The sequence below is a fragment of the Amaranthus tricolor genome, chromosome 9, assembly GCF_026212465.1.
Source record: "Amaranthus tricolor cultivar Red isolate AtriRed21 chromosome 9, ASM2621246v1, whole genome shotgun sequence".
NCBI classification, from domain to species: domain Eukaryota; kingdom Viridiplantae; phylum Streptophyta; class Magnoliopsida; order Caryophyllales; family Amaranthaceae; genus Amaranthus; species Amaranthus tricolor.
In genome coordinates this window covers 9,743,130-9,815,218 of record NC_080055.1, presented here as the reverse complement: position 1 = coordinate 9,815,218, position 72,089 = coordinate 9,743,130, and the positions used below count along the sequence as shown (strand labels likewise).

Here is a 72,089-nt window from a genome sequence, read left to right as displayed (position 1 = left end):
TTCAAAGATTATTTAAGTAGGCATTAAAGATATTATAAGTAGATTAAGAATACTGTAAGTAGGCATTAAAGATCTAGTAATTATGCATTAAGGATGATGTATGTAGGCATTAGGATAACGTACGTAGGCATTCAGAATATAATGCAATAAGTAGGCATTAAAAATGATGTAAATAGGCATCAAGAATACAATAAGTAGACATTAAATTTTTAACGGGTTGGGCTTGAGAGACATCTTTCATAGAGACGATCTCTTAGAAAGACAGTCCCTCAGAAAATCGAAAGTAAAAACAATTGATGGATGGTAACTTTAATCTTTAAAGAAACTTAGGAAAAGTAGTATGATATTATTTTCATTTACTCGCTCTACCCAATCAATTAGTTATACTCTCTATTTCTATTTATCTCAATCATTGTCCCATCATATTCTTTAATTGCTTTTCTCTTTTAATATCACCTATGTATGTATTTTCCTAACAAATCAATTATCCCCTTAAAAATGAAAGATCATAGAAGTACATTAAAACAATTAAAAAAATTGTAATAAATTACACTAATCTATCTCGGAAGTTGAAGGCATAAAAAGAAATCCATTCCTTTATTTATAGCATTAATTGATCAAGCTCAAATTTTGATCACAGAAAAGTGACCTGATTTTCTGCAAAGTCTTATGGCATGTATCTGGGATTCAGCACAACCAAAGTCTACACACAAAAATAATGCATAAGCCTTAATTCCAGCATATGGAGTTGGCTATAAAAGAAACTTCGAAAGTGCTAATAAAGAAATTGCGACATCAACAAGAAAAACTGAATCACTCGACTATGAAGGACATCGAGATTAGACATACTATCAAGACAAGGAGCTGTCTGCAGTTTCATAGATACTCCACATTCCATGATCTGTACCGATTTAAGTATATATACAAAGTGACTAACAAACATTCTGTTTTCCTTTTTCGGGAAAACGTGATAGCTAATTTTGGCCTATCATATTTGTTCTACAATCGAAATGTGGCCAACAAAAGGGAGGAGCGAACAGCAAGAAAACTGATTCTGGCTAAAAAAATGTGCGAGGGCTCCCATGCATATACTTTAAAAATAAACAGAGCGAGCTTTATTCCCAAGTAACTGATATCATGGAGTTTGAAAGTCCTGATTCTTCAAAGGTTAATGTGCTATCATATTCCAAAGACATTGCAGCTCCAGGGATTGCATGTGTCAAGCGGAATGGCTTTGACTCGGACTCTCCAAGCTGTGTGCTGCAGAACGACCACAACAGCTGCAGAATCGGAGGAGAAAGAAAATCAAGTCAAGAATACGGAAAGAAGGGGGAAATAAGAGGGGAGGGAAAAAATAAACTGAAGCAAGAACTTAACCTGTATAGGATCGGTACGCAGGAAACTGCGCTGAACTCTTTTCCCATCAGGGAGACGAAATCCAACACGGCAAATGAGGTTTCTGTCTCCTTTGGGTTCTTCGGGAAGAAGGGGATACACAGGTTTTTTGATAGAGCAATTTTTTTCGTCCTCGTTTGCAGTGGTCATGTCTTTTTCTTCGGAAACCACTTGATCTAGATGATTCATGTTCTCCATTGATACAGCAAGAGCTCGTTGCAGCTCCTCATCCTCTTCATTAGTTTCAACTGCAGGGTAATAAAAACAGTTCAAATTTTTAAACAAATGAAAAATGCTATTTTGAGGCAGACAACTAGTAGTGAAGGTAACAATTCCATTGTGAAGGTAAAAGGACATTTGACAAACTTGCATAAATATTCTCAGGTTTTCCTTTCCCACCTAAAAATAAGCAGGAGGTTATTGTCAAGTAGCACATCAACACCAAAGATTTCACTGGTATATTTCAAACTTGTGTGTTAAACATACCTTTCAAACAGATCCAGCCAGGTAAAAAGGATTTCACGTTAGGGATGTTACAGGTCGGATCACAATTTCTTGCTGGGTTTAACCATTGCGGATATAAAAAATCAGAGCTTTTGGAGTAATGTCGACCCACCAGAACAAGGGATTTTGTTACAAGCTTTATATCTTTAGTGCATAGATATAACCTAGCCTCAAATATACGAAGCCCAAATAGCAAGTCATAGTAAACATCGACAGTTATAGCCAAATCTAACAATTCAAAATTACAAACGGTATCCAAGTCCAACAAAGACCATGCGAAATCCAACATCAGAAGCTGAACGTACTTTCAGCAAGAGGATTCTCATATTCCATTACAAAGCTTTAAAATTCAAAACATCTTTTACCCAGAAATTTTGCAAGCTTGTCACTTGTAAGATAAGGATAAAATTGGTTCCTAGTTGCAACTTCCCCAGACCTGTTTGTTGGTTCAGGTGATTTTCAGGAGGTTGAGTTGAGTCCAAACTATCAAAAAAGTCAAGCATGATAAAGTCCCCAAGAAAGACTTTGACACTTGACAAGAATGGGGCTCAAACAACTAGACTTGATTTCAGCTTAGTGAATTAAAATGTCTCCTAACGGCCCAGTTGTTGGTATTAATGAGTGGAAATGGTGATGAAATTTTATTGTATATTAGCTGGAAAAACTAATTGACAAAGTTTATGATCATGTTTGTCTTACTCTTATCATTCTTTTTCTTCACAAAGTTCATCCCCATTCATTACCACTTGGAAAACTGATATTGGGTGGTATGAAGTAAAACACTTTGAAGGTGACAACAAAATTTATGAAAATCGAAACTAAAACATTCTTGTTATGATAATTCAATACCACTAACCAACCGCCCCATAAGTGTCATAACTCATAATATGTGATGGCCAAATATAATCAAGCACTTCAAAAACAAATGTCAAATATTCAAGACGATGGATTTCCTCGAATGCCCTTGCAAACGGATGTTCAAGAAATAATACAACTTTCCTGGTGAAATAATTGATGCAACACAAGACTATCCAAAAATAAAGAGTGCATACACAAACCGATGATGGGACCGATTCCCAGTTGCCAATGAAATCATGAACAAAAATGAGTGGAAAGCACTACTGAAAGCATCACAAATGCAAGCAGGTAAGGCCAACTACTCTTTCAAACGACACCATGCAAGAGGAAAACAAAAGAGAGGATGCAGAAAATTCATGGTACCTTGGACTTTTTGAGAAGACACATGAGAACTCTCTCTTGGTCGTTTATGAGAAACCAAGGAAAGATGTTTTGTTGGACCAGCCTCCATGAAGGGTAGCAGGTCCTGCACGTTGTCGATATTAGACTCCACAGATTTAAAATGGAGATCAATTAAAGTTCATCAAGTAATACCATGAGCTAATAAATTTATCGGTGGAATGGGTAAGTATGATAGTAGCCAAATGCCAACCACATACCTCTAGTAATCGGTCAGGATGTACCATGCCAGACCATAAACGCATTTTTTGCCCTGTTACGGGGTCAATGACAAGGACAACAGGAACAGATTCGATTTTGTAGTAAGTGCAAACCTTCTTGCCCTCACTTGTATCGTCATATACCTGCAACATGATAAAACAGCAAATTTAAAATGCAGACAACACCTCTACAACAAGATTCCCCTGCTTACACTTTATATTGCAACTATGTCAAACACACAGCAAAAAGCCATGAATCAATTTCCAGCATGAATAAAAAAGTATGAGAAAAGAAAGGACACGAAATAAGATGACATAGTTACCTGCCAAAAGATAAAATTGGTCTTGATAGTTTGAGCCACAGTTTCATTTGCCCAGGTGTCTCTGTTAAGCTTTATATTACAGTCAATTAATTAGCACAAAAAGTTGTTCAATATAAGAATGACAACATCTATGTAAGTACAAGGAGAATAGAGTGGGTTAAAGATTCAAGCAAACTAATCACACAGATAAGGGATTAATAAGAGCTGTCAAAAGAAGAAATAGCAAGTGTAAGTGGACAAAAGATACAGAGAGGGCAATGGCACCAACCATGTGTGAGCTAAATTCTGTAGGAGACTGCAAATTCACCAGGAGCCACTTGTCTTCAGCAGCAGCAGCAAGTTTTGCCTGTAATCATCATGATATTCATGTTAACACAACATAAATGAAGGTGACCATTCCTTCATATGAAAAACAAATACTTGGTGAAGAATGATGCCATAGAGAATACTTCTACTACAGAGAAACCTAGAGAAAACAAATAAACGTTCCTTCCTCTGACCTCTGTTCCATTATTTCTTCAACTTCCTTTTGTTCTTATCCAAATTTTCTTCATAATCAAATTTTTGCTAAAAACAACTACTTACTCCCTATCCTTTTTCTCTCTCTTCATTCCGAGACTTACTCTTTAACTTTATCCTCTTTCTACCTAGTAGGCCAATACTCAGTAACATTTTCCATGTAACATCTTTTAATGAGCTAACAAGTATGTAGCTTCCGAAGTTATCAAAGGCAATTATTTGTAACACTGATTACAAATTTTTAGATGGAATTGATAGGATAACTCTCCCATCAAATGTTTAATTTTATTTCAAAAGTTGTGAAGCCAAAAAAAAACTAGGTAAAATGATTCAAGTCAACTAAGTTGTCCCCTTATCAACTTTTGTGTACACAAATATATATATATATATATATATATATATATATATATATATATATATATATATATATATATATATATATATATATATATATATATTCACATCAAAACATACCTAATGAAATCCAAAATACAAATAGGACAAAAGAGAGTAGTACAAAGATCATGATCAACCATGGATTACCTTAAGATAATGATTGCAAGGTCAGAAGAAAATGTTTGAAGGATAATCCAATGGAGAAATGTGGCACATGAAAAATATCACCTTCCCATCAATCAACCAAAGGGAAAAATATGGAAGTTCAAAAAGTAATGGACCAACGAAAACCAACCTTTTCAAAAGGACCCTGGTGCATTAAAGCAAAAGGAGGTCGATATAAAGCAGCAAGATTATCTCGAGAACTCTCTGTTGAACTACCACCTTGATCGGATTCCCATACGGCCGAGTGTTTCCTTTCCTCTTCAAAGTTACGGAAAGCGACTACAGAACTTGGTACATGTGATTGATACCCTATTCTTGATGCTCTGAATCAAGTCATGGCACATAGCATTAAGACCATTGATGCGCGAAACGAAATTCAACATAATACGAAAAATGGAAATGAAAACGATAAATGGTAATTTCTAAAGTTTTGAAAACGTAAAAACGAAATCAAGAAATTGAAACCTATCACTCATCAATTTCAACTTTAAAATGGGTTAATACTTAGACAAGGCATCATGTAGCAATCTGATATACTCGTTAAATAGACAATTGTATCTAACCCCACCCCAAAACAATTTTACTCATTCAAGTTGATCAAAAATATCATAGTTTGAAAGGAATACAGTGCTTAGAGATCTCCTAAAACAATCATAAAAGTGCACTCAAATTTAAATTTCAACATATGAAAGCTTAATAATTAACATGCAACGCCACACATACTCTAAATTCTCCATATTCCAGTTGGCAAAATTTTAAGGCGGTAACATTCATGTCTCTTAGAAACTGAGCGCTCAATGTGATGGGTATGGGGGTTTACACTACATAACACATTACCAACTATGTTAATCAAAGTGCTAAGGGACTCCATTAAAGGAATTAACAAGAAAAGTGGTTCAACCAAAACCAAACTTCTACTGCTACCAAGTTATCGAGTTATGTCACATGTTTTCTCATGCCTAGTGTTTAACGTTTAAGAGAAGCCACTTTGTTATGATTAAGCACACATTGGGCTCACCTATTAACAATACAATAATACAACTCGTCAAAAGCATGCTTCATAAGTTTGCAGCTTTTATCAAAAATTCCAACTACTTTTGCACATGTATACAACCCATAATCAACCTTACTCTAGGAAACCTCTTTACTTAAATTTCACCGAAAAACCTAAAAATATGTTATCCTTGAGTTGCAACCACAATGATTGCAAGCCATCTAGACTTGAAGCTTTATCTCTTCAAAATTTTACTAAAAGAAATTTAACATTCCACTTGAAAAAATCTACATTCCACATCCTTTGTCACAAACTGAGTAATGAGTGCTAGCATCATGTGACAACCTATTGCCATGGTAGTCATTCTTGCATGCAATCCCTTTCATCAAAACCTACAATGGTCATGCTCACTAAATGTTTGGTAAACAAAATGAAAACTGAACTTTCTTCTATATAGATAGTGTTGGAATAAAGTGGGACGAAATATAGGCATATTTGTGCGTTCCAACTTGAACAAAGAAAGTAACCAATATAAACTATTCAAAAAAAAGAAACAAACTGACTGACTCACAAAGTGTCATATAAACGTAGAACATGACACCCACTAACTTAGAAAACATGACCCACTAAGATAACCACTACTTCCAATAACTAACTGATTCTAAAACATAGCAACTAACTTCTATTGCTAGGAGTAACATGAAGAAGCATTTAATAATATTGTCGTGACATAACCCATATTGTACTCCTAAGCAATTATTGAAAAAATACTCAACAATGACAAAGCTCTGATACTAAAAGAATAGGATTGGTACTCATTAAAGAGAAATTTATCTTCTTCATCATCTACTTTAACTCTCTTCCAAATTAATGCAGTTATGAAGCACTTCAAACACAAGCGAGAACCACTGAGGTAAGAAAGCATTGTAAATACTCACGACCATGCCATGCTTACTAGCTTTGGGTGGCATAATGAAACAAAGCACTAAAACTCTATCAAAAGAATTGAAAAGTTGAGTATGGATGCAATCGTGCAAATGCCAAAGAACTCGATACGGTTGACTACTTCACTCAATAATGCATCATGTACATACATACGTAGTAATGACTAACATAATATGGGTGTATGGCCCTTGTGTCTCTTAAGCATACATAGTGTATATAAGGGAGAAATTGGAAGTTGTAGAAAAGTTGAACTAGAAAAACAAAGTAGTAAAGTACCCATACAACATAGAGTCATCATATAGAGCCTCTCTAATTACAGGCAAAGGTGGACGGACATCATCACTGCCACTTACATCGTTGATTTCCTTTGCTAAACCATCATCAGATCCACTGTATCAAATCACACAAAAGTAGATATTTAAAACGCAAGGAATTCAAAGTAATTATAACATTTCAAAAATATATTGAACCTTCAAGGATATACCTAGGGCTCTTATCGATGTGAGAAGCTGCACTTTCTTCAGGGGCAAAAAATGATGAAGATGCCACAATGCCACTTTCATTACCAACATAAAATAGTTGAAGAGCTTCTTCTAGCTTCCAACTAGTTGCCTAAGTCAACAAAATGATGATTCCACGACAAACAAAACAAAATAAAAACTTTTGAGTCAATTCACCCATTAGACATAATAGAGTATTGTAAGAGCAAATACAAACAGAAAATAAAAGGCACATAAGTAAATACAAAGAAAATTAGGTGCTAAGCTTTGCATTCATAAGTGGCTTTAAGTAAAACATCAAACAACTTAGAAATCAAAAACACTTCCAAATTCAAATTGAACGTGTAGGGAATATAAGTAAAAGTAAAAATCAATAAAAGAATTGAGAATTCTTGTACTTCAACAATTTATATGAGACATTGTTATAATTCATGTATACTTTAAGCATACAAGATGTCCCACATGACCTTTGTTATCGTTCTGTACTAATCTAGGGTTCCACACAAAATACTTTACTCACCTCTATTTCCATGTCATGAACGTTAGCGCAACCAAAGAAACTAATACCCTTCATCTCAAAAAAAAAAGGAAGCTAATACCCTCAAGCTACAAATATCCTTAAATTTAAAAAAGTCTTTTCCATTACCGCAATGTCATTAACTAGCACCCACTTAGGCGGAATTAAGGGTGTTGAATGTATGCAAACTTATTTTGTTAGTGATAACAAGTTTATTTTCGATTGACTTTTGATAGCAAACATCATTAGCAACTTCACATAAATAAGTACACATGATTTAATAGTCATTTTAATATAATTCATAAGTTCATTATAATCTAAAAGCACAGAACTAAAAATATTTAGCTCATCGACATTAAAATGAGAAAGTCCATTGTACATGATTTCTTTTACATGACAATGAACTAATACAAAGTATAACCTCAATTTAGCCAACAAAAACCCAACAACAAACTAGCATACATGATATATCCATATTTATAGCTTAATTAACCAAGCATATGCAAGTGAATACTTCGATTTTTGTATATGCCTAATAAGAATTCTTCCAATTTCTTTAACGTGAATCATTATCGAACTCTCCAAAACTAAGATGTAATCAAACTAACAAAAATTCTAAAACTTGTTAATCTATAGCATATGATATACTCCATCTGTCCCCCTCATTTTGCAAAACTTACCACTTTTGAGTCTCCCATCAACTTAACACTTATTTCACGAACAATTTCTCTTTCTATTTCTTTTCTATCCGCTTGTTTCATCCCACCATTTTCTCCTTTTGCTTTAATTGTAACCATTTCACCCAGTATGAAGGAGTACTAGAAATATAATCTAGGTATTCTAGTCATCTCATCAACTTTCAGTGCATATGACAACCACCAACATGATTTATTAACAGTAAAGTGAAAGAGCAAGTCAAAATTCTCTCTTCACCTTTTCCTTGCATTAAACTTACTAGATCTACTCACTACTTCCAAGCTCCAACTTCCTGATGGAAATATAGTAAGAAAAAGTCGAACGTAATCACATACTAATCCACATTTTCCTAAAAATTCTAGAACCGTAGAATTTGTTTTTTTGGGGCTTATCCTATCTATGTTTTCTCAAAGAGAGGCTGAGGCTTATATAAACAGCCTTTCTCATTCTAAGTTGATTTGAATTTTAAAAATGCAAAGAGGTAAATTTCAGACCGCGTGTCTTTCAAGGGGAAGCTCGAGTTGTTCTTCCTAACCTGAGTTTATCTCCTTTTGTGAGTGAAGCAAGAGGGTTAAATTCAGCAAGATTCCACTAAGATCTAAGGAATTAACCTTAGATCAAGGGTAGGATGGCAAGGGCTTGTTCTGTACATCTAACCATATCAAAGTTTAATTTCTGTTCTTAAAGGATACACGAATTCTCAGCATAACATCATTTGAGGATCCTTAATCCATAGACGGATTAAATGGGGCACTAGGGGCACGTGCCCCTAAGCACTTTTTTAAAAAAAATTTTAAAAAGAAAAAATCGCATGCGTTCTCTCCCTCCTTTCTTCTCAGACTCGCAATTACCCACCAACAAACAAAAACCCTAAAACCCAGTTACCCACGGCCACCCACGACCGGACGAGTGACGACCCACACCACCCATCGTCCCATCCCTCGCCGACATCTCTCGCCAGCCATCGCTCAACAGTCACCGCCCCTCCCCTCACTGATGTTCACTGAGCGAACCCTAAAATCCCTAAAACTCAGTTACGCATTCGCACTTTGCAAAGCCACTACTGGCTGCTACTGCTGCCGTGAAAGGTGAACGTGAAATCAAGGCCACCAAGCCCACCGACTCCAACGGCCCACCACCAGAGCAACCCACCTTCAATTCAATTTGGGTATTATTTTGACTTTAGAAATCCCCAAAAGTTAGGGTTTTGTTTTTATTTCAAGTTTCAAATGTCTTTATCTGTTCCTTGTCTCTTCGCCTCCACCGAGCTGTCGCCGCTAGCACCAGCCAACCAATTTAGACGAACAGTCACAGTAGCCCTAGCGGTGCCTAAAGCCAGCCACGCCCTCCTGAGCAACTACACAAAGCATTCATCCTTCACCATTATCTTCTTCCTCCATATTAAGGTATACTCTCACCAATAACAAATTTCAGTTCTACTTATTCTAGATGTTAAATTCAAATGATTTTTCAAATCGTTAATTCTTTTTTTATTTTTGTGATAATTTTAAGAATTAGGTATGAAAATTTCAGTTTTAATTTTGATGTTTTAATTAATTAATACTTCAACTAATTTTTATACAAGAAAATAATATTAATAATAAAAAAAAAATTCATGGAAGAGATCATAAATCATAAAACCATTAAAATTCAACAAAGTTTGTGTATTTTGAGAAAGGAGTTTGATCTAGCAAGCAATCTAGCTACCAAGAAGCTGCAATTGAATTGGTAAATTTCATCACCAAATTTTTATTTTTTTCATTCATTATTGTAAGTGTTAGATATACTAAATGATTATTCAAAATATATACTAAATTTGCGCATTTTAATAATAAAAGATTGCTCCTTTTCAGAGTTTTTTTTTCCAATGTAGATGAATATGAGTAGTTTTTATGGGCTTTTTTCATTAATGCTCTGTAATTTACTATGTTTGCTCAAAAATTTGAAAAAAAAAAGGCAATAAATTTGACATTTTAAAAATTTATTTCTGTTTTCTCTTCTAAGAGCAATTATACACTTATTATCTAAAAATATGATGAAAATTCTATGTAAAGATGATGAACATGAATTGAAAATCAAAACTTTTCTGATTTACCCCATTTCTTTCTTCCTTTTATTAATACAGAGTTGATTAAGTGAGAAAATAAAAAAAATAAAAATAAAATAAAATAAAAAAGCATTCAAAACAGAATTGATAAAATAAAGATCAAATTTTCATAAAATTTCTTCCAAATATTTATGCCCCTGGAGTGTTTGAAGTCTGGATCCGCCCCTGCCTCAATCCTTTTATAGTGCACTAACAAAACCCTAATTTACGCCACCATCACTGAAAACTAACTCTACTCTGATAGCATTGCAAATCAATATCAAAAACACATTACGGTCAATCACTAGAACCAAATTACAACTTAAATTCGTCCATCGTTAAATTGAATAACATCAATACTTAACTAAAAACAAAAGTAACGGAGAAAAATCGAGATCATAAAGAGCGGAAACCTGCAAGAATTGGCGGGCGGTATCAGCGGTTTGACCAACGGCGATTTCGAGGAAAGAGGATACCATGGTTTGTTTATCAGTGGGAGAGAGAATGTCCTCCATTAATTCAAAGCTTGAGCTTGTTCGTTAATGGCGATTGATTATTGATTGAAATTGAGAGGAAAGGAGAATATGGTAATTGGAATCTGAAATATGTAAATAATAAAGGAGTTTGTGAAAAAAAATAATAATAAAAAAAAAGAGACTGAAAGTGTGATGGGAATTTGAGTTGCTAGGGCTTGCTGTATACGAAACCTTTTTATTTCTGATTGCAGATTGTTTTTTTAAAAAAATTGTATCTATCGGGTTAAACTTCACCTAAAATCGAATTATTTGAGAACTACATTTTTAAATTCAAAAATTTAAAGAAAAGTTATTTCATAAAAAAAGATCAAATAATAAATCCTGAAAAAATTTATTTTGAAAAATAAGTGTCTGTAGTTCTAGAGCTGAGGTTGAAATTAGTTTGCAATTAATAAATGTGAACAAAGCTCAGTAGTATAAAAAAGCTAATACTTTTCTTTCAGTTACTAATTGCGAATAAAAATGCTCTGATCAAAAAAGGTCAATCCTTTGTTTGCAGTTAGTAACTGTAAATAAAGGTTTAACTTTATTTGACCAGGTCTCCTTTGTTCGCAGTTACAAACAGCGAACTAAAGGCTTATCTTTTTTTTTGACTTTTTCTTGTAGTTTGTGGTCAAACTAGTCGTTGTAATTTCGGAATAAAGCCGTTGATCTATGTTCTATAAATACACCAACTTTGTTCTATTCTATCCAAGCTCTATCAAATTGATTTTGAAGTTAAGATAAGGTATATTTTAATTGTTTTGAAGTTAAGTTATTTTGTTTTAATTTATGTTTATATTTTATGTTCATTTTTATTGAAGTATTTTGTAATTTTTAATTAATGTTATTCATTAGTATATCTCAAAGCTTCATCCAATGGAAGAGCATTGTCATGTGGTTATGAAGTTTAATATGGTCGTGAATGGAATGATTTTGATCCTGGTCGTCGATATGTTACTTCGTGATGAAGGATTGAAATATAATCACTACAACATAATTTGCTTTTAGTGGGATATATTTTCAAATTTCTAAAAGTATATATAGAGGATTTAGTGACATTTATTAGACCCATTAGCAGTATAATAAAAAATCAAACTAAAACTTTTTGCGACATAGGATCTAGTGACATTTCTCATAAATGTCACTATAGGCTATAGTAACAATTGCATATGCCACTAAAGACTAAATAAAGTGTCGCTAAATCATTTTATAGTGGAATTTAAGATAAAAACCAATAATTATTACACTAAAAATATAAATCAGTGGCATTTTTTTAAATGCCACTAAATCCAATGTCGCGAAAAGCTAAAGTTTTTGTAGTTAATGTATCTACTTTAGGTGGGCTGATCCAGAGTGCACCGAATGACAAAAAGACATCATAATTAAGATCGATAAAGAGAATGGGGAGCTTAAAAACGAGATACATAACTTGAGAACGAAAGCAGTTGATAAGGTGCGCAGGAGTGAAGAGACTGAGAGGTGGTATCACAAGCTCAAGTCCTCCAAGAGTTTTCCTCCACATGTTCATCTAGAGATGGAACTAGGGCATTAGGTGTAGGAACAACGATTGTAGGAATGTTTCCTTGGGTCATGTCAGTGGCTAGAGCATCTTCATCCACATCCACATCATCCTCATCCTCAAAAGGATCATCAACTATCTCATTACTCTCATTACCATTTGTTGTAAGATCGCCTACAACTTAGGGGTTCTTACAAGCTTTAACTAAGGAATGAAAGAAAGAACGATGAAAGAAATCTTAATGGTGAATTTCGAAAAGAAGGAAACTGATTTTTTTTTTTGTTTTTAATTGATTTTCGAAACAACAAAGAAGGAAATGATAATGGATAAATTCCATACTCACTATAAATCCATGTAGCAAGTAACGACGCTCTTAAGACACAAGTGTAGACGCCAATTACACTAAGCATAAGAACTTTTGCAAATACAACTCTAATCCAAGAATCATACAAACAACGAGGATTGAAACAAAGCGTCTCAGGTTTTCTTTATCATTAATCATCGACTAAAAAAACGTAATACTTTGGCCGGTTGTAACCTCTTGGTAACCGTCCATTACGTTAGTAACTTCTCACGTAACTTCCGTCCCATTATTGCCTATTACAAAATTGAAAAACTTCCAGCAACTTGCATTAAAAACTGAAAGTAACTACCTAAAAATAACTAACTAGAATTTCTGATTTTATTATTGCATACATGAAATAACTACCTAGCTAATATGGACTAAAAGGACTTTGAAGATGATGATTTTGAGCATGCATTCCACACGCCTAAAATAACTTGTAACCTACTGAAATTTCACCCTTGTTGTCGTGCCTTGAATTGATTTTCGTCTTTGTTTTCTTCTTGAACTTGTACTTCCATACTTGCTCAACAACTTCTAAAATACTTAAAATAACATGACATTTTTTTGTTTTAATAAACATTGAAAACATAAAAGATCAACTCTAATAAACACAAACTAAAAGCTAGTAAATAAAATTAAAAGCTAGGAAAGACTTGAATTAGAGATGGTCTTTGAAGGGTGGATTGAAAGATTGTTTGTTGTGTGAGGAAGGTGCGCCCATGCAAACATTGTTGAGGATGAACATTGTAATTAAGTGTAACACCCCGATATTTTTCCGATATATTTAAATGATTTACTAGTAATAATATTATTATTATTCTTTTTAGAAGAATATATTTTTTTTTATTTGTTATTGGGTTAGACCATGACATTTCAACTCTTTAGGGCAATTAAAACCATTTTAAGTCCAAACCTTTTTCCCTAACTTATCTTTAATTTTTTTTTTTTAAAAAAAGAGGGAAATTGCAAAGGGTGGCCGGCCATATGGGATCTTTGGGAGGATTTTGTAACTTCCATTTAGGTAATTGAAAGGTTAAGGCAATTATCATATAATAAAATCTCATATTTTTCCTTAATTGCTTTCTTACCTTGTATCCTTTCATTTCAAAAACTTTTTTTTTTTTGCAAGAAAAACCCACTCAAACTCCCTCTATTCCTCACGCCTAGCATCATCATTTTTTTGGTTCATCAATTGGTGTTTTGTTCTTGTGCTATTGTGAGTAAATTCTTAATCTAATTTTTATTTTTTAAGTTTTAATTTAAATTTCTATGATTTTTATGTGTGTTATTTTATAATTAATGATTAGTTTATGATTTAAAATTCATGTATGAAAGTGTGATGAACTTTTCTATTTAAATTAATGTATGGGTTTTAGGGTTTTAGATATGTTTATATGTGTGTGAAGGATTTGTTTGATGGATGATTGTAAAGTACATATATATAAAAAATGGATGCTCATAGAAAAAAAAATGTATGTGATGTTAGAAATTTATTTTTTATTGATTAATAGGAGGAATTTATAATGTTGGTAGAGAAATATATATGTATATATGTGATGTGTGTGTGTGTGTACATTTGTGCAAAAAGAATTATTTTTGAGAAAAAAAAATTAATTAAAATTAATTTCGTAGATGGTCATGAAAATTATGTAAATATTGTTGTTTAGATTTAATAAGAAATAAAACATTGAAATTTATATTTTTGTGATAAAAAAAAAATTGAAATGACAAAATCCCGTAGGTTTTGAAAATGGTGAAAAAAAATGTGTTTTTGGAACATTTTTGGCTTTGAAATTAGGTTAAAAATACTTATACAATGTTATAAATTATAGAAATTGGTACCCGGGGGTTTTGACGCCTTCCGGACACAACGGTGAAGTCGGATTTTCAGTTTGACAGTTTTAAGTTGTGTTTCTGGACAGATTATGTATGCTGTCCTGTTTTGTGTGTTTACCATGTTATAGTATGTGATGGATGTTCATGATGTGTGTGGTATTCTAGGTGTGGGTGTAATTGTATATGTGTGTTATGGATGATTTGAGGAAAATGTGTGTGTGTGCTTATTTCCCGAATACGATTGAACCTTGTAGGAAGTCGATTCGTGACCGGGAATTGATTAAGGCGCTTGAGAGTTGGTTATCTTGCTTAAGGTATGTACACGCAGCGAAGTTCGCATTTAGACCGATGTATCATATAATAATGGTATACAAAAGTAAAGCATGGATATATAGTATGAATAATGTTATCTTTTCGAATAAATAATTTTGATATATTGTTTTGATAAGCAGAGGTAGTATGACCTCACTAACCTTAAAGTGGACGTTGTATGACGTCAATTGGTGGAAATGAATTACTCGCGGTATATGGGGGCATTATGAGCCACCGCGGGGGTATGCATACTTAACCATAGGCACCGAAGTAAGGCGAGTGTCTATGGTAGAGACTTGCTTAGGGGTTAGCTTCCCCTAATGTAATGTCTCACCTATGGAGAGTGGAGTTGTATCGGCAGTATGGCTGGATAGTACAGCAGTATGGCTGACTAACCTTTATATGAAAATAATTATTCTTTATTAGCATGATCGAAGCGTACTTTTCTGCGAATTGACAGCTATTAAATTAAATCTTTCTCTTGTTGTAATTAATTATTTTGGTATGCGACGTTTGCTGACGTGTACTTTTGGTCTTAACGACCCTGCGATGATGTTGTTTCCTATCTGGGCAATGACTAGCAGTAAGTTAAGTTGCAGGTTTGGGGAGTGAGGATTGTCCCTTGGAGAAATAAATCGTTAGGATACAGAAGTCTTGATAAGAAATTCTAATAAAGTTTAAAGAATATTTGGTTTTATGAGGCGATTTCGTTCTCAAGTTGTAATAAGTAGATTTAATTTTTTTCGTTCTTATCCGCTGCTAAGAATTTCTTATATCTAGTAGTTCATAATAACACTAATAGAACTCGATCCGCAAGCTTCCCTTAATTTCAAATCTGTTTTTAACTGCCTTCTAACATCCTGGTTTGACTCGGACGATATTTACTTGTTTTTAAAAGGTCATCTTCTCTTTTCGTACGATCCGAGTTATTCCGAGATGTTACATTAAGATTAAGTGATAGCTTCATATAATCCACACGAAACATGCCCTTATATGATGCTACTGATGTCTCGGGATAAATGTAACACCCCATCATTTTTATGACGTCATTAATTATTTTTATTATAATCACTTTTTGGATATTTTATAAATATATTAAATTATTTTGAGTTAGTCTTAATAAATTTCATTCACATACGAATTTAAATATTGACATATTTAGATTAAAAATAGATTTGCGATTACTAAACCAAAGAGGTTCGAATTAAAATTATTATTTTATTAAAATGTATGAATAAAACGAATGTAAGTTTTTCTTAGTCGGGCCTTGTGAGAAAATTAAGCTAGAAAATAAATAAATAAAATAATTAAATGAGTTAGGGTTTTATTTTTAAGTGAGACCAAACCCTTCCCTAATCTTATGAGCCGTCATTCACCTTCCTTCTCTTCTTCTCTCCTTTGTCCCTCACTCACGGCTGACCACGAACACCACCACTATCAGCGGCAGCCCAACCACGCAGCAGCAGGCCAAAGCCGCCTCCAGCAGCACCGTTTTCCCCACCAGCAGCTAGGCTGCGTTGTGCAACCAGTGGACAATAGCTAAGCTGCGTTTGGACCCTTCAACCACCATGACCAGCCTCAGTTCACCACCACCACAACCTTCATCCACCTCTTTACCATTTTTACTAGTTCTAACTTTGTAAGCTATCTCTTCTTCCATTTGATTCTTCTTGTTTTCAATTAAAAGTTTTATAAAGTTTATGAGTGTGATGTTGATTTTTTTTTTTGTGTTATTTTCATTAAATCTTTTTGTGGGTAAGAGTGCATTTGATGAATTGAACATATTTATGACTTACGATTTGGAGTGTGATTAGAAATTATGGGTTGTGTGTTGATTGTGTATTAGTTTCTTTGAATCTTAGTATGGGTAGTAATTAAAGATGTTATCTTTGAACAATAAATTAATTAGGGTTTAATTTAAGGATGAAATTTTAATAGTGTGTGCTTTTATGTTATATGTTGGTGGTGCAATAATTGATTTGATAATTTCATAAGTTGTTTTAAGGTTTAATTGTGTTAGTTGTGATTATGATATATTTAGTTCGTAATGATTTTTATTATAGTTGACTATAGAAATGGTTTTGGTTGTTAATTGGGAGTAATAGTTGCTAATTGTTGTGACTTGATTGTTGTGAATTACAAATGCTCTTAGTAGGTCGCCATTGAAGTTATAAAAGCATAATCTTAGTAAATCTAAGAGCATAATGTCAACTTATCATCGATGGTTGCTAAAGTTACTTGTCGTGTTGTTTTGATTATAGTTCTTTCTAGCTTTAGAGAATGTAACAAATGATATCCCGATTCGATAACTCTAAGATTTGCCTTATCGTCGTATAAGTGTTATATTAAAATTGTAAGGCTTTGTTGTGATTGGTTATTTTTGGGTAACGCGAACTGATATACTCAAAATTAGTTGATGAACAGGAACGATTCACATATGCTTTTACTCTTAAATTGGTGAAAAGACTTATGTTGCGTTGAGTTAATGATTTTGACTTGTATTAAATGAGTTGCGTGCGTGTTAGAGTAATCGAAAACTCATGTTGAATGGTGATAGTGGTTACTTGGGCATTTAGTTGGTATAACAAAGTAGTTAAGGGAACTTATTAGTTCTATTCCTAACTTGTATAGGTTCCCAGTTCATAAGAGGAAAGTAGAACCTTAGTTGGGTGACTTTTGTAACTTTTGGTCGTGCAGTGACGCTTGTAGGTACATACACGCAGTAATTAACTATCATATTCATCGTTTCAAAGTATTATTAATATTTCATGATTATATGCATCGTATTAGAGTTATAGAGCGCCAGAATGTAAACTATACTATCGAATAGTCATAATAGTGTTATTGGCAAGTAGAATGAAAGCATTAGGAGACTATGAGAACAAATTTCTAAATAGTAGAGAATGCACTATGGTGTGTGTGTATCGAAGTGATTTCCTAGTTATTGAGCCTTAATTATGATTAGTTAGCGTGACTCAACTGGATTATGTCCGTTTGGTTTAGTAGTCCCTTAGGTGAGATCCGACGGGATCAACGTAAGGAGGGTATAAGCATACTTTTATCATTGGGCGCCAGGTGGCCGATACCGCCCCTTGACCGAGGTGTTACCATACGGGTCTTGCAAACCCCAATATGGTGGCCTCTTCACTGGATTGGTACCCCAGTGTGTTAGTTTTCCCGAAGGTAGGACCCGAGAGGGTCAGCTGAAGGGGGTATGAGCTCATACTTTGCCATGGGCGTTAAGCGCTAGGTGGCCGAAAACGCCCTTGGCCGTGTCACTATACCAAGAATAGAGAAAAAATCCACTACCTTTGAATATACTTCGTGGGATTAGTAGTTTGAAAAAGAAATCATGAGTAAATAGAGGTCTTTAGACAGATGAGTAGATTCGTTATTACTGTGCTATATCGTTGTCTATCCTTTTATTCTATGATTCTAATTGTTATAAGTTCATTGATTACTGACGTGTATGTGTTTGTTGTTGTTGTTTATGACTTCCTATGATGTTCCTACTATGACACATTTGACTATGGTCATTATGTTGAGCAGCAAGAGGATCATAGCTTGGCATAACAGGTATAGGAGCTTCTTTTGCTTGGCATTGGGGAAGAGTGGAGTGCGATTATAGCAATTACTATACAATTAGCCTGACGTTGTAGCTCTTATATTATTTGTTAAGTTTTGAGTTGTAAAATCATTTTTTTGGAGCCATGTGATTCCTTGTAAAGTTATAGCCCCCTGCATATTTTCTGGATGTATGATCGTGAGAATAGTTCTTTTGTATCCGTTAAACCGATGCGTTAACACTGGAACCACGATCCGCGTTGGAATTAGTGAATTGATGAGCCGACGATGATTCATCCCGTCGTGACATGTTTTGGAGGGCTTTGATACCTTCGATTAGTTAGTTGAATATTGCATTTATCGATCTACATTATATCCTCAATTTCAGTAGAGATGCTGCCGAAATTACCACTCTCTCACCTCCTTAAAATTAATCTTTATCGTTTATTTAAATCCTTTTCTTTTTCTTTTTATGTAACACCCGAATTTCCTCCCGTCCTTCACGATTTTGGTTTTGTTTAAGAGGATGGAAATTAAGGGGTGTTACAATAAAACAAGCCATGATTAAAATTTCCTCCCAATTTTGAAATATTTGTGGACCTTGAGTTGTAACACCATCATCCCAAGGTGTCACCTCACTACTATCTCCTAAGTTAGCATTAAATCAATTGAAACTTGATTTGGAGGGGGTTGATAAGGAGTACGTAAAAGATGGGGAAGGAACAAAGATTTTGAGTTTCTTGAGTTAACATAGGTGTAGACGTAGGAGAAGGACTAAAAGATACATTTACAACATAATTCCTTAAGTGTACCTCTTCTACGTATAACTCCAAAGAGGGAATTTGAGTAGACTTTGAATGCACCCACATAGCATCTGTAACCTCATCATCCTCAACAGAAAGGCCAACAATTGTCCACTCATGTCATATTTAAAACTTATATTTACAATACTTCTAATGGAGTCAATTCTAATTTTAGATCATATAAAAAGTTTAAACTCATTCAAATCCATATTCGAGCTGCATGTAAACAATTTACGTCTACCCCCAACATAATGAACATTGCCACTACATTCTCGAATTGAATCATTCCAAAAACATACTATAGTCACACGGAATGATGCATTTTTACATGAATATAAACAAAATGAATATCATCATCAAGTTCATACGAATACAAGTACATTATCATTATTTGATAATAAGCATATTTAATAAAGTAATAAGCTTTCTAATATATAAAGTAATTAAATCATTTATAGTAATTAATATTAGCTTTCTAATATATAAAGTAATAAGCTATTCATACAAAAAAATTAATAAATAATATTTATAACTAAAACAATTAATAAACAACAAGATTTCTAATATATAAAACTATTAAAAAAAAGGACTACAATATGTTCATCAACAACCATATTTCAAGAAACAACATAATAAAGTAATTAAATCAAATTATTAACTTAATCAGTTGCGGATGACCTAGAAGAGTATTGGTTTGTAAATTGGTGACCTACATTTGAAAAAAATAACATTGTCAAAACTCTAGATTTCAAAATAAAATGTCAAAAATCGAATAAAATAAGCTTACCTTTGAACAACCTAGCATAGCCTAGAAGAAATTTAAAGTGCTGATATGGAAGAGGAATGTAAGAATTAAAGTATTGAAGGTATTTTAATGGAGGATTTTTGAGTGAAGAATGTCAGACTTTTTTTATGTAAGAGTTTTGAATTTGGGGAAATGAGAAAGAAGAAACCAGCTGTTGTATATAGGCATGATTTTACAAAGACTTTGGTAAAAAAAAGTCAAAGTCTTTGACCAAAATCTTTGTTTACAGTTCCTAACAACGAACAACAACCTTGACATTTTTTTTACCAAAGCATTTGTTCGTAGTTAGTAACTGCGAACAATTTCAAACCTCAGGATTGAGATCCAGACGCTTATATTTGAAATTAAGTTTATTGAAAGCTTGATAATTGATTTTTTTTTGATGAATTAGCTTATCTATTTCAAATTTTCTTTAAATATACACACACTTGCGAGAGACGTTCTCATTCTTATGGGACAGCCTAAAAGCCAAAAATAAAAAAATAAAAATTTTCCAAATTTCAGAAATTAAAGAATAAAAATTCAAATTTGACCTTAAAGGTATCAATTTTGACATTAAATGTATCTATTTCAACTTAAAGTAAACCTTAAATAGATCAATTAAATAAAATAATTAAATTTTAATCTAAAAGTGATCAGTTTTGACATTAAACTAAACAATTTCTACTTACTAGGTTATAATCTTAAATTAATCAATTATTTTAAAGTCTTTAATTTCGACATTAAAGTGATCAATTTAGAATTTAAAGTGATCAATTTAGACTCAAATAATTAATTATATATAAATTTTGTACCTTAAAATGTACCTTAATACTTATTTTATTGTTTAATATTGTAACACAAAATATTGTACACCTGGTCTCATATGCCCAATCCACTCCAAATGAAACCACATAATGAATAATGTGATATCTAAAATATGGTTATTTAGGTTCATCTCTATCATCACCACTACCACCACCTTAATTCACCTTCATCGACTTCATTAATTGAAAACTTCATCACCATTTACAACATCTTTCGTCATCATCAACATCCATTATTACATCATTTAGGTACAAATGTGTGTGTATGTGCATATGTGTATTTATATATATATATATATATATATATATATATATATATATATATATATATATATATATATATATATATATATATATATATATATATATATATATATATATATATATATATATATATATATGTGTATATATCAGAATCTAAAATCAGATAAACGTGTAAGGATAATTGTAAAACAACTTAAGTAATTAAATAGATCTAATCCATATTTCAGTTTAAAAAACCTCCACAATTCAAAACAAATATGTTTTCACGAACTTTAAAACACAATCTACAAGTGGAAAAAGAACGAACGCCATACCCACAAGATGGTCTTACACTAACATATCCTAAGGTTTATCAAGTGACTCCCAATCTTTGAAAATAAACTTATCTAACAATGACAATTCTTTACCTAGTAGTTGATGCCTCCCTTCCGTAAGTCTGATCTGATAGGGCGAATCACGTCATATTGGTCGGCGAAAGGCAAAATGTTTCTTCATTGGCGATTTCAATCTACCTGTGTGTAACGGTCCGAGTTATGTCGGATTATTATTAATTAATTTATTGACTGGATCATTCTATGTTCTAACGATAAGGAATAAATAAACAAAATACATGAACCTCAATAATGGAAAATAAATTTACAACTTGAAAACCAACTTGCCTCTTAAAATATCACAAATAAAACATCAAAACTTAATTAAATAATTTAAAATAAAAAGTAAAATCCTTGACAATTTTCATTAAAGTAAGGTGTCTCACTTGGTTTTTCTGACTTGTCATCACCCCAACCTGAACTTAAACGGTTAGCCATCAATATGACAACATCGTCGCTGGTTCATTAGAATAAACACAACTACACGTCAGAGAGATAATACATGTACAATGAAAATGTTAAGCAAATCTTTAATTAATCCTAGCATACAAAGGGTCTAATTTTATTCTTTAATTTATCATATCCTTTCCACCTTCAACTCCCTAGCTCTAACGTTGCACGTTATGTTTAGTCGTCAAAGTATTATATATTTTTGTAAGAATACACATGGTAGAGCTAATTCCAAAGGGATCTCCTTCCTAACGTTGTCCATCCTATTCAAATTGTCATAGGCAAAGAATGCATACCCCATAGTGGCTCTTATTAGAGCATTCGCCATGGGAACTAATTATATATAACCTCGACCCCTTGGGGTACTCAAACTCCTCTATATCAACATCTTTGGATAAATTAATAACAATCATCTTCAAATTACATCTTTAACTCTTGCAAATTATTTGAGATAACTTGTCTTTATGTGATATTTCAAATCAACACACATTTCAATTGTAACAGCACGTTTAATATCTATCTAATTAGGCTAAGACGCTACTAAATATAGTCAACAAATAACTTTAATATATCTCCAAAATACATTATAAATGTAAAACTCAAAATTTAATAAATAATCCAATATAAATTTAAACTCAAATTTAAATAAACATAAAATTTTCTACATTCCCATGACAAAAGTAAGTTCAAAATATTAAATTGCTATTCTTAATTACAAAGACCTATAAATTTACCTATTATTAATAAAATCCAATACTAATGTAAAGCTGCTAAACATCCATAAAATAAGTACTATGATGTATCACGTCACTCTTCGATACCACACCTGTCAATTGTCTGCTCTCCTACATTACCTGTAATCTAAAACCAAACAGAAAAGTGTCAATCACAGACGGTTGAGCGAGTAGACATACTTCACGTAAAATATTTTTCAATTTTTTTTTAAACATATGCTTTCACAAATAGAGAGAAGAGAATAACGCATAATATTTATAAACAAAATCCTAAACCTTAGTGTGCACTAAGTTCTAGTTAGAGGATGCTCCATAGCTATAGGGCTATATCTCTCTCAGGTGAAGCTAGCCAATACCTCAATGACAACTCGCCTCAAAATATAGCAGAGACCTAACTGTCTCCTGCCCACAATACAATATCGAGGAGGATAGACTCTTGGTCTTTTAAGTATCACTCCACATAACAAACCAACAATATCAAGGATATCATTTTCATTTTAAAAATTCAAGTCTTAATTATATTGCACATAATAGAAAATCAGACTAGCCAACCTTTTTTGAAAGAGAGACACTATCCATTCACCTGTAGGTTTGCTATCGGGTGCCGTGACCAACAACTACTAAGATTAACAAAAGGGTTCCTCTACGAAGTCGTCTCCTGAACCAAATATTAATATCAGTTCCCAACGGTACATTACGTCATATAAAATTTCGACTTTATCAAAATTTATCCTATTGCATCTCTCTAAAACAATACTATATCGAATACCTATAAGGCTATAACCCTTAATATCAAAGAGGTCAACAATAACAATATGGAGTAATAAACTTGGTTGATATGAACGAAGTAATGAGATCCCCAAGAGAAAAAACATTAATTGCTAGATGGAATATTGAAGAAAGAAAGAAAGAAAGAATAAAATAGAAATAGAATTTCCAAACTGTTGATGTTAATGGTGACTTGAGTACACAATCAAGTCATGCACATAGAGATGATACTCTTGGGAGGTTTAAATGTGTGATTAAGTGTATAACTTAATGTGGAGTTACAGATGATGATCAATGCATAGAATAAATGGTGTTTTGATGAATGAATTTGAACATGGGCGTAATGAAGATGATAATAAAGCATTATGAATGGTACTTAATGAAGAGTTTTAAGAGTCAAGAAAAGATTCTCCACGAGGTGCCATTAACAAAGCATCCAAAGAAGATCAATGATTTGTTTGAGCATGAAGATCAGAGAGCTAACAAAGTGGTCTGGAACATGTGCTCGAACGAGCGGTCAAGAAGCTCGAATGAGCACTTTCAACAGAAGCAAATACAAGTTGGTTTAGTGTGCTACTCGAACGAGCACTACTGTGGCTCGAACGAGCAGTCTTGGTACATCTGTGCCTTGGATTCTCTCTTTGTCTGTTCATGTTCTTGAAGGCTGTTCAATATGTTATTAAATCTAGCTTTTAGTGCACTTTCTGATTAATGTATAAACCTTTATATAAAGAGGCCTCATATGCCATTGAAAAATAATCCACAAAATACCCCAAGCCAAAACACTAGCCTATATCTCTTCTCTATTGTAATTCTCCATTGAGAGTTCTTTGAACTCCTTTGAAAATATAAGAGATACTACACACCGGAGGACGTTGCCTTAATTGAGTGAACCTCGTTAAATCTTTGTGTCGTTTTATTGCATTATTATCTCCTATAAACATCATTTTCATTGATAGTGTAATTTGTTTGTCACAAGACTTCATACATTCGATCTTGGTGATATTAAAGATTGAAACACGTCATTTTATCTCTAAGATAGCGTCGTATCAGGAATGAGTCATGATGATACAATTACTTTTTATTTACGTGCAACCAATTTCGACGAAGCAATTAAAATAAAACTGAATTTATTAGTTCTATTAAAGAAAGACGACTAATATAAACACTTTGGTTATATTTATAGTACCAGTTAAATAGAAAATATGGTTAGGGTATATTTCTGATAGCATAAGTATAATGAGGCCCATAGTGTTTAAGCCCAAAATATAAATACTCCTATTGTACTAATTCAAGCCAAATACTTGATTATTTTCCCATGATAAATTTTTTTTACTTAACCTTATTATTAAACCTTAATTAACTCCAATGAATAATACTCCCTCCAATTCTTTTCAATTGTCCCATTTGGGTTGGGCACGAATAGTACACCTATGTGATGTAGTGGGTATTAGTAATAAAGTTGATTAAACTCTAATTATTCCCTCCAATTTTTGTTGAATGGCATGGATAAGTTTAAATTTGGTGGGAAAATTACAAATTGTTCAATTACATAATTAAAAATACAAAGTCTTCATTGCCATTAATTAAATTACATAATTAAAAATATAAAGTCTTAATTGCCATAATTAAATTACATAATTAATAATTACATCCTCGAAAAATTAAAATTACATTTCATAAAGGGGGTTTGTATCTATACTCCCACTTCCTCCTCGATCTCTTCAATACTTTATTCACGACTACAAATAACGAACACTTTTCTCGGGCCATGTGAATACGGATATCATGTCGTTCATTGACTTCAGAAAAGAGGTCGAACAAACGGAATATGCATTTAGTGTATACGTTAGTCGCTTTTAAAAAAATGCGCCAAAAAACGAAAATCATTAATGCCATCTAAAATTTAAAAATTTTTCTAAAAAACTGAAGTCATGAGAAACAGCCCAAAACCCACACATAGCAATCATGACTGTAGGTCACAAGAAGAGGCAAATTGTCAACCCAAATGCATAGGCGCCAAAATGAAATTGTCAACCCAAAAGTTAGGCGCCACAACACAGTAAAACAACCCAGAAAAGAACACAGCAAGCATGCACCATTATAAATAGGGGGTATTATTGCAAACCAAATTAATAATCCAAATCATTTAGCGCAAAATCAAAATGGTGAAGCAAAAAGAATTAGATACTTACACTAGGAATGAAATAATGCATGAGTTATTTATTGGTGTTAACAAGAAGGGAAAGCCAACACATGGGTTAATGGGAGAAATCGCCAAAAAGTATGATGTTCACGGATAGATCGTAAATATAATTTGGGCTAAATTTAAAACTCAGCAAAAGGAGGGGGCCACATTGGATGCAAGTAGCAAAAAGTTTGGCAGAAACAACGGGACAATAATACCATTTGATGAAAATAGATTCCAAGCCTTAAAAAAGGCCAAAAAGACAAGTCAACAAGCAGTTGCAAATGCCATGGGTGTTAGCCAATCAACTATATGGAGATGGAAGAAAAAAAACACATACGCAAGCATACAAATGCAATCAAGCCACTGTTAATCGACACTAACAAGAATGATAGGTTATTCTTTTGTATTTCTAGTTGCAATTATGATAAACAGACAGATGCTTTCAAATTTAGTGACATGTCTAACATAGTTCACACATTTGAAAAATTATTCAACCTCACTAGCACACAACAAATGTACTATCTTACTCCAGGAGAACCTGAGCCACATAGGGAAACACAGTAAAAAAGATTTGTTTCCAAAATTATGTTCATGTTTGCGGTTGCTCAACCGATGTATTTTAGTGAAGGTCAACTAATTTTTGATGAAAAGATAGGTATCTTTCCTTTTACAGCTCAAGTGCTAGCACAAAAAGTTCCCAAAACAAGAAGATAGGGGAACCAAAAACCAAACCCATTCAATCCATAACAAAGACACACATAAGGTCAATGCTAATTGACAATATCTTACCTGCTATTAGAGGAAAATGGCCAGAAGGTGTAGGCAAAACAATTTACATTCAACAGGATAATGCAAAACCACACATTCTAGACAATGATCCAATATTCAGGGAAGCTGCAAATCAAGATGGATTCAATATCCATTTAGTTCAACAGCCTCCAAATTCCCCAGATATGAACGTGTTAGACTTAAGTTTTTTTAGGTCTATTCAATCATTACAACACTAGAAAGCATCATACAACTACACACAATTGGTTAGGGCAGTAACATGTGCTTTTGAAGCTTTAGAACACCACACATTAAGGTTTTTTTGGATAACCTTACAAGCATGTAAGGTTGAGGTACTGAAAAAACTTGGTGGTATTGACTACCATATTCCACACATGAACAAAACCAAACCAGCTAGGGAAGGGAGAATTATTTAACAGTTAGGAAAAAAAATCATATATGAGTCACTTTGTCATTTGGATGCAAATTATTTAGAGGTTGCTTTGCTCTACTTGGGAGTTGATGACCAAGAGATTTTCCATCAAGCAACACAACCAACAACAATAATTATTATGAGCCAGCAGGAAAACCAGGAGTAACAAGAAACAACAGAACCAACAATCACAACCATCCAGCAACAACAGCCACAAACAAAACATACAACAACAACACAAATCCAGCAACAACTAGCAACACAATGACCAACAACACCAACCAACTAGCACCAATAAAACCAGCAACAACAGTAGATAGAGTTACAAGGGCAGTCATATTTTTAGGTTAAGTATTTATATTCACACTTTTGGGCTTATTGTAGTGGATGAAAATGTTTAGGGTTAAACATCATGTAAATTCATTCAAGCTGTTTTTGACTATACATTTAATGGAAAGTTTTTGGGGGTTTTTAATGGAAAAAAAAAATTCATTTTAGGCGCATCTCTCAGAAAATAACATGTTTTTTTCATTGAGATCCATAAGCATACTCTTTGTCTCCTAAAATCATAAAGATTGGTGGCACTGTAAGTATGTATATGGATTTTTGTAGCAATTAATTAGCCCTCTTTTCAAAAAATCATTGAACTTTTCATTGGCCTAAAAAAAATCATCACAGACCAACACATATGAACATGCATAATCAAGAAAAACAAAAACAAAAACAAAATGTAACATCATTAGTCAGAGGGAAAGAATAATCGTTTCACATACGAGAGAAGGGCCCTTTAACATCATAAACAATATCATCATCTTCACCATCGTAATCTTCTGAGTCAGATGAAGGAAAAAGGTCATCATCAGGTAGATTAAGTCCCAAATCAAACATAGCCAAAATTTCTTCATCTTTACTGTCCATGGTTCTTCCCCAATTTGGAGAAGTTTCAACAGAAGAATGTGGTGAGGAAATATAAGAATCCTCATCTTCACAATCACCAAACAACAACTTCAGTGCATGATGAGAGAGAGAAGAATTAGGCGACTTCATTATCGGATTTTCTTAAAAAAAACCCAAACTCAGACGAGAGGAGAGAGGAGAGAAGAAGATTAAAAACGTAGATCTACTTTAAAAGGACGAAGAGAGGAAGAAGATGAAGATCTAGGGTTTCAGAAGAGGGTGGGTTCAGCACATGGATTAATAGTAGCACCGTTGAAGAAAAAGAGAGGAAGTAGATGAAGATCTAGGGTTTCAGAAAGGGGATGGGTGAATCACAGCAACAAAGCTGGGTTGGGGTATATAATCAGAGGGAGGAGAGGTTAATAAAGGGAGGGAATGATTTGTAGGTTAATTAGGATTGGGGGGTTAATTAGTGTAGTTTAGTTTTTAAAATAAGGATGTTTTGGTACTTACATGAATGGTATAAGGACAATTTGGTCCAAAAATTATGTTCTAAAATAGAAATGGGACAATTGAGGAGAATTGCCCAAATAAGAAAATGGGACAATTGAAAAGAATTGGAGGGAATATTAATTTTATTTCTACAATTTCAAAATATTACATTCTACCAAACTCAAAACGAAATTCATTCTTGAGGTCAAACCCAAGATAATACTCAAATATAACATTATATTCATCTCAACACAAGTTCATTCTCAAACTAATACTACCTCTGTTATTTATTAATAACTAAACTTTACCTTTTAATGTGAGAGCTTTTTGAATCAACTATATTTCACAAGGAGTTGATAACCTCAATTATGACTATTCATAGTAATACCATAAATGTAAGTAATCTACTAATAATGAAAGTTACTTATTTCTCTCCCAAAATCTTAAGATTCTACCCTGAAATAAAGTTCATCCTCAAACTTACTCATGTAAACAATACTAAACACACATCTAACGAACTAGGGAGATGCAACACTTACTACAGGATAACATAGTACCAGCTTGAACAAATGCGAGTACTCACGCCTCATAACGTCCTCGGCCTCTCATGTGGCCTCCTCAACAATGTGGCTTGACCACAACGCATTAACAAGTGCAACACTACCTCGATGGGTATCTCAAGTCTTTTTATCTAGGATCTGAACAGAGGTCTCCTTGTACTGTAGAGTATTATCAATAGTGAGTTGTTCTAGCTCCAAAACATGAGAATCGTCCCTCAAATTTTGTCTAAATTGAGACACATGAAACACATTATGAACGCAGTCAATTGAAGGTGGTAAAGCAAGTTGATAAGCTACTTCACCAATACGCTCTAAAATCTCGTATGGCCCAATAAATCTTGGGCTAAGCTTGTCTTTCTTTCCGAATCTCATAACACTACGTGTCGAAAATACCCTAAGGAATAATTTGTCTCCGACTTGAAAGTCAAGCGGTCGACGACGTTGATTAGCATAACTATTCTGTCGGTCTTTTGCGGCCCTCATACTTTGACGTATGATACAAACCTGGTCAATCATCTCCTAAATTAATGGTGGTCCGAATACCATAGCTTTAGCTGCATCATCGCAACACAAAGAACTACGACATCGACGACCATATAAAGCCTCAAATGGTGCCATCTGGATACTAACATGATAATGGTTATTATATGAAAACTCAATCAAATCTAGTCTATCCTCCCAAGAACCTCCAAAGTCAAGTTCACATACATGCAACATATTCTCTAGTATTTGAATACTATGCTCAGTTTGACTATTGGTTGTTAGGTGAAAAACTGTACCTATCCTCAAGTTCATACCTAAGGCATCTTGTATCAAGTTTGTACTCAATAAATAAAAGATTTATTTGCAAATTAAAACCTTAAACTTTCGAACTTTCGCGAATTACAACCTTAATATATTTTTCTTACGAATTACAACCAAAAAGTATCAATATCTACTATGTTCAGGGAAATCACATAATTCTGACCATTTAAGTGGTCAAAATTTTAGGTTAAGTGGTTGAAATTCTAACCTAAATACTACAAACATTGCTACTTTGCTAATTTAAAAAGAATATTAAAACTGTAATTTATATAAGATTGAACTCTAAAATGATAATTCACAAATTATTCCAAATAAAATATAAACCATTAAAAAATGTTTAGAAAAAAAAAAAACAGGCCAACACAACATAAACCTCAAATGTTGTTGATTGGCTTCTATTAAAAGTGAAAGTAAGAAGGTAAGAAGAAAAAGCCATTTCAGCTCGATCTCAACGAGCTTCCATACTTCTCTCTAATCTTAGACTAACTCATTTCTCTCTATAGTATCTCCCTCCCTTTATCTCTCGACAACTTCAAAATCCAATCAATTTATGCAAAAATCCAAAATCAAACCCTGATTAATGCATTGTTAGGGTTTCCGTGCCGACATCCCATTCCTTGATCTGTAGAAAAACCTGATTCCGGCGCCATTGAAGTTGAAGCTTCAAGTATAGTATAAAGTTCATGGCTGCTACTACTGCGATTACTAAGGAGCCACAACAAGGCGGAGGTGGACCTTCTTCTTCGTCTTCTAATATGGCTGAAGATGAATCTTTGAAACGGAATACTGATTGTGTTTATTTTCTCGCTTCTCCCTTGACTTGCAAAAAGGTTTGAATTCTTGAGTTTTTTGACTTAAAATTTTCGTTTTTAGATTCTTTTCAACTGCAAATATATCTTTAAATTGGTGTAAATCTAAAATATTTGAGTATAATTATGGGTTTGATCTTGGTTGAGTTTGTTAATTATGAGTTTTTGTGGTATTCTGCATTTAGATTGTTGGGGATTCTGTTTATAACTTGGTAATTAGGATTCGTTACATAATGAATTGGATTGATGCTAGGTTTAGATCTTTGGTAGTATGTGACTGGTGAGTATAATTTTGATCGTCCTAATTGTTTGTTGGCGAAAAAATCTTCATTTATGATATTATGGTTATTATTTAGCATGTTATGTAATTGATGATGGTCTTTAATCTATGGTTAGATTGTATAACTAAGAATGCAGTGGAAAGAAAGATTATTTGAAACTTGGTACTCCTCTATTTCTTTTCAAATGTCCGCTTTTAGGTTACTATTCATCAAACACTAATTTGTACTTTATTCTTAATCCACACATTATAACATAGGTAAATGAGATCTTGTTTGATTCTTCTTTATATAAGGTTTATTTATATCCAACTTTTATAAATTTTAATTATATACACTATTGGCAAACGTGCAAAAAGCAAATGACATATTTGAAATGAAAGAGAGGGAGTAGCTTTTTATGATGTGCTTTGTGGATGCGTTTGGAGATGTGGATAAAGGTGGTATTGTTGTCCGTTTATTTTGGTGAATTTTTTTATCTGTTAACTGTAGTTTTTAATATTGGCTTGCTCGTATTTCATGTGTTTGCAGGGAAATGAATGTGAGTATCGGCATAGTGAATATGCTCGGATTAACCCAAGAGATTGTTGGTATTGGTTGAATGGAAATTGTTTGAATCCTAAATGCTCATTTAGGCATCCTGTAAGTTCTTTCTTTTTCCTTGTTAGATGCTAAAGTTGTTTAAATGTTTTGTGCCTAAATATATGCTCATTGCAATTCTCTTTGACAATACTAATCATATTATCCCTATGTATTCAGCCTTTGGATGGTTTGGTGTCTCCTAAAGCTGGTAACTTTTCTGGGCCTTCTGTTATTGTACCACCTATCCCACCTGTTCCTGCTACGCCTCAGAATTCGTCTAAACAAGGAGTACCCTGCATTTTCTTTCAGAAGGGCTATTGCTTAAAAGCAGACAGATGCCCTTTCATGCACGGCCCAAACCATCCTAGTACTAAGACTCAACAGGTCCCAGCCAGCAACATTGCTCCTGAAGCCCCGGTTTTCAAGAAAACGTTTGGTACAAATGAAAAGCGCACACAACAAAAAACAAATCTCCAAGTAACTACAACTAAGGTCGTGGAAGCTCCACCGCCGAAAACGACAATTCTGAAAGGTCAGTCTTCACGGACGGTGAATGGAGAGTCTGCTGGAAGAGCTTATATCCCTCCTGGTGGTGTGATTGAAGAGTTCCCTAAGTATGAAAAACTTAAACCTTTTTCTGTTAACAATGGGATTTTGAGAGGTAGGAATGGGCGTGCACATGATGGTGGCTTGTATGATGACCAAAAATTTCAAAATGGTAGAGAGGCTGATGATTCGTTGAGGGATTCTTCTCCTGGATTTGATGTACTTGTGGATGACAAGCTCAACGAAGATGAATATTATCCTGATGATCAATATGTGAGGATGAAAGGTCGTGATGGAAGAAATCTGAAAGAGTTTGACATGGGTCATCAGGATGATTATAATTCTATTGGTGACTTTGACCCTGAATTTAATCACAGTAGACGTCTCTATGATTCATTTGATCATTTGTCGGAGAATTATGCTTTGGATCATCACAGACCGTCATCAGAGAGATCACTTGGTGAACCAGCTGACTATGACAGGAGAGGCTCATACAAGTCACAGAGTCCTGATTTCAATCAAAATTCTGATTTGCGTAATCGCTTATCAAAGCAACATAGAGTAAATGGGTTGAAATCTGTTGTTAATTCTGATTATAGTATTGATGAATATGCTGAGAACCAAGGCTACAGGAGTACTCAGAGGAACTCACGTCGGTCACCTATACATGAGGCTTCTCGTAGCCACCGTCTTCAAGACAGAATAAAGATTCCAAGAAGATCTTCTCCAGTGAGAGGTAATATGTATTCAGAGAGGGAAAATGAAAGGGGGAGGAGCTGGGGAAGATCATCTCCAAGCAGACCGCAAGTCTATGGTCAACAAGGTCATCTTCGAGATCGATTGCGTGGACGAATCAAAGATGAAAGCCGTGAGGGTAGAAAAATAAATGGTCCACCTGTGAGAAAGGATACTGTTGCAGCTGTTGGTACTGATTTTCCCTCTCCAAAACGGTTGTTGGAGCTAAAAGGCACCAAACAATCAGGTTATGGCGGTAAGATTAGAGATACTGTCTTAGCTAGCTCCAATGCTACTGATAATGATCTCTCATTTGAAGGCCCCAAGCCACTAAGCGAGATTTTAAAGCGAAAAAGGAAAGCTCCTACCAGTACAAATTCAGCTAATAAAGAAGAGATCAAGCAGAGTGAAAATGATGTAAACATAACAAGCAGTGCTTCAAATTCTGATGCAAACACAGTAAAACAGACCACTCTTTCCTCTGCATCTGACAAAAATAAGGCAGGTGAAATTGACAATAAGCCTCTGGCAGTCGAGGCAGTCGAAGAAGAGGGTGTAATTTCAAATAAAAAAATAAAATTGAATGGTGATAGTGAGGCTGAATCATCTTCACCTAAAACGGATGGTAATCACCCGAAAGTTGAAGAAGAATTAATTGTGGCCGATAATGCAGATCAAGAATACGACGAAGAGTATGAACAAGATGACGGGACATATGAATATGAGCAATTTGACGGAGAAGGTGAAACCGGCTATAATGAGGTAGACTCCATGGACGAGGAGGACGGGGATCATTTTGCGAAACAGCTAGGTGTTTCCTTCTGAATAGCTACCTAGAATTTCGGCCTTGATTGTTGACACTACTTCTAGTTAAGGTTGATTCAGATCGTATCTATTTCTTCCCTTGTATTTTATTCTAACTGTATTATACTACTCCCAAAATGCAATTTTTTTCAGTTGTATTGAGGCCTGAAATAGTTCTACCCTTTTTCTGTAGATCACATTACTGTAATCTGTTACACTAGTGTTATGAGGGAAATTTGAGCAGCTTAATCTCTTGTAATAGTAGCTGGATTCCGATAATAATACACGTTTTGTGCCCATCTGCTTCTTTTTTTTTTTTTTTTTTTTTGCTTGCTTCCATTCTTACTGTTTCATGTCTGATTCGACATTTTAAATTATCAGCATTAACAATATATCTCTTCGGTCTGCACATGAAGACGGTGTTTTATGCTGAATTAGAGACGAAGCCGAAGCGACGTTACTTGAGAGATTTTAGGGAACGGGGATGAAGATTGCCAAAAGCTCAAGATTTTTGAGCATTTCTGTTATGTTAACTATGAGTATGTAACTTAAAGCAAAGTTAAAGTAATTTGTGGGGCAAATATGCTATATAAATTTTTAATGATTTTTGAGGGTGGATCATGACAGGTCTTTGTGCAATAATACTTCCATACCAAAATATTCTTCAATACAAAAAGTGGAAGATGTAAGTAAGATGATCTTGCAAAAACATGGGTGAGATTGAAAGAAATGAAAGGAAAATGAGGATATACTTCATTATAGACAAGCTTAGCTCTTCCCTCGTATTCTAATCAAATGTCACATTAATTTTTTTGGCGTATTTTTGTCAAATGTCTTCATTTTTTTATTTAGTAATCTTTTTTTTTATTTATGTAGTTATGATGAGATTCAATTATCTACACAACTGCTATTAATTTATCACTTTTCTCTTACTCACTCCTTTTATGTGGTCCCATATGATCTCAGCCTAATTATTTTTTAAAAAAATTGATGCGAAATCAAATAGAACATTTGATTAAAATAGATTCTTGATATCGTTTTTCCATGTTAATTGATTTTGTTTCATGTACTTGACTTATATATTTGGAATTGAGACTTTATCATTGTTGTAACAATATAGTTTCTTAGTACTTAGTCGGAAAATGGTATGGCAATCTATCTTGATCAGTCTACGGAGTACAAAATTCATTAACTACGAAAATTGTTCCGTAATAGTAACAATGTTTGAATTGAAAGTATAAACAATATGATTGCTGTATACCTTGACAGGTTGAGCAATTTTTGTTCAATTTGATTTTGAAATCATAAATACCAAGTTTTCCCCAATTTGATTAAAAGTATATGAAATTTATGAAATTTTTGTTGCAAGTGATTTGACAACTCATGAATGCATTGAGTTGTGTGTTTCTATCCTTATTAATAGTAATACACTTGTTGTTACTTGTAGATCTTGCACTATATATATGTGCATCTACTTGTAATACTGAAGAGCATAATGAAATAGAAGATAAAATTATATAAGTTTATCAATCCCTTGTACTACTTTTCTCCTTACATTCTCCCTACCTTTTAACACGTTATCAGCACGAATTTTCGCTCTCAAAAATCCAAGAAGGTAATATTATTTTTTTTTCAAAACATTATAACAATTTTTTAGCCACAATATGGACTAACAATCAAACGGTATCAATATTATTATTCAAGGTGTTACTAACACCGTTTTATACTTTATCCTTGAAGAAAATTGTATATCTGTTACTACCAACCCAGCTAATAATGGTTCAAACCAACTGCGAAGACATAATCCAAATAATACCCATATAAATGAAAACTCAATGCCAAGTCCCAATAATGCAACTAATCCACCAGCACAACCACCTACTAATCAGCCACCACAATCTACAGATAACCCACTAGTCCAACCTACTAATGATCCTACTGTCCCACAAGAAAGTAATAAAAGAAAAAAATTACGAAGGCGAAGAAACTAGTAGTAAACGTTTTCAGACTATTAACCTATAAAATAATTTATTTTAATAATGTCGTTTAAACTTTATATTCGTTTTTACTTTTTCAGCCGCCTATATGGACTAGCTAATATTATTTTGTAATGACCGCCTTTATGGACTGGTTAATTTAGCATTGTTATCGCCTTTATGGACGGTTTTATCTCTATTTATCTGATCATGTCATCATATTATGTGCATATGCATTTGGTTACTTTAGTCTATAAAATTATATACATCAAACTTTTATATATTTATGTGTATATAATCACTTAATAAACTCATAAAATTTAATTTCACCTTCAAATAATAATAAATAAAGATTTTATGTTAAAAGGTAGGGAGAATATAAGGAGAAAAGTAGTATAAGAGATTGATAAACTTATATAATTTTATCTTCTATTTCATTATGCTCTTCAGTATTACAAGTAGATGCACATATATGTAGTGCAAGATCTACAAGTAACAACAAGTGTGTTACTATTAATAAGGATAGAAACACACAACTCAATGCATTCATGAGTTGTCAAATCACTTGCAACATTCCCCCTTGAATGCATTACATATATGTGGGAATTTTATTATGACATTCATAGTCTTAAACTGTCTCATTAAAAACCTTTATCAGGAAAAACCCAGTGGGATAAAAAAAACCTGATCAAAGGAAAAAAGAGTACATTGAGCATATTTCTCCCCCTAAAGTTAACATATGTCTCGAAATCGACACATTCCAATCTTGCGTACCAAATACTCGAATTGCTTTGACGGGAGTGACTTTGTGAATAAATCAACGGGGTTTTCAGTGGATTGAATTTCTTGGACTTTTATCTTTATCTTTCTGCAGATCATGTGCGAAGAATAATTTTGGTGACAAGTGTTTTGTTCTGTCTCCCCTGATGTATCCTTCTCTGACTTGGTTGATTACATGCATCATTATCTTCATAAATTGTAGTTGGTGCCCTAGTTGTATCGTTTAAGCCACAATTTTTTTGGAGTTGGCTGATCATGGATCTCAACCATACACACTCTCGGCTGGCTTCATATAAAGCTATAAGTTCTGCATGATTTGAGGATGCAGCCGTTAGAGTTTGTTTTGTTGATTTCCAAGATATTACGGTTCCTGCATATGTAAATACATATCCAGTTTGTGACTTGGCCATATGTAGATCAGATAAATATCCTGCATCAGCATATCCAGTGAGTATGGCATCATTTCCTGACTGGAAAAATAATCTAAGGTCTATAGTTCCCTTTAGGTATCGAAATAGATGTTTTACCCAATTCCAATGTCTTTCGCTTGGTGCATTGCTATACCTAGCTAATAAATTTACAGAAAAAAGCTATATCAGGCCTTGTACTATTTGCTAAGTACATTAAGGCACCAATGGCATTCAAGTATGGCACTTTCGGGCCTAAAATTTCTTCGTCTTCTTCTTGTGGACGAAATGGGTCATCATTTATGTTTAGTGATCGTATCACCATTGGGGAACTTAGTGGATGAGCCTTATTCATGTAAAATCGTTTCAAAACTTTCTCAGTATAATTGCTCTGATGGACAAATATTCCACTTTTCAAATGTTCAATTTGTAGTCCAAGACAGAATTTAGTTTTTCCTAAATCCTTCATCTCAAATTCCCTCATCAAATATTTAGCCGTTATCTCAATTTCTCTTGGAGTTCCGATCAGATTTAAGTCATCTACATACATAGCAATTATTACGAAACCGAATTGAGATCGTTTGATGAATACACATGGGCTAATTTGGTTGTTTTTAAATCCTGCTTTCATAAGGTATTCACTCAAACGATTATACCACATTCGCCCAGATTGCTATAATCCATACAATGATTTCTTTAATTTTACAGGAAACATTTCTCTAGGTACATTCTTTATTGGTAAGTTTAGTTCTTCAGGGACCTTCATATAGATGTCTGTGTCGAGTGACCCATATGAATACGCAGTTACGACATCCATCAATCTCATGTGTAGGCATTGAGAAACTGTTAAACTTACCAAAAATCTCAGTGTGGTTGCATCAGCTACTGGGGAATATGTTTCTTCATAATCAATTCCTGGCATTTGAGAAAAACCTTGAGCTACAAGTCTTGCCTTGTATCTGACAATTTCATTTTTCTCATTTCTTTTTCTTACAAATACCCATTTGAAGCCTATGGGTTTTATGCCTTTTGGAGTTTGTAAAATATTCCCAAAAGCTTCTCTTTTTTCTAATGATTTTAATTCTGCCTCAATTGCTTCTTTCCATCTTGGCCAATCATGTCTTTTTCTGCATTCATTTATCGATATTGGCTCAAGATCATTTTCATCATTTATTATATCAATAGCTACGGAATAAGCAAATGATTCATTTGGAATGACCCTTTTTCTATTCCATTTTTTCTTGGAGAAAATATAATTTATTGAGGTTTCATAATTTTCATCTTTTTCATTATCGGAGATGTCTTGATTTTCTCCTTTATTTTCATTTTCATTTTGAGTATCAAGACATCTCCGATAATGAAAAAGATGAAAATTATGAAACCTCAATAAATTATATTTTCTCCAAGAAAAAATGGAATAGAAAAAGGGTCATTCCAAATGAATCATTTGCTTATTCCGTAGCTATTGATATAATAAATGATGAAAATGATCTTGAGCCAATATCGATAAATGAATGCAGAAAAAGACATGATTGGCCAAGATGGAAAGAAGCAATTGAGGCAGAATTAAAATCATTAGAAAAAAGAGAAGCTTTTGGGAATATTTTACAAACTCCAAAAGGCATAAAACCCATAGGCTTCAAATGGGTATTTGTAAGAAAAAGAAATGAGAAAAATGAAATTGTCAGATACAAGGCAAGACTTGTAGCTCAAGGTTTTTCTCAAATGCCAGGAATTGATTATGAAGAAACATATTCCCCAGTAGCTGATGCAACCACACTGAGATTTTTGGTAAGTTTAACAGTTTCTCAATGCCTACACATGAGATTGATGGATGTCGTAACTGCGTATTCATATGGGTCACTCGACACAGACATCTATATGAAGGTCCCTGAAGAACTAAACTTACCAATAAAGAATGTACCTAGAGAAATGTTTCCTGTAAAATTAAAGAAATCATTGTATGGATTATAGCAATCTGGGCGAATGTGGTATAATCGTTTGAGTGAATACCTTATGAAAGCAGGATTTAAAAACAACCAAATTAGCCCATGTGTATTCATCAAACGATCTCAATTCGGTTTCGTAATAATTGCTATGTATGTAGATGACTTAAATCTGATCGGAACTCCAAGAGAAATTGAGATAACGGCTAAATATTTGATGAGGGAATTTGAGATGAAGGATTTAGGAAAAACTAAATTCTGTCTTGGACTACAAATTGAACATTTGAAAAGTGGAATATTTGTCCATCAGAGCAATTATACTGAGAAAGTTTTGAAACGATTTTACATGAATAAGGCTCATCCACTAAGTTCCCCAATGGTGATACGATCACTAAACATAAATGATGACCCATTTCGTCCACAAGAAGAAGACGAAGAAATTTTAGGCCCGAAAGTGCCATACTTGAATGCCATTGGTGCCTTAATGTACTTAGCAAATAGTACAAGGCCTGATATAGCTTTTTTCTGTAAATTTATTAGCTAGGTATAGCAATGCACCAAGCGAAAGACATTGGAATTGGGTAAAACATCTATTTCGATACCTAAAGGGAACTATAGACCTTAGATTATTTTTCCAGTCAGGAAATGATGCCATACTCACTGGATATGCTGATGCAGGATATTTATCTGATCTACATATGGCCAAGTCACAAACTGGATATGTATTTACATATGCAGGAACCGTAATATCTTGGAAATCAACAAAACAAACTCTAACGGCTGCATCCTCAAATCATGCAGAACTTATAGCTTTATATGAAGCCAGCCGAGAGTGTGTATGGTTGAGATCCATGATCAGCCAACTCCAAAAAAATTGTGGCTTAAACGATACAACTAGGGCACCAACTACAATTTATGAAGATAATGATGCATGTAATCAACCAAGTCAGAGAAGGATACATCAGGGGAGACAGAACAAAACACTTGTCACCAAAATTATTCTTCGCACATGATCTGCAGAAAGATAAAGATAAAAGTCCAAGAAATTCAATCCACTGAAAACCCCGTTGATTTATTCACAAAGTCACTCCCGTCAAAGCAATTCGAGTATTTGGTACGCAAGATTGGAATGTGTCGATTTCGAGACATATGTTAACTTTAGGGGGAGAAATATGCTCAATGTACTCTTTTTTCCTTTGATCAGGTTTTTTTTATCCCACTGGGTTTTTCCTGATAAAGGTTTTTAATGAGACAGTTTAAGACTATGAATGTCATAATAAAATTCCCACATATATGTAATGCATTCAAGGGGGAATGTTGCAAGTGATTTGACAACTCATGAATGCATTGAGTTGTGTGTTTCTATCCTTATTAATAGTAACACACTTGTTGTTACTTGTAGATCTTGCACTACATATATGTGCATCTACTTGTAATACTGAAGAGCATAATGAAATAGAAGATAAAATTATATAAGTTTATCAATCTCTTATACTACTTTTCTCCTTATATTCTCCCTACCTTTTAACATTTTCATAATCAATATATCCAAAACTTTAATTATATGATGATTACTCCCTTTATTTTTTTATTTTTGTCCACTTTATTTTTTGTACGCTTTTTAAAGCAAATTTGAGTCTCAGTTTATCTAAATACGCATTATAAAATATAATATAAGTTGTATTTTAATACTTTGCACTGAATTGAATCTAACAAGAACACAACAGATCGCACATGAATATATTTTATCTTTTGTAGCTGAGTTTGGTTGGCGGATTGTAGGTTGGTCAAGCGGGTGTTTCATGTAGCGAGTTGTTCATTGGTATAAGACTGTTCACCAATATTATTTAAACACAATAAACTGAGTTCCAATAGTAATATTGAAATTAGTGCTTTTCTAAATAAACAACTACAAAAGTTTAAATCATCAGTAACAAGATCTATCAAAGCAATGCATTGATTTTAATCCGAGTATAGTAGTGTAGGTCTAGAAATCTATAAGTTTTATGTTTGACACAATAGAACTATTAAACGAGAAGTTTAGGTTTTGAAGCAAAGAGATAGTTATTAACAAAGAAAAATTGTGTAGACAAGAAATTAAGAGCCAGTGGCATAGTATTCTTGGTCTTTTTTGTGGATGACACACTATTCATTAGAGTGATGTCGTTGTGCTTGAGTCAATCAAGCAATAACTTAGAGATCATTTTTCCTATTTGGCCAATAGGATTTGTGGAGATATATCTAAAAGGATCGTTAGATTTAGTTGTTATTGATTATTTATATGCAATTTTCATTTTGACGAACATAACTTATAGAGATAGATAAATATGAATTTTTTTAATAAAGCGTTAGTGCATTTGAAAAATTCAAATTAGATCACCATCACATGATCTACAACAAAAGCTTTCATAAATTATAGTATTTGATACTACAAAAAAGTTGTTTTTGTTAAAGTTTTGACTAAACTTGTTTCTGAATCGAAGTATGATAGTCATATTTGTTTTATAGAGATTGAGCATGTGCAAGGATTACTTTAGGTTATTTACTTTACTTTGACTAAATTTGTGGGTGCCGATTTAAATTGGGTTTTCTAGTTTTAGAACTTGTGTATGCTCATTCAATTTGAAAAATTTGTGAGTATCTAATTTAATTGAGTTTTCTAATTTTAAGGTTTTTCTATGCTTAACTTATGCTTGAATTGGGTTGGGAATAATTGTTGATGGAATGGTAAAATTCTTGACACACAAATAAGTCTTTAATCTTTTTAATATTCTAAAGGATAGTGGACAGGGATGGTGGGACAAGGATCTAAGTGGGTAAGAGTTGTCATGGAAGAAAAGGTTGAAGAAGAAGGAGAGAGAAAATGATGGAGGGGAAGAGAAGTTATGGTGAGGGGTGCTAATTATAGTGGAAAAGAGGGAGTGAAGGTTGTGAAGTGGTGTGATTTGGGATGTGGGTTAGTTGTATGTGAATTGGATTAAGGTTAAAAGGTAAAAGAAAAGGTCAAAGGATTTTTTGGGCACAAGTAGTGATGGCCACGGTCCGGGTTGGGCGGGTTTCGTTCCGGTTCCACCCGGTTCTGGTTCCATTTGGAACATGATTCGAACGTTCCGGTTCCGGGCGGTTCCAAACGGTTCCTTGGCGGTTCATGAGGCGGTTCCAACTCGCGGGGCGGGCGGGTCGAACCATCGGTTTCATTTTTATTTTTCCTTTAAATATAATATAAAAATACTATAATAATGCAGACGTACCTTTGGTGATTACTTGATTATTAGCGAAATTCATTGCTTGTCATCGTTATTAAAATATTTATTAAAAAGAATGAAAAAAATAAATTTATAAGAAACGAATCAACGATAAAGATGATTAATAAAACAAGAGGGAGAAAATGGACTTTAACCTAGTACCCAAAGGAATACTAAGCTGCCTACGTATCTCGAAGGAATTAAAGCCCACGTAGTTCTTTGTCATACCTTCTATTTTTAGTTGTTGAATGTTGATTGATCGTTGTCCGATTGATCCTTTTCGTCTTCGTCATCATCATCTAGTTGGTTAGATGCTTCCGCTGACTCTCCTCCCGACGATGATGCAGATGTATCCATCATCATCCATGGATCATCATCATCGCCTTGATCATCATCGTTCTTTAGTCCTTGTGTTCGAAGCTCCGCTTGATCCCAATCTTTCTTGCAAACACATATTTGAATACTATGTGGAGCAAGACGAGATCTCTTTTCATCTAAAACTCTTCTACCTGCACTAAAAGTAGACTCCGACGCAATCGTAGAAGCAGGAATTGCAAGGTTATCCTTTGCAATTCTCAATAACATGGGAAATTTTATAGATTTTTCTTTCCACCATTCTAAAATATTATAGCTACCTTGGTCAATTTCAAAGTGATGTTTAAGATAATTATCTAATTCTAAATATGATGTGGAGGGTGAAGAAGAAGATGATCTTACAAAACTATCATCTTGGCTTATTATGTTAGCTATTACGGAATTATAATAAGAGGGACGTGCCGAGACGCTAGCACGTCTAGACGTATCGCGACTTGGGTTATGTACAATAGCATAGTAATCATAAAGTTCTGCTAAAAGGTTTTTAATAGTTCCAACATAATTATATACATCACTAGGCGGGCGATCTAAAGATTGGTAGTAAAATCAAATTAATTTAGTAAGGACTTATGTCTTAAAACATGGGTCTAAAATTGTCGCAATTCCATAAATAAAAGGAAAATCAGTAAAATATGTCTTCCACTTATCCATCATATCTGCAAGAATCGGCTTTAAATATGGGTTAGTATCATCATGCGAATGTTTAAGAAGATGATAAAAAAATAGTAATACACTCACTTATTATTAAGTGGACGTTTGGTTCGTAAACATAAGAAAAAATCTTAGTTGTGTGGTCATACGCTTCTAATATTTTCTATACACCTATAGCTAGTTCCCATGTGTCATCACTTATATAGCTATCTGTACACTCACTATAAAGTTGTGTTATAACTAGACGATAAGCAATCGCTTTTCTTGTTAGTTGAGCCCCAACGTGTAGGAGTATCTAATGACCAATATACTTTTTTTAGTTGATAATGGTCACATAATTGCTTATATCTTCTCTTTATCTCTCCAATTCTAAGCCACTTCACTATGTCTCTAATGGGATCTAATCAATCACTTAATTGTTTTATACCTGCTTGGCGAGATAAGTTTACTGTATGAGCACAACAACGTACGTGTAATAATTTACCCCCAAGGATAAAACTAAATGCAGGTTCGTTATACAAAAGTTCGACGCATTTAATGTTGGCGGTTGCATTATCGGTAGAACAAAAAAATATCTTATATTATAAGTTCCATTCTTTACATATCTCTATTAATCTGTATTTCGTTGGGCCGGTTCACCCGGACCGGTTCCGGTTTCGACCTGCGGTTCTTAGATCCGGTTCAAGCAGTTTTTTTCCGGCGGTTTCACGGTTCCGACAACTTTTTTTCCGGCGGTTTTACGGTTCCGCGGTTCGGGCCGGTTTGGAACCTGTCGCGAACTGTTCTGGTTTCGGGACGGTTTCAAGCGGTTCGGGACCGGTTCGGTTTCGGGTAACCCGCTCCGTGGCCATCCCTAGGCACAAGTCACTGGATTAGCTGTCTCAATGTTGATTTTTATAACTTAGAGGCTGTAGTTTGACAAAAAAAAAAAAAAAACTCCAAGGCTGTAGTTTTTAAAATTACTAAACTTATTCTTACAAGTATAAAGTCATTGATCATGTTTTTGTTTTATAATGTTTATCAAATGAAGTTCCACGTGATAAAGGCAAACCCTACCTCGCATTACTACAAGATACAAAATCAAACTTATTCTTACCTCAAATGAAAATCGGAGTTCCATTGCCGTCACTAACTCCATTGTTGCAACCAACAAGATTAAACTCCAACAAAAAAGTTTCTTGCACCGACATTTTTCCATTGACAAGAACCCAAAAAAGAGGAGGGAAATACACCCACCTCTACCAAACTCGGCACAAAATCCAGGAAACTGAAAGGTTTCATGACTCCCCTTTCTCATCTCATCTCTCAATTACTCCTCAGGACAAGTTATTTTTCACTCTGGCAATATAAACTGACGGCCGCCACCGAGGTGCTGGAAGCCCAGACCGGTGGCAAGGCACGTTAAGAAACTGGAATTCTTCCCAGCACAGATCAGAGACACCAGAGGTAGGGAAAAACAACCCTTTTTTATACAAATCAGAAACTAAACCAAAGAATCATGGAGGAGAGAGAGAAAGTGGAGAAGGGCTTGAAAAAAAAATAGTAGAAGGAGTGGCGAAGATCAATGCTTGTACCAAGCAGCCATGAACACCAAGGAGAGAGAAAGTAGCCGAGGAAGAAAAAAAATCTGCGACTTTCCATATAATGATATTACCTTTCCATATTTTGATACTACCAATAACACAAAAGAACTCAACCCTAAAAAGTGTCTTTATACTACAACCAAAAAAACCCAAAACCCATACTACCCAACAGCTCATATAGAAGCCCAAACCTCTTCACAACCCATTGTTTCTTCAAACGGTGTAGGAGCCCTTAGTAAGCCAAATTTTGCTCCATGGATTTTTGATTGTGGGGGTACGGATACAATGACTTTTGACTTCTCTGATCTACTTTCTAATGTTCCCACTAATCGCACCCACATTCAAACTGCTAATGGGGAGTGCATTCGTGTGACTCAGGCTAGGACTATTGATATTTCTTTCCCTATTCATTTAAAAAATTGTCTTCTTGTCCCTAGCCTATCCCATAAATTGTTATCTATTAGTTAATTGACTAAAGAGCGTAATTGTATTGTTATTATGTGTTCTACTGATTGTGTTGTGCAGGATGTTCAGACAGGGAAAATCATTAGACATGGTATCGAAGAGGAGGCTTGTACTATGTAGATGAGGCGACTCAAAAGGGTCACACTTTGCTTGCTCACGGGTCGCCTGATCATTAATTGTGGATGTGGCATAGGCGTCTAGGTCATCCTTCACTAGGGTATTTGAAATGTCTTTTTCCATCTCTTAATAATTGTAATGCACCCTTGGATTGTGAGGCATGTGTCCTAGCAATCATAAGCATACTTATTTTTCGAGTCTCACCCATAGTATAAAATCGTTTGCTTTGATTCATTCTGATGTTTGGGGTCCAGCTCTTGAATCTAATACACATGGGCTTTCGTTCTTGTCTTACTTGAGGATGATTGTACTTCTTGAAACATAAATTTGAGGTCTTTGATGTTTTTGTGAAATTCTATAACATGCTCATAACTCAATTTCAAGCCCAACCTCAAATTCTCCGGTCAGACAATGGGGGGGGGGGGGGGGGGGGGGGGAATACATAAACTTGGACATGAAACACTTCATCTCAACTTATGGATTAATTCATCAAAACACTTGCCCAAGCACTCCACAACAAAACGGGGTTGCTGAACGGAAAAATCGCATACTCTTTGAGATAACCCGAGCACTTATGTTTGAAGCTCATGTCTCAACTCATTTTTGACTAGAAGCAGTTGCGACTGCCACTTACCTGACTAATCGTCTTCCCACAAGAGCTCTCCACTTCAAAACTTCCTTGGAAACACTTCAAACCCATACTACTATTCCATCTTCTCATTCCTTATACCTCCTCGTGTTTTTGGTTGTGTTGTATATGTTCACCTTTTCAAACAAGATCGAAATAAACTTGAACCTCGTGATGTTAAGTGTGTTTTTATTGGATATGGGGTGAATAAGGAAGGCTTTCGATGTTTTGATCCAATCCACAACAAACTCTATACCACCATGGATTGTGACTTCTTTGAGAGTTCATACTACTACCCCCAACTTAGTCCTCAGGAGGAGATTGTGAGTGGTGATGACTTAAACTGGCTAACATATCCCACTGCTATCAATCCAGATCCTATAATTGATCATGACCCAACATAGCAAGTTGGTAATCCCACAATTGTTGCCACTGAAGATATAGTTCATCTTCCTCCTCAGACTACTCCTGTCCTGTCTGAAGAATCTAGGGAGCAATCCGAATAAGAGGTAATTCTTGAGCCTTTGATTGAAATTGCTAGAGTTGAGTCACCTTGCAGATATGAGTTACCCCCAAGGAGCATGAGGAGTATTCCACTAAGAAGATATGACCCTGAGTTTGAAAAACAGAGGTCTCTATACCCCATCAATCATGGTAATGTTGATAATCTATCCATTTCTGTTGTTGCTTTTAATGCCACCTTGTATTCGAGAAACCCCAAAAAACAGAAGAAGCACTCCAGAATCCGAGATGGAAAAGGGCTACGAAAGATGAGATAGCAACCCTCAAAAAGAACAACACATAAGAGATATGCGTGTTACGCAAAGGGGGGAAAGAAGTAGGTCGTAAATGGGTATTCTCAATCAAATATCATGCCGATGGGACCATTGAGAGATACAAAGCTCGGCTTGTAGCTAAAGAGTATACTCAGACATATGGGGTAGACTACTGAGAAACTTTTTCCTCGGTTGCCAAGATTGATACAATCAGAGTCCTGTTTTCAGTTGCTGCAAAAACAAATTGGCCTTTATACCAGTTTGATGTGAAAAATTTCTTCCTCCATGGTTAAATTGAAGAAGAAGTTTTTATGAAAGAACCATCGGGTTATTAGATGAATATGGATTAGGAGAGGGGTGCAGATTCAAGAAAGCATTGTATGGTGTGAAACAATCTCCGCGAGCATGGTTTGGTAGGTTTACCACAACAATGAAGAAGTTTGGTTACGAGAAAAGTAACTCAGATCACACTTTGTTCTTGAAGAAAGAGAAAGGAAGGATTACCTGTTTGATAATCTGTGTCGACAATATGGTCATCACTGGGAACAATGAAGAAGAGATTAGTGACCTGAAGAAGTTGTTTATGGAGTTCGAAATGAAAGACCTAGGAAATTTGAAATATTTCCTCAGGATTAAAGTTTTAAGGTCAAGACGAGGAATCTTCATCAATCAGAAGAAGTACATACTTGATCTCCTAGCAGAAATTGGGATGCTTGATTGTAAGCCAGCTGAAATACCAATTGTAGCCAACCTTCGCCTTCAGACAGTACAAGATAGAGAACTAGCCGATAAAGAACAGTACCAGAAGTTGGCGGGAAAACTCATCTACCTATCTCATAATAGACCCAATATTTCATATGCTGCTGGAGTAATTAGTAGATTCATGCATCTCCCACAAGTAACACACATGGATACAGTAATAAGGATTCTTAGATATTTGAAGGGCACTAGTAGCAGAGGGGTCTTCTTTAAGAAAAATGATCATCTTGATCTCATGGCTTACACAGATGCAGACTGGGTAGGTGATCGGGATAGTATGAAGTCTACCTTAGGGTACTTCACCCTGGTAGGAGGAAACCTAGTCACTTGGAGAAGTAAGAAGCAGAATGTTGTAGCTCTATCACGTGTTGAGGCAGAGTTTAGGGGAATAGCCAAAAGAATAACTGAGATTTTATGGCTCAAGAAACTCCTGTGTGAATTGAACTTCCCGCCAAAGAAAGCTTGTAAATTATTCTGTGATAATCAAGCAGCCATCAACTCAGTTCAACATGATTGAATAAAGCATGTGGAGATAGACAGACATTTTATAAAGGAGAAACTTGAGAAGTAAGTCATCAGTCTTCCAACTGTATGATCCAAAGATCAACTAGCTGATATTCTCACCAAGGCAGTCACAACTGAAGCTTTTGAAGGTGCTTTGTGCAAGTTAGGTATCGGTAATCCGACGACCTAACTTGAGGGGGAATGTAGGAATATATTGTAGAGAATATTATGATTTGTAATTATTGCATAGAATATTGTGTTTCCTTGTTTAATTCTCTTAATCCTTGTATAAATAGGGGCAATTATTGCTATAAATAGGAGCTATTATTACTTTGGTTAATCAATACAAACAGTATTCAAAACCCTAAACTTTTATCTTAATCTTTATTTCCGCATTATTGATCTCTTTCAAAAGACCATAGCAATATACCAAAAATGAATCTACTACAGAAATACAAAGAATTTCCTCAACAAGCTAAAAACACACAAGTATATTCAAACAAATGAAGGTATCACAAAAAGTTTTGTATTTATTTCTTTCATCAAAACAAAATGATCTCGGTAGAGCAATCCTTACCACAATAACATATAAGTACATAAATATTGTTAATTTTAACAAATATTATATAACAAATGTGTGTAAACATCTAAAGAATCCATATTTATCTGTGTTTATGGTGATCCTTAGATAATTCTACGAAGGAAAAAGACAAATAAAAAGAAATCCAAATTTTTTGCTCCCTCAATCAATGTTCCTCCATAACAACTTATACTGCTCCTTGCACTCAGGTTGCCTTTCTCCTGACATCTGGGGGTCCGCGGATATATGACAGGAAAAAGATGTAAATAAGAAGAACTTGTGAGGCAGTCTCATTTTGAGACACGCTCTATACATGGGTTGAATAGCCTAATTATTAGAGTATATAATATATCTTGAGACCTCAACCATAAGCTTAAACTTTTGGTTGAGTTGGTTCCATCAGAAGCCAAAGTGACAAGAGGTCACGGGTTCGAATCTCAATCACCCCTCATTTAAGGTGGAATATTCAGCGTCTATGCACATCCACACTTCTAGTTCAATGGGCTTTCATGTGAGGGGGCGTATCGAGAGACAGTCACTAATCGGATTAAGAATATTACCTCCTTTTGGGTGCGGCCCCAGTTATCTTCCTTCTCCTCCACCTCCTCCTCGTCATTATCATCCTCTTCATCACCATCCTCATCTTCCTCTTCATCGTCATCTTCATACTCCTCTTCTTCATCATCATCATCCGAGTCATAGAAGTCATCATCAAGTGACCCCTCAAAGATCAGCCGTAGCAGCTTCGCCAGTAAACCATGACACAGCATGGGGAATAATTTTGTCACGAATTGTCGACCTAAAAATAGAAGTCACTACTCAGCAACAATAAACAAACAAGAGTCTAAAATTAGTAGGGCAGGAGCCCATTAACCTACCCTATGTCATAATCTTGCTCCATCAGAACCTGAAGCTCTTCCGACTGATCCAACAACATGAAAATCGAATCAATTTAATCAAAAATCGATCACCAAAAAAAAAAAAAAAAAAACTAGGATGAGCAACCCACGGCTTCCTCACTAATGTCATCTGCACTGTCTGGTACTTCAGGGGGGTTAAAGAAATCGAAAAAGGTCTCAATTTTCTCTGCTTCAGTAACTAGCATAGCACTTTTAGACCCCTTCTTTGGCTTCCATATCAATTCTTTCTCGGTCAAACATTTCCCCGGACGCCACACATCTCCGTTCTGAAACATTAACAGATGTGGGATAAACCATCCCAACAGTTATCAGTTATTCTAAGTGAAACAGAAGCATTGTCATTGTCATATACTATACTTCATTTGTTCCATTATACTTGTTACATTCAACTTTTTACGTAATCCAATATGTTATTTTGATTATTTATATATTGAACTATAAACATTTAAACATTAATAAAAAGTTAGTATTATAAACATGTGCGATTAGACGATTCAAAAAAATCTCATTTGACTATATTTTTTCTTACTTATTAGCCGCAATATATAAAATAAGCTTGAATGATGAATAGTGTCAATAACCATAATGCAGCGAGTATTTCAGAATAGAAAAAGTAGTGATTTAGTGCAAGAAGCAACATGAATTACCCTGTGGCTCTCTGCAGCATAGGCTCATCTTCATCAACCATGTAATAGGTCTTTGTCAAAACCGAATTTGTAAAATATGGATTGAGATCAAAGAAGAATTCAAGCTTGAAGCCCTTGCTAGCATTACCCATTTGGGCTTCATCCTTAACCCCATCAATCCTAGACCATGTTATATTATTGAGATATTTGAGAGCTTCTTCATCATACACCATAATCTAAACCATACACAAACAATGAATGAAAAAGGGTGAGCTTAAGAAGATAAAGAGTAATTGGGGCTGAAAAATCACATGGAGGATAAGTCCTAACCGATTCAGCCACTTCTTCATTAGCCTTCAATGCATTAAGCCAGAAATTCGGCACTCCTTTGTCCGAGTAAAACAAATGTAAACTATGAAACAAGTGTCGTTAAGTTTATCTAAACTTATTATAAATGTCAACATTTCATCGGGGAATCAGGGGTCTATGAGGGTGTGCTAAGTGATCGGCCGCACAGGACCCTCTTCTCCCATATATAAAAAAGTTAATAAAAGAAAAAAGAAATATACTAAATTTATTAATAAAATAAGAAAAATTTGCAAAGAAACACCTTATAAAACCAGTTTTTTTTGTAAAAAAACACCTTTAAAAATTTTTTTGGTAAAAAACACCTTTTAAGACACTTTTTATTAAAAAAAACACCTTAAATTATTTTCCGGTGACTCTTGTCAACTTTCAGGCGTTGACTATGCCATTTGAGCTCAAAAGTCAACGTCTGAAAGTTGACAAATAGCATAGTCAACGCCTAAAAGTTGACAAAAGTCACCGAAAACTGATTTAAGGTGTTTTTTTAATAAAAAGTCTCTTAAAATGTGTTTTTTTTACAAAAAAAATTTTAAAATATGTTTTTTTACAAAAAAATGGTTTTATAAGGTGTTTCTTTGCAAATTATTCATAAAATAAATATATTTACTATAAATAAGGCGCAAAATAAAAGTTTTGCACGGGGCCCAAATTTTTCAAGACAACTCTGCAGGGAACACAAAATGCACAAATTCCATAAGCCAAGAAGATATATCCCAAAACCATCAAGCAATGGGAGGAATGGCTCTAATGACTTATAAAGAATGCACACTATCTTTAATTTATCGATGTGGGCAGTCAAGCAGATGTAAATTATGAAACGGATGTATAGTAACTAAAAAAAAAATTTTATATTGCACACCTTCAACAGCTATATTTTTGTTGGACCTCTTGAGTTTTGATGATGACTACACTTTAGCAAATATGTGTTTAGAGATTTTGTGCAGGTCGATATCCGATTAATTGTGATCGTTGATAGTACCTATGGCTTAGTTCATGGGAATATACATGTCAAAAGGTTTCAAGAGATGTTAGAAGAGTATATCACGTGGGATGTAAAATGGAGACAGGAAGTCTACTGTTCCCAGGTTTGATGTTCTAGCAAGTTGGAATTTGGAGACAGCGCAGTGTTCCCAAACTGAAGTCAATTTACGTTAGCTAATAAATTCTATCTTTTATTTTTTTTAGTTAATGTATTTAAATTAATTGGTTGCATTAGTTTATTAAAGTTAATTGGCAAAAAGAATTTCTAAAATTCCTCACGTGTGGGTTTCAAGATTAATTCCTTATTTTTAGGAGATAAACTTGGATCTACTAAAAAGTAGGAACAGCAGTTAGGTCTTAATTATTTTTGGATTTTCTGAAATATAATAAAAATAATCTTTTCCTAAAAATAGTAAAAATAACCATTTTCTAAGAATTAGTCAAAAGATAACCGTTTTTAGAATTAGTCAAAAGATAACCGTTTTACCAAAACCGTTTTCTAAATATAGCATGAAGTTCCAGCCATTAATTTGGGGAACAGGAATTACTACTGAAGAAACTGCTACTTTAGGGAACAGCGGTTATTAAGGAACAGTGGCTATCAGGAAATAGCGGTTACTGATTGCCTTAACCGTTTGTTTGATTTATTCAAAGGCTGAAGTATTAACCGTTTTGTGATTCATTCAGCATCATTCATTGATCCATGACTAAGGATAATGGGTTGGAATATTTTTCTATTTTTAGAAATTTATTTTATTATAAATAAGCTAACTAGCTCGGTTTTTCAAAAAGAATTAACGCATGCTTTGAGAGAAAAATAATTTTTGCGTTTGATTTTGAAATTCTACAAGTAATATTTTGTGTTTTTAAATTGCCAATTAATTCATAATATTTACTTGTGCAACTCTTTGATTTATTTTAAAGAATTTCTATCATTTTTGTAAGGGATTTTGAGAGTTTATGTAATTAGACTCGAGTGAGTCTAAGGGGGAAGTTAGATAGCTTTTAGTGAAGCTAGAGAGGATTAGCTTATTGTAAAGCTAAGTTTGTTGCTTTGAGTAAAGCAATTAGAGAGTGAAGAGTTGGCCTAGTTGTTTCGCTTCAAGTGAAGTAAGGTGTTTATTGTAATTGTAACTAATTGCCTTAAACATAGTGAAGTTGTTAGAAATCCCAAGTGGTCGTGGTTTTTCCTTTTGTTTAGGCCCAAAAGGTTTCCACATAAAATCGTGTGTCTCTCTTATTATTTTGCTCTTAGTTTAAGCTTTATTTATTTTGAATAATTCCGCAAAAACAGGGCACAATCGCTTAAACTTGCAACAACAACAATTCACCCCCCTTCTTGTTGCTGTTCCCGTTCCTAATTGAATCAACAATTGGTATCAGAGCCCTGTTCCCAGAAGATCAGGAAACCCTGAGGGCAGATTCTGGTGTTCCCGAAAAATGTCAATTATGAACGAGCGAATGGAAGAAAGGTATTCAACTCAAAGACCGCCAATGTTCGATGGAAAATTCTATACATACTGGAAGAATAGGATGGAGATCTTCATCAAAGCGGAAAATTATCAAGTTTGGAGAGTCATAGAAATCGGAGATTTTGAGGTAACCACTACTAACTCCAACAATGAAATTGTTCCCAAACCTATAACCGAATATGAAAAAGAAGATTTTCAGAAAATGGAATTAAATGCTCTTGCTATTAAATTACTTCATTGTGGTCTTGGACCAAACGAGCATAATAGAATTATGGGGTGCAAATCCGCTAAGCAAATTTGGGACCTGCTTGCTGTTACCCATGAGGGAGCAAGTGAAGTAAAACGATCCAAAATTGATTTGTTAATGTCTAAATACGAGAGATTTGTTATGGAGCCAAGAGAAAGTATCCAAGAGATGTTCACTAGGTTCACCAACATAACAAACGAGCTTGTCTCTCTTGGAAGAATAATTCCCACTAATGAACAAGTAAGGAAGATTCTTAGGAGCCTTCCTCAAGATGAGCGCTGGAGGGCCAAGGTTACTGCTATACAAGAGTCCAAAGATTTTACAAAGTTTAATCTAGAGGAGCTGGCTGGTTCCCTAATGACACATGAATTGCATTTGGGAACAGCAGACAGTTCTAGGAACAAGGGACTGGCTCTGGCAGCGGGGGAACAGGACGAATCAGAATGTGATGAGGAAGAGGCTGCTTTATTGGTACGAAAATTCAAGAAGTTCTTCAGGAACAGCAGGTATGCAAATCAAAGAAACAACAAAGAAAGAAGAACAAAAAATCTTGAATGCCACAAATGTGGAAGTACCGAACACTTCATCAAGGATTGCCCAACATGGAAGAATGAAAAGGGCAAGGGAAAGACAAGAGATTCAAGAAGACCATTGAACAAAGAGAATCTTAACAAGACTGACTTTCGTAAGGCCATGATTGCTGCATGGGGAGAAACTGAAAGTGAGAATGAAACTATTGTTCCCGAAGAAGAGAAGACAGCTAACCTATGTCTCATGGCTACACATAAAGGCAAGGAGAAGCAGGTAAATATTTCTAATTCATTTTCTGACCATTCATTCAATCCAAGTAAAAATGAATTAAAAGAGTTGTTAAAAGAGGCACAAGTTAAACTTGAAAATTGCAATGATAAGTGTCTCAAGTTAGAAAAGGAACTTAAGGTAAGCAAAGACCATGTCTCATACATAAACACCTTTAGACATGATGTCCAAAACAGATTTTTCGGTTTGTTGGACCAAAATATAATCCTAAAGGAAAATATGGAGAGACTTAAGAAGGAAAATGTTATTCTTAACATTGAGCTATCGCAATACAAATTATTAGGCTTAAATGAGGAATTGATAGATGCATCTACTAAAGATTTATGCAATGATTTTCAATATTTAAAAATGAATTCGGAATCCAACCGTAACAACAATAACAATCTTGAATTAAATTCAAGAGAAAAAGGGAAAATCAAAATAACTCCCAAATGGATTCTAGATGCTAAAAGTAAGAAATCACAAAGCCTAAAATATTTTAAGAATAACAAAAGTAAGAAAGCTTACGTTGATCTTCCTAGAGACAGGTACTGTACCTTCTGTGGAAAAGCTGGCCATCTGAAGGAACAGTGCACCAAAAGGGAACAGTATACTGTCTCTAACAGAAACTATGTCGATAACATTCAAATTGATAAATATGATTCATGTAAGATCGACAAGGAACCCAAGAAAGTCTGGGTTCCTATAATTAACAATTAATTATCTTACAGGTCCAAGTGAGGGGGAACAGCTCATGGTATCTCGACAGTGGGTGTTCCAAGCATATGACGGGTGACAAATCTAAATTTCTCTCACTTGAAGCCTATGATGGGGGAACAGTAACCTTCGGTGACAATATGAAGGGTGAGATAATCGCCAAAGGAAAGGTTGGAAGGTCATGTTCCCACGCCATTGATAATGTATTTTTAGTCGAGAATTTGAAACACAACTTACTCAGCATTTCTCAATTTTGTGATAAGGGTAACTCTGTAAACTTTACTTCTGAAAAGTGCATTATTTCTAGGAATGACACTGGAGACATCATTCTTGAGGGAAACAGAAAAGGGAACACTTATGTAGTGGACCTGGACACTGTTCCCAAAGCTAGTCTAACGTGTCTAAGTGTTATAGAAGATGACCCACTTCTTTGGCATAAGCGTCTAGGTCATGCTAGTTATTCATTGATTAATACATTAAGATCTAAAGACCTAGTTAGAGGACTACCAGCTATAAAATTCCTTAAGGATGAAATATGTGATCCTTGTGCCAAAGGAAAACAAGTTAGGTCATCTTTTAAAACAAAGAATGTTGTGACCACCTCAAAAACGCTTGAATTATTACATATGGATTTGTGTGGACCTATGAGAATACAAAGCCGTAGTGGCAAGAGATATGTGTTTGTTATTGTTGATGATTATAGTAGATTTACATGGACTTTATTTCTAGTTAGTAAAGATGAAGCCTTTAATGAGTTTGTTTCTTTCGCTAACAAAATACAAAAATCTACCAATAATCAAATTGTTCACATAAGGTCAGATCATGGTAAAGAATTTGAAAATTCAAGTTTTATGAGTTATTGCAATGAACATGGAATAAGTCACAATTTTTCCGCCCTTAGAACACCACAACAAAATGGTGTTGTAGAAAGGAAAAATAGAACTTTAGAAGAAATGGCTAGAACTATGTTAATTGCTAGTGGTTTACCTAGAAATTTTTGGGCCGAGGCTGTTAATACTGCATGTTATATTTTAAATAGAGTATTGATAAGACCAATCACTTCTAAGACACCCTATGAACTGTTTAAAGGTGTTAAACCAAATATTGCCTATTTTCGTGTGTTTGGATGCAAATGTTTTGTACATGTTAATGGAAAACGGAATATAGGTAAATTTGATGAAAGAAGTGATGAAGCAGTATTTCTTGGCTACTCATCTCAAAGTAAGGCATATAGAGTCTATAACAAAAGAACAATGGGTGTGGAAGAATTCGTTCACATAATTTTCGATGAAACTAACTTTTTGTCAAGTGAACAGGATACAAATAATTTTAAGATAGGTCTTGCAAATCTAGAGGAAGATGATGAAGAATTGAAAGTGCATGATCAAGAATCAGCTGGTGAACAGCCGGTTCCAGCAGAAGCAGAAAGTACTGATCAAGTTCAGGAACTGCCAGAACATCAGGAACAGCAGACTGTTCCCAATCCAGCTGTTCCCACAGATGAGCAGAACAATCCAGTAGCTGAACAGAATGTTAATCAAGCTGATGAACCAGAACATGCTACTGTTCCCACAAGAGATTTTGTGCCAAAACCTTGGAGATATCAAAAATACCATCCTCTTGATTTGATTATAAGTGATTTGAATAAAGGAACACAAACTCGATCTCAAATGAGAAATTTTTGTGCACATTTTGCGTTCCTATCATCACTTGAACCCAAAAATCACGAAGAAGCTCTAAAGGATTCGGAATGGGTCATAGCCATGCAAGATGAATTGAACGAATTTGAAAGGAACAAAGTATGGCATTTAGAACCCAAACCAAAACACAAGAAGATAATTGGTTTGAAATGGGTATTTCGAAACAAACTAGATGAGCATGGAATAATTGTAAGAAACAAAGCAAGGCTCGTGGTCAAAGGGTACAATCAACAAGAAGGTATTGATTATACTGAGACATTTGCTCCAGTAGCAAGGTTAGAAGCTATTAGAATTTTAATTTCTTTTGCTGCATTTATGAACTTTAAATTATATCAAATGGATGTGAAATGTGCTTTCTTGAATGGTTTTCTTGATGAAGAAGTTTTTGTTGAACAACCGCCTGGCTTTGAGAATACCTCGTGTCTTGATCATGTCTATAAGCTTGATAAAGCTCTTTATGGGTTGAAACAAGCTCCAAGGCAATGGTATGAAAGACTATCAAAGTTTTTGATCCAAAATGACTTTATTAGAGGTAAAATTGATAAAACCTTATTCTTTAAGAATAAAGGTTCCAATATATTAGTTGTTCAAATATATGTTGATGATATTATTTTTGGTGCCACAAATGAATTGCTATGTAAAGAATTTGCTAACCTTATGAGCACTGAATTTGAAATGAGCATGATGGGAGAATTAAATTTCTTTCTTGGTTTGCAAATTAAACAAACTGCTAATGGTATCTTTATTCATCAACAAAAATATATAAAAGAACTTCTTAAGAAATATGGCTTGAATAACGCTAAAACCAACCATACACCCATGGCTACTAATGTAAGATTAGATGAAGATACAAATGGAACAAATATTGACCAAACTATGTATAGAGGCATGATTGGATCATTATTATATCTAACTGCTAGTAGACCCGATATTGCATTTAGTGTTGGTCTATGTGCGAGATTTCAATCTAACCCTAAAGAATCACATCTAACTGCAGTGAAACGTATTTTGAGATATCTAAAGGGAACAGATGATTTATCATTATTTTATCCTAAAAGTGATGTCTTTGATTTGAAAGGCTTTAGTGATGCAGATTATGCAGGAGATCTTGTTAATAGAAAAAGCACGTCAGGTATGGTACAATTTCTTGGCTCATGTTTAGTTTCGTGGAGTTCCAAGAAACAAAACACTGTTGCATTATCAACTGCTGAAGCTGAGTACGTAGCAGCAGCAGCTTGCTGTTCCCAAATGATATGGATAAAGCAGCAGCTAAGAGACTTTGGTATTAAGTATGCATGTGTTCCTATTTATTGCGATAATACCAGTGCCATATGCATATCCAAAGATCCAGTGCATCACTCACGAGTAAAGCACATCCATATTAGGCATCATTTTCTTAAGGATAATGTTGAAAATAAAAATATTATTGTTAAGCATGTAAACACTAACGAGCAAATAGCAGATATCATGACCAAACCGCTTCCAAGGGAACAGCATGAGAAAATGAGATTGGAACTTGGCATGATCAAGCTGCATTAAAGGAAGTGTCATATATGATTCTTAGAGACAAAATAAAAATTGAAAATGATCAATCAACCACAATAAACTTGATTGAAAGATCAATTATCGAAAGGATCAGGTACGCATTTTTTAAAGGTATATACTTTGAATGTTCTTATGATTGCATGATTATTTTGATCAAACGGTAGTAGCATAATATTATCATTTTCTTATTATATATATTAAAAGAAAAAAAAAAAGAACACATTTTTTTTCCAGCAATTTTTTTAAGGAAGTAGGAGTTGAATCATCATCATCCTTCACTCGTCTTGTTCCACTTTCACAACGTCATTTCATACCCAGTATACTTACTCCCTCACGTTACATCGTTCATCATCACTACCTTTTCTTTCTCACTCAACCCTAAACCGTCAGTTTTCTCATTTCTCTTGCTCTTCTCTCTCAAAACCTCCATGAAGATCAAGAATCAGCATCCTAAAATGAAACAACCTGTACCTCTTCAAGTCATCTACCCATCTTCTCACACCCCTAAGCCTGAGTCTTCATCAAAAGAACAGGAGGGAACCCCCATCTCTCCGGAAACACATGCAGGCAGTAAGAGAACAAGAGGATCCAAGACACCTCTAACACGTTCTGTCAAGAAAATCAAGGTAACCCACTACTTGAACGCTGAGGAACTATCTAAAGAAATGTCAGTTGGCTTTGGCCTTGACAAAGAGTGGTATGAGACTACAAACTTTCCTCAATTTCACAAAATTCTACAAACTCAACATTGGGAATCACTCATGGGCGATTACTGCTGCAATCCCATTTACCCAGAAATTATGCGTGAGTTCATCTCTAATTTTTCTATTCATGATGGAGTTTGTTCTAGTTCAATTAAAGAAATTGAAATTGAATTTGATAGTTTGACGTTAGGAGAGTGGCTAGGAGTGCTAGCCACTGGTTTTGATGTTTACTACGTTGGGTCTAAAATTGCGTTTTCTGGAATAGATGAAAAGGATGTTTGGAGATGTTTAGGCGTTAGGCAAAAGAGAGGTAAAGTGAGTCACAATGTTTTGTCCCCCTTACACAAGTTACTCTACAACATTGCTCGAAGGTTTATTTTACCACGAAATTCAAAACGTAGTGAGGTAAGTCTTCGAGATGCCACTTTGATTTACTGTATGGTGAACAATATAAAGATTAATTTTCCTTCCTTGATGATTTCGCATTTAAATGATTGTATAGCCAAAAGATGTATGGTAGGCTATGGTGGTTTGTTGTCCTGGATTTTCTCCAAATTTGATGTTCCACTTGGTGATTATAATTTTCCAATGGGTCCCAGTAACATGATAGGTGCAAAATGTTTGAGCAATTTGCGCCTTCAATTAAATGAGGAAGGGATCCTTGAAAATGCCGTGGAACAGGTTGAGATTGATTCTGATGATGAGGAACAGGAGGAAGAGGAGAAGGAGAAGGAAAAACAGGAGGAAGAAGGGAAGGTAAAGGAGGAACAGGAGGAACAGGAGAAAGAAGTTGAAAAGGAGGAACAGGAGAAAGAAGGAGCTGGAGTTAAGGAACAGGAGGTTGTTCCTTCTGATAAGGAGGAAGAAGACAAGGGGATGGGACCTGAAGTTACTCTTGATGATGACTCTAGGGCTGAACCCAGTCATTTTCCCTCACCAAAGCCAACCACTCCACCATCCCATCATTTCCCATCACCACCACCATCACCAACACCAAGATCACCACCACATGTTCAACCGTTTCAAAAACAAAGCTTTGATCAGACAACCATTCCTACTGCTCCTTTATACTCTATTCTCCTTAAGCTTGATGATTTGCAGGATCGCTTCTTCAAATTTCAAGATGAAATTCGTGTTTCCTTAGCCTCATTAGCTGACCAGATGACTCAAATGGAGGCTCGTCTTGGTGCTAAATTGGACACAGTGGAGGTGGAAACAGAATATATTGATGCAGATGCTCCTGCTTCCTAGTTCTCCTTTAATATCTTTTATGTTTCATTGCTACTATCTCTGTCACCAAACAATTTCTTTGTCTTTAGTACCAGCTGGGGTACATATCTTAAACATTGTTAACTTTGTTGAACCTTTTTACATATGCTACTAACTGTTAGGTTTAATTAGTCATTGCTTATCATGTTTGCATTCATTGCTTATGCTCTTTTAATCTGTGTATCCTTATTCTCTCTTTGACTATAACTATATGTTTAGTGCTGTGGTTTGATTGCTTATCTTCTTTTTGAATGATGTCAAAAGGGGGAATATTTGGCACAAACTTAAATAATGCTTGAGCATGTTTGAGATCTAGTTAAATCTATTTTGTTTTTCTTATGGATTAAGGTGCTGGTTTGTTTTTCTGATGTTTGTGTTGCTAGTTGTTAGTTGTTACTCATTGACACTGAAACTAGGTTTCTCATTGCATTAAGGTTTAAGATACTGATTTCTGGTTTTGTTTAGTTGTGTCTGAAATTTTATTTTTTTTTTTTTTGGTTTATGCTGATTTCTTTTAGCTCTGATTATGGATGATTATGGATTAAATCTACATTTTTCTCATTGTTTGATTTTATGCTGAAATAATATAAAGTTGTTGTTTTGATTATTTCTAGAGTAACTGGTATCATGATATTTAGTTAAGAAGAGTTGTTTTGATCTCTAACATACTCTTCAACATTGGTTTACTCTATTTTGTTTTTTTAAGTTTGTTTGAAAGTTTGTCATCATCAAAAAGGGGGAATTTGTTGGACCTCTTGAGTTTTGATGATGACTACACTTTAGCAAATATGTGTTTAGAGATTTTGTGCAGGTCGATATCCGATTAATTGTGATCGTTGATAGTACCTATGGCTTAGTTCATGGGAATATACATGTCAAAAGGTTTCAAGAGATGTTAGAAGAGTATATCACGTGGGATGTAAAATGGAGACAGGAAGTCTACTGTTCCCAGGTTTGATGTTCTAGCAAGTTGGAATTTGGAGACAGCGCAGTGTTCCCAAACTGAAGTCAATTTACGTTAGCTAATAAATTCTATCTTTTATTTTTTTTAGTTAATGTATTTAAATTAATTGGTTGCATTAGTTTATTAAAGTTAATTGGCAAAAAGAATTTCTAAAATTCCTCACGTGTGGGTTTCAAGATTAATTCCTTATTTTTAGGAGATAAACTTGGATCTACTAAAAAGTAGGAACAGCAGTTAGGTCTTAATTATTTTTGGATTTTCTGAAATATAATAAAAATAATCTTTTCCTAAAAATAGTAAAAATAACCATTTTCTAAGAATTAGTCAAAAGATAACCGTTTTTAGAATTAGTCAAAAGATAACCGTTTTACCAAAACCGTTTTCTAAATATAGCATGAAGTTCCAGCCATTAATTTGGGGAACAGGAATTACTACTGAAGAAACTGCTACTTTAGGGAACAGCGGTTATTAAGGAACAGTGGCTATCAGGAAATAGCGGTTACTGATTGCCTTAACCGTTTGTTTGATTTATTCAAAGGCTGAAGTATTAACCGTTTTGTGATTCATTCAGCATCATTCATTGATCCATGACTAAGGATAATGGGTTGGAATATTTTTCTATTTTTAGAAATTTATTTTATTATAAATAAGCTAACTAGCTCGGTTTTTCAAAAAGAATTAACGCATGCTTTGAGAGAAAAATAATTTTTGCGTTTGATTTTGAAATTCTACAAGTAATATTTTGTGTTTTTAAATTGCCAATTAATTCATAATATTTACTTGTGCAACTCTTTGATTTATTTTAAAGAATTTCTATCATTTTTGTAAGGGATTTTGAGAGTTTATGTAATTAGACTCGAGTGAGTCTAAGGGGGAAGTTAGATAGCTTTTAGTGAAGCTAGAGAGGATTAGCTTATTGTAAAGCTAAGTTTGTTGCTTTGAGTAAAGCAATTAGAGAGTGAAGAGTTGGCCTAGTTGTTTCGCTTCGAGTGAAGTAAGGTGTTTATTGTAATTGTAACTAATTGCCTTAAACATAGTGAAGTTGTTAGAAATCCCAAGTGGTCGTGGTTTTTCCTTTTGTTTAGGCCCAAAAGGTTTCCACGTAAAATCGTGTGTCTCTCTTATTATTTTACTCTTAGTTTAAGCTTTATTTATTTTGAATAATTCCGCAAAAACAGGGCACAATCGCTTAAACTTGCAACAACAACAATTCACCCCCCCTCTTGTTGCTGTTCCCGTTTCTAATTGAATCAACAATTTTCATCCTCCTTAGAAACCCCATCAACTTCCACAACACCATTAACAATTTTATATCTCTGCAGAATACACCAAAAATGTGTAAATCATTTATAAATCTAATGTCAAAGTTGTGTAAATCTTTTTTCAATAACTAGGATAAGGTTGTTGTGCATATGACCCCAAAATCCTGCCAAGCAAATGTGATATAAATCAACCCAGCCCAACATCAATTATTCCATTCGTAAACTTGTTCAACATTTGGGTTTGGTTCTCTTTATGCTTTAAGCTTATTTTCAGATTATTCGAGATTCATAAAGTCAATAATCTAATCTCTTAGTTGTTCATTTAGTTCACATTTTTATATTCTGTTGCATCAGTAATTAAGTAGCTTCTAATTGAGTCTTTTCTTTGTTATTTTAATTTCATAGACATGTTGATGTTCTAAGTCTTCTTTAAATAGAGTCATTTTATTATTTTTATTTTCGAGTATTTTGAGTCTTTTTCTGTATTTTTCGTTTTTGCAATAAAATAAAGTCTTATAGATGATTAAGCAAACTTAATCATGTCTCATATTTAGTTAGTTGAGTTGAACATTTTTTGTTTGTCGAGTCTTTAAAAATAAAATCGCTGACAAATTACAAAGCGTGTGAAGCAAGAACAAATCAGCTAGAAGAGCAACACATCAGCCCAAAATCACAATATACCCAAAAATATGTGAAGATTATTTGAAGATATTTGCAAAGATCTAAAATCAAGTCAAAATTCTTTGATCCAAAAATCATAATTAGAGGAATTAGAGCTGCTCCATTTCAGCCGAAAATCTTGAGCATTATTCCATGAATATTATGAAGGTATTTCTTGAAGATTTATACTATAAAATCAGCCCAAGTGAATCACATGAAGATTGAGGAATATTGGCCAAATATTGATGATTTCCAACAGTAACAAAGAAAAAGAAATTCTGATTTTATTTTTGCAATATTGTAATATTTGTTTACTTAGTTTGCGCTGAATTTTATTAGTATAAATAGGCTTGCATAGTTCTCTTGTAATTCATTCATCACTTTTGAAATCGATATACAACCTTTGAGTAATTGTTTGTTCTTTCTTTGCAATTTATTTTTAACTTGGATTAGTTAAAAGCTATGTTAATCGGACACTCTGTTTTTGCAGGCTCACCAGTGTCCGGTACGACAGGTACGGATACCGATGCTGGATATGTGTCCAGTACGCCGTAATGCACATGGGTACAGCACAGTGAATGAAATCAACAATCCTAATAGATAGAGAAAGAGACAAGAGAAATTAAGAAGAAAATAAGAGAACATAAAAGAAAAAAGACAAAGAAGATAAAAATTTATTTACTGTTGAATTAATTTTCATTGAAAGAGATGGAGTTTAACAGGAGATGAAAGGAAAAAAGAGAGTGATGGAAATCAAATAGCTTTGAAAATACAAATAACATTAGAAGTAGGGTTTGTAAATGCCTATTAGCTTTAGCCTTTGGGCTATTTATGTTTTAAGCCCAAAAACAATTTAAAGTTTTGTTTTTTTTGTTTTGTCTTAATTCGAGTCATTTCCCAGAATAATGCATTTTTATAAAGTAATTCCCATTTTGCTTGAAATGTGAAACTAATTCCCACATTACCGTCCATGTAGGATAGCTTTGAGGAACTTTTTTTTTAATTTTTTTTAATATAACCGCTACATGAGGTAGCGGTTTTGTTTAAACCGCCAGATGAAATGACGGTTTGTTAATTTTTAAATTTTAAAAAAAAAATATATATCTTGAGTAAACCTCCACTTGAAGTGGCGGTTTTGTAGCAGTACAAAACAGAATGTCGAGCTTGGTTCTTCATTCCATTATCCTCTTTGCTTCTTGCTTCTTGGTGCCGGTATTTTCTTAAAACAAATAAAATTTCTTCACTCTTATTTGTTTCAAATATACAATTCCTCTCATTCAACTAAACTAATCAACTACATTCCCATCCTTTCCTTGTGTAGTAGATCATTTTCATCCTCATTTAAGGTATGAATAAAACCCTAATTTTTTTTCAATATGCAAATTTTTTTTTGTTCATTATTGTTGTCAATTGAAGTTATTAATATGTTGATTGTTTGTTACATTCTCTTGTTTTCATGATTTAAGGTTACATTTTACACATTTGTAGTTGAATTTTATAGTTTGGTTTGTATGCATATAAAGTGTTTGATGAAATGCTTCAATGAAAGTTTATTACTTTGTAGGGTTAGTTCAATGGTTTTAGTCTATATTCATGGTATTTTTAGCTTTTATATTTGAAATGAACCTTCTAACAACGATCATGGCGATGCCGGGCCCAGTTGATCCATCAGTGCTTACACTTCAGGCGACACATAGGAGCGTAGCTGCGTGGGAGGGCTCCACTACCCAATTGGTTACTCGTCAGCACTACCAGGCGAGTACGTTACACTGGGAGGTGGATGACAGGGTATTAGAGGTAGTCGAATTTGCTGGTTTCAGATACATTCACAGGTTGTTGGGCGGGGGCTTAGAGCTCGATCGAGCTCTTATCCCTGCATTGGTGGAGAGGTGGCGACCGGAGACACATACCTTCCACCTCATTGTTGGCGAGGCAACGATCACGTTGCAAGATGTGGCAGTTATAATGGGACTGCCCATCGAAGGTCAAGCAGTGATAGGCCATGGAGAGGGAAATTGGCCAGCATTAGTTCATGAGCCACTAGGTGTATGGCCTGAAAACCCCCAAGACCCACACAGCCGAAGATCATTGTTGGATCTTCATTGAAGCTGACTTGGCTCCGAGAGCATTTTAGCGCGCTAGAGGATGACGCGGATGATGTGACGGTTGATAGACATGCGCGAGCTTACATCTTGTATTTGTTTGGATGCATGTTGTTTCCAAACAAGAGCGGCGACTCGGCACAGTTGATCTATCTCCCTCTACTGGGAGACTTGTAGTGCGTAGATGAGTACAGTTGGGGAAGTGCTACCCTAGCGTATCTGTATCGTAACTTATGTCGAGCATCTCGTAAGGGTGCCAAGGACGTTGGTGGCTGCTTGATGTTGTTACAGATATGGTCATGGGAGCACATTCATATAGGGAGGCCCATAATTCGGACGATTCGACCCGATGGGCAACATGATCAGGAAGATGACACGGATGATTTTGAACCGGTGTTAGGGTCACAGCATCATCGCGGGATGGATCCTTTAGCAGTAAGGTAGCAACACTCAACTCACTAATTAAATTCATAATTGCACGTTTTTATGATACATGAAAATGTTAAACAATGTTCATTTGTTTGCAGCTGGCTTCGCGTATATCTTTCGAGATCCCACTCCCCACATACTCTCATCTACTACAGAGACGCACTTGATTGACAACGGGACGAGCAGGTTATTAACATTTACTATTTGTATTAGGTATTAATAAATTGTATATATTACTAAGCATATTGATTTATATTACAGATGACATGGCAGCCTTACACAGCAGCTAAGATGGACGCTCTACCGCACATATGTACATCAGGCCACGAGATTTGGAGATCGCATTGTCCACTTATTTGCTTTGACATTGTCGAGCTACATCTCCCGGATCGTGTCATGCGTCAATTTGGTTTGGAGCAGGTTATTCCGCATGCCTGTGACACCCAACCTCAATTACATGCTATCGATCGAAGGACTGGGGACAAGAACTATGTCCTACGACATAGATCGCACGTAGATGCGTGGAATGATCGAGAATCTCGTTTGGTTCGATGAGATAACTTCACAGGTCATAGCACTGGTATGTACATGAGTTGGTACAGGCGTATCTCCATATTACGCCTAACGAACATCACATTTGCGCAGCCAGGATCACATTACCATCTGACATCTACGTTACTGGTACGTCTTCTTTCAACACTCATAACATATAGTAATACTTTAATGTCAGTCTTTTAACAACATAATGATAAAATACAGGCTGAGCGCATCCGATCGGTGCTCATACAGTGCAATGACACGATTCAAGGGGCCGCTACATCGCCAGTTGATGTGGGGTATCGGCTATGTTCTCATTGACCGATGCATTGAGTCAGGCGGGGTATGAGTACCTCATACCGACTCCACCCATCATTGGCGAGGTAGATGACACATTCCACACTCCTTCTCTAAGGAGTTCAGCCCATAGAGGTAGCTCTTCCGGAGGATCCAGTTCTCGGTCCACACGAGGTCGCCAGCGTTCATCTACTCGAGGTCGGTCTTCCATATCGCCATCGTCATCCGGTACTATGTCGCCATTCGTTCCTCCAACTTCCATCACCACTCCTCCTCCACATCCATCGCCTCCGCAAAGGATCATCACATATCAGCGTGCTAGTCAATGACGAGCTCCTGCTCTTAATGTCATTGCGGAGGTTGACGAGTTCACACCATCATCATCAACCGGTGCGCAAACGAAGAGGGGCCGGGGATTGTAGTTTAACATACTTTGTATATTCTTATATGATTTAAACTTCTTGTATGACTTTTCATGATTGTAATATATCTTCGCATTATTTTCATAATTAATTTTTTCAAATCAAGTTGGTTCGTAATTGATTAATATGGAATAGATTGTATTGGATTAGTTTAATGCAGGTTGCGTTAACTATTTAGGGGAAATGAAAGAAAAAAAAAACAGGGCACAAACCAAACCGCCATATGAAGTGGCGGTTTACCATGGACCAAACCGCCACATGAAATGGAGGTTTTCCTTGGACCAAATCGCCACTTCATGTGGCGGTTTAGTGCTTAAGGTAAACCGCCATCTCAAGTGGCGGTTTTGTCTGAAAAATTAAAAAAATAAAATTATTCTCCACGTGGACGGTATTGTGGGAAATACTTTACCATTTAATGCAAAGTGGGAATAAGTTTTATTTTAAGCAATATCATGGGAAAAGTTTCTCTTAATTCCATTAGTTATTTTTTTTCTTTTTTTTTCTTATTTTTCGTTTCATTATTATTATTATTATTATTATTATTATTATTATTATTATTATTATTATTATTATTATTATTATTATTATTATTATTATTATTTCTTTTATTATTAATTTGTCGTATCCCCGTACCCGTATCCAATGATACGACGGCGTCCACATGTCCTAGAATTCTAAAATTGACGTACCAGACACTAGGATCCACACCCGTATCCGATACCCGTACCCGAGTCCAAGTAACATAGGTTGAAAGTAACTTGAAGTTCCTATGCTTTGCATACTTTTGGCTAAAGTTTGAATGTGTTCTTAGGAGCCCTTAGTTTTAATTCGTGGTGATTTGTGCATCGAATTAAGCTTTGGTTCATCCTTTTAATAGTTGATTCATTCAACATATCCTTTTTAATTTTCCTTGTTACAAAAACCACAAAAATCACAAAAACAATTTAATTGAAACCGATACAACAATCTAACGTGTGTTTATAGTTTGGTTTGTTTAATTACATAGCCAACCTATATCAAAATGTTACTTATTGGCAATGGAGGAGTATATGTTGTATACCCTTACATCTTGTGATATATTTTTTTTTATATATTATGTTGAATTTGTTTTAATATATAATTTATTAATATATTAATTTTATAATTGTTATTCAATGATATTCAAAAACTAGATAGATTTTCGCACCATTTATGACCTTTTTTTGATAAAACTTATTAATCATATATAACTTAAGTTATTATGCAATTTATAAATCCAAAAAATTGATAAATTAATTTAATTTAAAAGCAATTAAAATATCTAATAAGATCAAAATTATTGTCAGAGTGTAAAAACGTATTACTATTATATATGCTTCATTCAGCTTTTTATATTTTTGAACTATATGATAACCACACATTCATTAATAAAAATCCAATCTTTAGGTATTATTATGTTGAAAATATATAAAAAGATAATTGTAGTATTGAAAATATGATTTGAAAAAGGATTATCGATGAAAAGAATATTAAATAAATATTTTTTTTATAGGAAAACTAAAAGTATTTACTATTGATATAATCAATTAACAGACTAATACGGCCCAAATGAATTATCAAAAAAAGATTATTACAAAAAAAATTTAAAAAAATATTATTAATTCCTTTTACATAATTTTTTATATGTAGTTTTCTAAATAATAGATTATCCCTGAAAAAAGATTGTTCTAAGAAAAATTTCTTGTCTTAATCCACTAAGATATACTATATTCTCTCATAATTTATAATTGATACGTCAATAAACATGATTCTTATAGTTATTAATGTGTTATTCAATAATTAAAAGATTATGTGTGTATCTTAATTGTTTAAGGTAGAAAATTAAGTAAATAGGGTATAATAGTAATATTTTGTAAATCAATTTTATATTGAAACCCCTTTGATTATAGACTAACAAATATTCAAAAAGATTTTTAATTCATACAATATACTATAAAAAAAACTGAAAAATCCCACATAATGATTTTATGAAGTTTTGCTAAATAGAGGATTTTTACAGGTTAAAATGTAATTGTGTGATATTTAAAATATTTTATTACATTAATTATGATTTTAAATATTAAAGATAATTATTCTTGAAGAACTGAAAAATACAATCATTTAATCATACCATACAATACTATAAAAGAACTGAAAAATCATTATACAATCATACAATATTCTAAAAGAATTGGAGAATTCTACATGCCGATTTTATGGAGTTTTGCTAAATAGAGCATTTTTACAGGTTAAAATGTAATTATGTGATATTCAAAAGATTTTATTACATTAATTATAATTTTAAGTATTAAAGATAAGTTTTCAAAAAGATGTTATGATTTTAAGTATTACACAAATGATATGTTACAAGAGCTCTATAACGTGTTTTAATTTTAAATTGAGAATGAGTGAATTATTGGATTTTATAGATAGTAGGTTTGCAAGCATGTCAATTTCGACACGAATTTTTTACAAAAGTGTTTATTTCACAAAAGAACTATTTTTGGGTAGAATATATAATCAATAACTATTTATTCAATCAAGCAATAAGTATGTTGTTATAAAAACTTATCTCAATTTTTACATTATTTTATTAATATTATAATTTGATAACTATATTATGCAATTATATTTTTTTAAAATTTATATTTATAGGTATTTCCATACTAATAAACTCCAGGGAGTACACCAGTTTGTATACTAATATAGACTAACAAACATTGCATAATTTATTTGGATATATTTAACTGACAATATTCAACATTAATTACAAACGTACTCCATGTAATAACAAGTTAAAATTAATACCTCAAAAAAAAAAAACACTCCAAAAATCCCACTTTAGACTTAAATAAGCTTAGGTTAATGAAATGCGACAAAAACATGAAACGAGAAAAATAAGACAAAAAATATAATACAAATATTTTAATGATAAGCAAATCAATACCATGCATGAAACCTGGGCTATCAAAATCAGCGTACCTTGGAATAGAGTGGTTTATACAGTTTCTGGTAACGATCTTCAACTGCTCTTCTCTCCTCAAAATACTTCGCCTCCAGTTCATCATGTTCGCTCTAAATTTCAAAGGAAAGGCCATTGACACAACTTTCAAAGACCGAGCTTACGTTATAATTTTCTCTCTTATTATTTTTTTTTTTTTATATATTTATTTTCAATTATTTCATTTCCATATATAATTTTCAAAGCATCAAGATTATAGTAACTCATAATTTTCTCGTAGTAGTGAAATGAAAGAAAGTTGCTTTTAAGAAAAATGTAAAAAATTGATGATAAATGAAAATTTTAACACTCCCTTCCATTCCACTCTTATATTTTTACACTTCACCCTACTCTACTCTACTTTACTCTTATACTCTTACATTTTACTCTAGTCCTAAAAAAATAAAGAAATTTAGATTTTAAAATAAAAAAATAAAATTAAGTTTGCAGAATTCTAGTCCTAAAAGTACAACAGAAACCATTTCGCCGTTATAACATGTGATTTAGATTTTAAATAAAAACATGAAAAAATTCCAACAAATTTGAGGGAAGGGGAATCAACCTGAATATATATATATATATATATATATATATATATATATATATATATATATATATATATATATATATATATATATATATATATATATATATATATATGTATATATATATATATATATATATATATATATATATATATATATATATATATATATATATATATATGTATATATATATATATATATATATATATATATATATATATATATATATATATATATATATATGTATATATATATATATATGTATATATATATATATGTATATATGTATATATATATGTATATATATATGTATATATATATATATATATATATATATATATATATATATATGTATATATATATATATATATGTATATATATATATATGTGTATATATATATATATATATATATATATATATATATATATGTATATATATATATATATATATATATATGTATATATATATATATATATATGTATATATATATATATATATATGTATATATATATATATATATATATATATATATATATATATATATATATATATATATATATATATATATATATATATATATATATATATATATATATATATATATATATATATATATATATATATATATATATGAGAAAATTATTTAAAACTACCTTTTTTATACACTAGTTTGCAAAAAACTACCTTATATAAATTTTTTTGCAAAAAACTACCTTATATAATACATTTCTTTGCGAAAGACTACACTTTAACGTTTTCTTAGGGTTTGACCGTTGAAAGTAACGGCTGACCATCACGTGCAAGTCACGTGATGTTTTAACCCTTTTAAACCCTTCTTCTTCTGCTTTCTTCAATCCCTAATTCATGAGCTGCTGTGTCTGTATCTAAATGACATAACTGAACCATAATTAGGTGATAGGTTGCTAAATTGTGTTTATTGGATATCTGAATAGAAATGATCTGTGTCTGTATTTGCAATCATTTGAAAGGCTAGAGATATGAAGTTTGGTCAATGTTACTAATGCAAGTATTATTGTCCCGATAGATGTTATATTGACTTTTCCTGTATTCAAATTGCAAAGTTAGTATGCGTTTATTTTAATATGATGCAATAGTAAAATAACAGTTCTTGTCCATTAAAAACCTGTTCAAAGCTCTGTTTTATCATCTTTGATGTTGATTCTTTGTTCAATTGTAAGCAAAACATATAATGAACTTTTACTGCTTTTATTATGAAATAATTTGTTGGGTGCAGTAGTGGTCATCTTGTGCAGTGGGATGATAATGGGAATCGTCACCTAGAGCTCCATTTTCATCCTTCTGTTGCTCAGTCTCTTGCTACTTACGGTTCTAGAATATGGGTTGGTTATTCAAGTGGCATTGTGCAGGTGGTGGATCTTGAAGGGAACCTGCTTGGGACTTGGGTGGCTCATAGTAGTCCTGTGATCAAAATGGCTGTTGGAATAGAGCAGCGAATTCAAGAACTTAGAGAGATGATTTTTTCGATTGAAGAAGGAAGGAGAAGCGTTTAGTTTCAATTTTGGAATGAAATCGCAGAAATGAAGAAGAAGGAAAGGCTTAAAACATCATGTGACTTGCACGTGATGGTCAACCGTTACTTTCAACGGTCAAACCCTAAGAAAACGTTAAAGGGTAGTCTTTCGCAAAGAAATGTATTATATAAGGTAGTTTTTTGCAAAAAAATTTATATAAGGTAGTTTTTTGCAAACTAGTGTATAGAAAAGGTAGTTTTAAATAATTTTCTCTATATATATATATATATATATATATATATATATATATATATATATATATATATATATATATATATATATATGTATATATATATATATATATATATATATATATATATATATATATATATGTATATATATATGTATATGTGTATATATATATGTATATGTGTATATATATATATATATATACATGTGTGTATGTGTGCGTGTGTGTATATTTGCTTTTTTCGTTTAATACTAATAAATAATCCAATATTGTACAATGTAAACAATGATTAATCCAATAATCCAATGATAATCACCAATTATCACCAATTATCTCTTTGTAAACTCTCGATCGTATATATAATAATATGTACATATATAAATTAAAGTCCTAAATCTAAGGTAATTACATTATTTACAAAGAACAAAAACTAGTAAGATACGCGGCAATCTTGTCTTTCAATTGGCGCATTTCTCCAT

At 33.7% G+C, this 72,089-nt stretch overlaps 3 protein-coding genes and 1 pseudogene across 4 annotated transcripts; 2 read left to right on the top strand and 2 right to left on the bottom strand.

Annotated features, from left to right (window-relative positions):
• Positions 1–569: 569 nt before the first annotated feature.
• Positions 570–11,210, bottom strand: LOC130823116 (plant UBX domain-containing protein 7). 2 transcript variants are annotated; one of them, XM_057687732.1, is made up of 10 exons: positions 10,911–11,210; positions 7,183–7,310; positions 6,975–7,088; positions 4,890–5,082; positions 3,948–4,025; positions 3,680–3,748; positions 3,357–3,500; positions 3,121–3,223; positions 1,378–1,643; positions 570–1,280 (listed from the first exon to the last, which is right to left on the bottom strand). In XM_057687732.1, exons 1-10 carry the CDS (start codon positions 11,010–11,012, stop codon positions 1,116–1,118), a joined length of 1,362 nt encoding a protein of 453 aa, XP_057543715.1. In that variant the 5' UTR covers positions 11,013–11,210; the 3' UTR covers positions 570–1,115. The 2 variants fall into 2 exon arrangements, with proteins under 2 accessions (XP_057543715.1, XP_057543716.1); XM_057687733.1 differs by having other exon boundaries at positions 6,981–7,088; positions 10,911–11,182.
• Positions 11,211–30,105: 18,895 nt separating this feature from the next.
• Positions 30,106–33,789, top strand: LOC130823115 (zinc finger CCCH domain-containing protein 17-like). The gene is made up of 3 exons (XM_057687731.1): positions 30,106–30,568; positions 31,357–31,467; positions 31,585–33,789. Exons 1-3 carry the CDS (start codon positions 30,422–30,424, stop codon positions 33,511–33,513), a joined length of 2,187 nt encoding a protein of 728 aa, XP_057543714.1. The 5' UTR covers positions 30,106–30,421; the 3' UTR covers positions 33,514–33,789.
• Positions 33,790–45,925: 12,136 nt separating this feature from the next.
• On the top strand, positions 45,926–47,717 carry LOC130823224 (uncharacterized mitochondrial protein AtMg00810-like). The gene is made up of 4 exons (XM_057687852.1): positions 45,926–45,988; positions 46,070–46,140; positions 46,225–46,368; positions 46,742–47,717. The coding sequence occupies exons 1-4, from the start codon at positions 45,926–45,928 to the stop codon at positions 47,715–47,717; spliced, it is 1,254 nt and encodes a 417-aa protein (XP_057543835.1).
• A 351-nt stretch (positions 47,718–48,068) lies between these two features.
• Positions 48,069–70,773, bottom strand: LOC130823223 (nucleosome assembly protein 1;4-like; annotated as a pseudogene).
• Positions 70,774–72,089: the final 1,316 nt, after the last annotated feature.

Coding starts and splice junctions, on each gene's coding strand:
- LOC130823224 (XM_057687852.1), top strand. CDS start 45,926: ATGGATTGTGACTTCTTTGAGAGTTCATACTACTACCCCCAACTTAGT. Junction 45,989..46,069: donor TTAGTCCTCAGGAGGAGATT/GTGAGTGGTGAT, acceptor GACCCAACATAG/CAAGTTGGTAATCCCACAAT. Junction 46,369..46,741: donor GTTGCTTTTAATGCCACCTT/GTATTCGAGAAA, acceptor GTTAAATTGAAG/AAGAAGTTTTTATGAAAGAA.
- LOC130823115 (XM_057687731.1), top strand. CDS start 30,422: ATGGCTGCTACTACTGCGATTACTAAGGAGCCACAACAAGGCGGAGGT. Junction 30,569..31,356: donor CTCCCTTGACTTGCAAAAAG/GTTTGAATTCTT, acceptor ATGTGTTTGCAG/GGAAATGAATGTGAGTATCG. Junction 31,468..31,584: donor AATGCTCATTTAGGCATCCT/GTAAGTTCTTTC, acceptor CTATGTATTCAG/CCTTTGGATGGTTTGGTGTC.
- LOC130823116 (XM_057687732.1), bottom strand. CDS start 11,012: ATGGAGGACATTCTCTCTCCCACTGATAAACAAACCATGGTATCCTCT. Junction 7,311..10,910: donor CCGCCCGCCAATTCTTGCAG/GTTTCCGCTCTT, acceptor TTGTTGACTTAG/GCAACTAGTTGGAAGCTAGA. Junction 3,501..3,679: donor CCAATTTTATCTTTTGGCAG/GTAACTATGTCA, acceptor ATCATGTTGCAG/GTATATGACGATACAAGTGA.